Source organism: Cryptomeria japonica, chromosome 6 (assembly GCF_030272615.1).
Source record: "Cryptomeria japonica chromosome 6, Sugi_1.0, whole genome shotgun sequence".
Lineage (NCBI taxonomy): Eukaryota > Viridiplantae > Streptophyta > Pinopsida > Cupressales > Cupressaceae > Cryptomeria > Cryptomeria japonica.
Window position 1 is genome coordinate 8,961,888 of NC_081410.1, and position 72,089 is coordinate 9,033,976.

General features: G+C 35.7%; 1 protein-coding gene across 1 annotated transcript; it reads left to right on the forward strand.

Annotated features, from left to right (window-relative positions):
* The first annotated feature begins 9,222 nt into the window (after positions 1 to 9,222).
* On the forward strand, positions 9,223 to 38,260 carry LOC131856157 (uncharacterized). The gene is made up of 4 exons (XM_059207580.1): positions 9,223 to 10,079; positions 35,587 to 37,476; positions 37,600 to 37,659; positions 37,885 to 38,260. Exons 2-4 carry the CDS (start codon positions 35,656 to 35,658, stop codon positions 37,939 to 37,941), a joined length of 1,938 nt encoding a protein of 645 aa, XP_059063563.1. The 5' UTR covers positions 9,223 to 10,079; positions 35,587 to 35,655; the 3' UTR covers positions 37,942 to 38,260.
* Positions 38,261 to 72,089: the final 33,829 nt, after the last annotated feature.

Consider the following 72,089-nt stretch of genomic DNA (forward strand, 5'->3'; position numbering starts at 1 on the left):
TATCAAGGCACTTTGATGGGGCACATATATTTATGGCTCTTTAAGGAACCATCTCTTCTCCATTTGTGCATCCCAATTAGTGTATATCTTAGTCCTGCCTATTATTTTGTTTCCATTCATTACTTCTTCTATTGCAGTTTTGATCTTTTCCACCAGCATGCCCTGTGACAATGATGTCTCCTTGAAAATCCACCTATTCCTTTCTTTCCAGATATGCCATACTACTAAGGAAGGTCCAATTAACCATATATCAAACCATTTTGTTTTCTGATTGTTTGGCCATGCAAGAATGAAGTCAAAGAGTCTTTCATTTTTAACACTCACCCCATTAATACTTTCAAGGAGCCAGTTCCAACAATATTCTTCAACCGAACACCAAAAAAGTAGATGATTTGCTGATTCTTCCTCCGCACATCACATAACGCAGTGGTTAGGGCCTGAGATACCTATATTTTTGAGTCTATCCCCGGTTAGGATTCTATTATGTAGAGCGATCCACAGGAAAGCCCTGGCTCTTGGGAGCACTTTGTGGCTCCAACACAGTTTATGTGGCCAACTGTTGATGGATCCTCTTTGCCTCTGAACTTCATATCCAAGTTTGGTGATGTACCTTCCGGATTTTGCAGCACACCAAATTATGATATCTTCTTCCATAGACTCCGGTATTTCCCTATCTTTAATTGCTTTCCATAGCTATTCGCATAATGAAGGATTTCCACTGTCAATTTTTCTCCATTTCCTCAGGCCATTTTGATCAACTTGTCTTTCCATGTAATTGCACACATGCTTTCCTATATAATTTTCCACCATGTCCACCCATCCCTTGTCTTCAAATGAATCTACTAATGCAGGAAACTCATCCCAGGAGTCTCTCCAAAATAGAGCAGTGCAACCATTACCAATTTGCCATGAGATATGATCTGTGATAATATGTCTACAATCCCATAAGAAGCTCTAGGTTGCCGACAATCTCTCCAAGTTAGCCATTGTGAGGATTTTGTTAGTGTCGTCTGAATCAAGATACTTCTTTTGGAACAATCTGCACCACAATTTCTAAGGTTCCTTACACATTTTCCAAGCTAGCTTCACACCAAGAGCAGAATTTTGTACTTCATTTTTCTAAGACCTGCACCTCCATCTTCCTTAACAATACATAAAGTGTCCCAATTGATTAGTAGAATTTTCCTGTTGTCTTTGGCTCCATCCCACACAAATTTCTTTAATAGGTTGTTCAGACTTTTTCCAGCCGCAAATGACATTTTGAAACATGACATGCTATATATAGGTATTGCAGATAGAACTAACTTGATCATGGTAATTCTACCAACTTGAGTTAGCCATCTATTTTTCCAAATCTCAGATTCAGCTTGACAAGACTTGCTAACATATTCCCAAATTTGTGATTGCATGCACCCCTTGTTAATCCGCAACCCCGAGTACTTGATTGGAAGCTCCGTGATGCTTATGTCCAAGAGTTGTGCAATTTTGCCCTGTGTTTGTCTGTTGGTATTAAAGAAGAACAGCTGGGATTTCCCTTTGTTCATAACTTATCCCGAAGCCAAAGTATACTCATCTAAGGTGTTCCTAATGCCCGAAGCTTCCTGGATGGTAGCCTCACCGAATATGATAGTGTCATCGGCAAATTGGGAGTGTGTGATTGCCTCAAACTGATCATAGACTTTGATTCCTTTCAAATGCCTTCGTGATGCCTCATTTTAATTAATCTCCCCAACACTTCTTCCATTAGCACAAATAGTGAAGGAGACAACAGATCTCCTTGTCGTAGGCCATTCGTGGCTTCAAAGAAACCACTTAAACTTCCATTGATGAGTATTAAAAATTTAACAGTATTAATGCAGAATTTTATGCATTCAATCCATTTTTCTGGAAACCCAAATTTGACAAGGACTTGGCACAAGAAGCTACAAATTACTTTATCATAAGCTTCAGCAACATCAAGTTTAACAATCATACTTTTTAGTTTTCCTTTGTGTAGTGAATGAATGACTTCTGAAACCAATATGATGTTGTTCGCAATTTCCCTATCCAGAGTAAACCCATTCTGGTTTTCAAAGACTAGCTTAGGGAGAACTTTCTTCAATCTTTCAGTCATAGCCTTGGAGATTATCTTGTAGATAGTGTTGCACAGTGATATTGGCCTATAATCAAACATGGAGTCGCAATCCACTTTTTTGGGAATGAGGTAGATAATAGTGTGATTCATTTCCTTAACAAACTTGTGTTTTTTCTGAAATTCTTCCACCACAGCCCATATATCCTTTCCCATGAACTCCCATCCTTTTTGAAAGAGTTCTGCCATGCAGCCATCCAGTCTAGGTGCCTTGTGTGGGTAAAGTGCAAAGGTAGCCATTTTGATTTCCTCCAAAGAGCAAGGAGCCATGAGCATGTCGTTGTCAGAGCTGGATATCAAGGGGTCAATGACTTCTTCTATGATTGTTTGTGTGCCCATATTTCCTTCCTCAGAGCTGCCTAGAATATCTTCAAAGTATTCAAGAGCAATTCATTCCATGTCCATATCCAAGGTTTTTAATATCCCATTCTTATCCTTGATTGAGCAAATTCTATTGTTGATCCTTCTAGATTTTGACGAAGCATGGAAAATTTTTGTATTGAGATCCCCCTCAGAAATCTAGAGCTCCCTAGATTTGTCCTTCCAATAAAGTTCTTCCCTCTTTAGAATTTTCAAGTATTGCATTTTTAGGGCCTTTTCCATTTCATACTCCTTATTTGTCATGCCAAACTGCATTACCTTATTGCCAATTTCTTCCAATTTTTCCTCAATTCTACCTTTCTCAGCAAAGATGTTTTTGAATGTGTTCTTATTCCAGTCCTTTATCCGGCTTTTTAAGTATTACATTCTCTTGATAAATTTAAAACTAGGGGAGCCAGAGTATATGTTGCCTTCCAGCCACCAAATCTTTAGGTTGGGTTTCCTGTACATGTGTTTTTTCTTTAGTCCTCCATACTTGCTCTATTTTTTTCCTGGGGCGCTTAAAAGCCTTTCTTACAAACATTCTGCATTTGGCAATGTTGTGGAATTTGCTTCCGCACCGAGAACATACCTCAATTTCCTTCTCAATTTCAATATGCTGCTTCCAGTTCCCTACCAATATGCTTTGGAACTTAAAGTAATTCTTCTGATTTCGCATTTCTTATGCAATGGATAAAGACAAAGGTAGATGGTCCAATCCAACTTGAGGCACTATTTCAGTTTTTAAAGAGTAATCTGCATTAATCCACCACTCCCCTACCAAGAAATGATCCAGCCTTTCTAATAAATTTGCATAATTTAGTTTTCTGTTAGTCCAAGTGAATCTACCATTCTTTGGATAGATATCCACCAATTCGTAGTTTGCTATAAAATCCCGAAAATCTTCCATCACTTTGGTGGGATTCCGGAGGCCACCCATCTTCTCATCAATGTCTAAGATGGCATTGAATTTCCCAGTAGAAATGACCTTACCACCGTCCATTTGGCTTGTTTGATTATAAACCTCATTCCAGACTCTTAACTTTTCCTCCATTTTGCAGGGGCTGTAGATATTAAACAATGGATATGATATGTTGGACTGCTTGCAGGTAATAGTAGATGCCATCCAGTGATCACAGGAAGCAATGGGATGTACCTCCACTTTGGCAGCATTCCACATGATTCCCATGCCCCTAGCCAAACCCCTGGCATCCTAGAATATACCTTCCCACTTATAGCAATATTTGATGAATTCACACGCCTTATCCTTATTCAATTTAGTCTCCTGTAGTACATAAACGTCTGAGTCTAACTTGGCCATGGTTCTCTTGACCAGGCATTTTTTGTCAGGAGCCAAGAGGCCCCTAACATTCTATGAAGTCATCCTCATCTTACCCCAAGGGAGGCTTTGCCTCCCTTGTCTGGATTCAAGAATTTCATCATGTTAACAATGCCCTTTTCTTTTGCCCTCTACTCCCTAACTTTCAAGTATGATGTTCGCAGATTGGCTGATGTGTCTTGGGTCCACGATGTTCAAGTTATCATCATCACTTCCCTGCTCAACAGTGTCCAATTCTGATATCTGCAAATCTTCTTCCACCACGGGTTCATCAATTGGATACACCACTGCGTCACTATTCGGGATTTGTTTATCGTCCAATGAAGTATTTTTTTATGGGAGTATTCGAACAGGCATCCTACTTCTCCTTGCAATTACTGATTTTAGGGCCTTACAAAAGGAGGGTTTCCTGTACATGTGTTTTTTCTTTAGTCCTCCATACTTGCTCTATTTTTTTCTTGGGGCGCTTAAAAGCCTTTCTTACAAACATTCTGCATTGGCAGTGTTGTGGAATTTGCTTCCGCACTGAGAACATACCTCAATTTCCTTCTCAATTTCAAAATGTTGCTTCCAGTTCCCGTCCGCAGTGAGGAGCATAACTAAAGAAGGAATTGCTTTTATGGCTGCAATTTTGAGTCTGGCATATGTGTAAAGGTCTCCTTCCACTATTTCTTCATCAATTTCTAGTAGCGTGCCAAGGGATCTTCTGATCATTTCTAGGTAGGCCTCACTCCAATATTCAATTGGCAAGTTATATAAATGAATCCACATTGGTTTGTCATATGTCGCTATCGAAGTAGGGTCAAAATTTGGGGACCACGACTGAATGTACAGGGGATGGTCCTTTTGAAACCAATTTTGGAGTGTAATGATGTGGTCTCTGTCCTCTTCGCAGGGAAAAACCACCACAAAGAAACCCTTAGGAAGAAATTTAACCATTATGTGACTCCCCCAATCTTCCAATACCCATGCCTGAATTTCTTTTCTTGACAGTTTTGGCCCTAAAAATTTTACAATGATGCCATGTTGATCAAAAATCACCTTCTCATTCTCAATACATTCGGTTAGATCAATTTCTAAAACGCCATTTGCAGAGCCCATTCTTGCTTCCGTGCGACAATTCGTATCCCGATCGATGTTACCATCACTTTCCTCAGACCTGGTCTGTTTAATACCATAGTCATCCTAGTCGACCTCCAGGGTATGCCATTTGAGAGATTTTCTTGGGTTAACGACCTTCCCAACATTTCTCTGCTTGTCGCAGGTGTCCTCCTGTAAATCGTTCTGCTTGTCGTGGGCTTCCTCCTCCATTTTCAAAAAAAAACTATTCCTTTGTTTTTAATACAAAAAAATTTGAGGTAAATAATGGTTTGAACCAAGGATGTAAGCACTTTAGGCAAGAAGCCCCACTATTTCTCCAAGGTTCTCCCCTAGGTAAGGGTACTCCATTTTTAACACAGTAGAGACGAACCCGTGGGGGTTCGAACCTAGGTTGTAGGCCCTATAGGCAAGAAGCCCCACCATTTCACTAAAGGGTCATCCCCAAATTTTGAGGTAAATTATGGTTTGAACCAAGGATGTAAGCACTACAGGTAAGAAGCCCCACTATTTCTCCAAGGTTCTCCCCAAGGTAAGGGTACTCCATTTTTAACATGGTAGAGATGAACCCGTTGGGGTTTGAACCTAGGTTGTAGGCACTACATGCAAGAAGCCCCACCATTTCACCAAAGGGCCATCCCTGTAGATTTTAGTCTTTTAACTTATATTAAATTACAATTAAAGTGATTGTTGATATAAAAAGGAAATATAAAAAAGTTGCTTTTAAATCAAGACTTAAAAATATAATTTTTTAAATTAGAATTTTTTTAAAAATATTTTTTTCACTTAAAAAATAATTATAATAGGAAGTTGCATTTCAATTTAGATTTTAGTGTTTAACTTACTTTAAAATTATAATTAGTGATTGCTTATTTATTTTTAAATCAAAATTCTAACTATCATATTTTTAATTATTTAAAAATAGATAATATTATTTTATGAGTTCTTAAAATTAAAATTTATTTTAATTATATAATAATATTTACATTTTCAAAATATTGTAGTGATTTCTTTGTTTATTTATTATACTATTATTTACTCAAATACAACATAACTTAACCCAAAATGCAATTTAGTATACAAACCTATTAAATTTTAATTAGAAAATATTAAATAAGAAGCTCCCTTATCCTTCATTTTATGTATAGATTTTAGTTCTTAATTTATCATAATATTAAAATGGTTCAAATATTTTAAAATTAATAAAATAAAACTAAATGAACCTTAAACCAAATTATTGAGGCATTCTATTATAGTTATATTAAAATGAATATCAAACACTAATACTAAAACAAATTAAATGTCAACTATAAAACTAACTACTTTGTAAACCAAATTGAACCCTAACACTAAATCAAAACAAATTTTAAGTCTAACACTACATCCAAGTGAAAGCTAACTATAAACCAAAGTGAATCCAAATCATAAATTAAATCAAACTCTAACTCTAAAACTCAAACAAATATTAGAAACCTAACCTTAATTGTAAACAAAATTGCATCCTAACCCTAGAGGAAATTCAAACCCTAACTCAAAATAAAATTCAACCTAACCCTAATTGTAAACAAAATTGTACCCTAACCATTAGAATTAGAATATATAAAGAGTTACTCGTTCATGGGTTCCCTAGGGTTAATCCTTTAAATGTCCCTTTGGATGGGGAGAGGGTGAAATGGTTAAAACCAGAGAAGGGGTGGGTGAAAATAAATTTTGATGGGGCGTCAAAATGTAATCTTGGGATTTCAGGTGCGAGATGTGTGGCTTGTGATGATGAATGGAAGATCCTCTTTACAGGTGCAAGAAGGCTACTAGATGGCACTAATAATGAGGCGAAGGCTCAGGCAACATTACTAGTAGTTGAACTGGCAACAAATATGAAGGTGATGAAGGTACACTTGGAGGGTGACTCCCAAATTGTAGTCAAGGCCTTGATCAAAGGCAACACATCATGCTGGAAATTGAATAAATATGTACACAATATAAGTGAAAAATTGAAATCTCTCCAAAATAATTGCATCTCGCATGTGAAAAGAGAAGGAAATGTCATTGTGGATGGACTGTCAAATGATGTGTGTGAGCTCGCGCTAGGGGAAGTAAGGTGGCGTGATAGAAAAAAAGAAATAGTTAGATGGAGTTAAGACTACTTGCCAAGTTGGTATGTCAAAAAATTCAAATTCTATGTTAGACAATCGACTTTTCTCTATGAAATGTCGAGTTAATGAGCATTTATTGTGAAATGGTGGCAATGGTGGAGTGTTTTGCATTGAATACTTATTTTGAAATGCCCACACATTTAATGAGAAGAGTTGATAAGTTGGTGAAGCAAATTTTTTTGACAGATTACATCAGAATTCTCTGCAACTCTTCAGTGAGCACTGAAATGGAAGCCAATTTCACCCTGCAGTCTCCAAACTTATGCCAACTTTTTGAGGACCCGTCCCCCTAAAAAAACTTGAGAAGATGTTCCTGGAAAAAGATCCATTGTTTTTTAAGGCAATTCAACTAGTTTTGGACAAAGAGGTGGGGGTTATCGGCCACAGATGTAGATGCAGAGCAGATATTTACTTGCTTATCATGGTGTGGAGACTGGAGTTGGGATATACCTGTGAGGAGGTAAGAAAAGTGCTGAAGAAAATCATTCCAAAAGAGTACTTGTTAAATTTGGAGTCCCTACTAGAATGGGTTGTGCCAGGATGGGGTTCCAACCTTGCTAAAGGCATTCTCTGAGGAGAATGAGGAGCCGCAGGCAAGGCACTCATGAATTCAATTCCTTCGCTGCTGTGAGGAAGCCAGAATCTACTTTAAAGATGATGCAAAGCGAGGATGGGAAGGGCTGACAATTTTCATCCAAATTATGGACATTGAAGATGAAATTCGACAGGAGGGTGGGGAGAGAGTGGTGGAGGAGTTGAGATACTAGAGGCCGATTACACGAAAGTTATTAGCGGAATTGGCAAAATGGGAGGTAGTGGGTGGTGCGGCGGGTGGAAACGAGGGTGAGACAGAAAGACCGGTTGCATGAGGGTCAATGGTCGAGGATGCAGAAGGAAGAACTAGAGATTCACACACCTCGGTGGGAAGAAGAGGATCTCACTGAATCAGGGTACCTCTGGGCACATCTTTTTATTTATATGTTTTCTTTTCAGTTGATAAACTTAAAACTTTAATTTTTGTTAAGCGATAAACTTAACGGCCAATTTTTGGCAAGATATAATTTTGATTTTTGTTTCAGATGATGTGGGGGCAGGGTAGGGTCTGAGCAGTAAACATCTTGGAATACCATGGTATTAGACAATATGACTGGATGGTGGTTGGGGGTGGTTTGAGGGAGTGGTTTTTGTTTTTGGAAGTTTGATGCGTATGTACGTTTTAGTTTAAATAAATAAAATATAACTATTACCGATAAAAAAAAAAGAATAAATAAAGAGTTTAAATTAGAATTAGGGTTAGTGTTAAGGTTATGATAGATAAAACTACAGTTGTGGCCTCAATCATAACGTTATATCTTCAATCCTCTCACTAACTCCAACCCTCATTATTTTAAAGTCTTGCATGTGGTGGGTTAGGATTATAGTTTGAGTTAAATTAGAGTTAGGGTTTATGCTAGAGATAGGATTTAATTAGGGGTTTTGATTAAGGTTATGATTAGTGTTTAGTTAGTGTTAGGGTTCTAGGATAAATCTTGAGGTCAAGGTCAAGGTTGTAGTTGGGGTTGGGGTTTAATTAGGGTTAGGGTAATAGTTTATTAGGGCTAGGGTTAAGATTCTAGGAGAAAGCTTAGGGCTAGGGTTAAGATTCTAGGAGAAAGCTTAGGTCAGGGTCAAGTTTAGGCTCGGGGTTGATGTGATGGTTCATTTAGAGTTAAGGTTAAAGTTAGGGTTCAATTAGGGTTGTGGTTAGCAATACATTTTTTAAAATTGTTATAATCAATGCCTTACATTGTTAGGTTAGGGTTAGGGTTAATGCTAAAGTTATAAAATAAACTTTGGTATCAAGGCTACGATTAGCATTAAGGTTGCACTAGGGTGTCACATCCTTGTTAGCGACTCCTTGATGAACAGTGCAAGTGTGAAAAGTGATAAAATAAAAAATTGAAATGATGCGATGGTAGGAGGCACTTATTAGGCATGGGCACGATATGGTCTCAACTCATGGAGAGGAAAGGGAAGCATGGTGTGGACAGGGGCACCACAACTTTTGTCATCATTGCTAGTTTTTCGAGCAAGTTAGTGAGGGCTATCAGGGCATCATGTGCGTACCCTATTCTGAGGCTCCCATTTCACCACACCACTGGCAGGTAGGACGCTGATAAAAGGTTGTCGATCTCGGCTTTTACACCAGCCGATTGCATTTGCTTGAAAGTTTCTAAAGCATCCTTATCAAATCTACATCGTGTCATTGTATGAATGTCTTAAATCTGGAAATACCCTACTGCCTTCATTTGCCAAGCCGATTTCTCCGAATTTGCATATAACTCCCATGTCGTGGATGTGATTTGTCTCCTACACAAAAAGCATATGTTCATACCCTTTTCAAAAGTTCCCAATTTTACATAGGCGGGGAGGACACAGACAAAGGTTTTGGAGTCTGGTCTTACACAATTCGACTACTGCATTTGCTTGAAAGTTTCTAAAGCCTCATCAATAATTCTGTTTTACCACGTAGCCTGCAATCATTGTATTCTAGGAGATGACATCTCCATGAGGCGTTTTGTCAACTGTTCATGTGTTTTGTTAATGATTCTACGTTTTGGCGTACATTTCCAACTGCAGTATGTGATAAAAAAACTCCCTACCTTTATGCTTGATGGATGTCCATACCCTTTTGCAGGGCTCTCATGTCTGCACATGCGGAAGGATACCAGTTACAGGTTGTGGAGAATGTTGTTTGAAAGCCTCTTCAGCCAAGCCTTTTGGAATCTTGCAACGTTGCAAACTCTAAGACATGGCAATCTTTGAGGCAATATTATGAGATTGGAGGAGATTAATGTTTACGGTTTCAAAATGGAGACACAAGCAAGGAAAAGAGGCTAGACTCAAAGTGTTACAAGGCAAACTATAGGACCTCGGAGCATACGAAAGCTCTCTGTGGAAACTACAAATGGGTTCACAACAATTTGTATCATGATGACAGCAAGGCCCATGGGAATAGGTATGGTTTTATTTATTATTCCATTTAGGTTATTTACAAAATTATATTACAAACCCATTCTAGCATATTCAATCTTTTAAATAATGATAATAAACAAACAATGGCTAGTACAAAGATAATCCTATAGTTAGTACCGAGCATAATATACAATATTAGGAGCATTGACTAGATTGGTTGCAAAAATATTGTGAAGGTTACTTTGTTTAATGTTTGTATAACCACATTTTACTAAACTCATCGAAAATGCTAAATCTTGTACTTTAATGATTGTGGACACCACGGTAAAGTTTTAATATGATAGAATGGTTTATTAACCTCTAAAAGATAAGAACACAAATATAAGAATTATCATGTGAAGTAAAGGAAGTATACTATAACTAACTTGGATTTATTTTGTATTAACTATGCTATTATGTTTGAATTATGTGTAGAAATTTGATTTGGACAAATTGTGTTTATAAGTGCTCATTGTTGGTGGAGTGTTATTAAAGTTGAGTGACAATTCAGTACATAGTTAACTATAAGATGTTTGACAATTGTGACCATTGAATCTAAAGAAGTTTGGAGATCGAGATCCTACAAATGACAATTCTAAGACGTTGAACTAATTCATTATGTGTCATATATGTTCTTATCATTTTTCTTGCATGGCCATCATCCATTAAGACCACCTTTGGTTTCTCAAGGGTATTCATATGTTAGGGTTGGGAAACCTCAAGTTATATGTCTCTCACTCAAGTATGAAACAAAATTGTTGCCTAGCACTTATATAGATTATCTTAACTTAGGATTAGTGTTGAGTCTGTTGACTTTCCCTACGTATCATTAAACACTAATCATAGTTGAAAAATAGTAAATGAAATCCTAATAGGTAGTTGATAAGACAAATCTTTGGGAAATTCAAATTGGTTTATGAATAATTATGGGAGGACTTTAAGTCAAATCCTCAATAGCCTAATAGGAGAGTGTTATAGTAGGGGTTCATAAAATATGAACAAGTTGTGATTCCCCAACTATGGTTATGTGTTATTAATTAACAAGACCTATGCTTATGGGTACTTAACAATCTGTTCATTATTATAACTAAAACTATATTGTAGCCATATTAATGTTGCATGATGATGATGTCAGTAATTGCTTTTGCTAGTGGATAAATGCTTTGTATGGCTACGTGATAACTATAGACCTTCTATGTATAAGAATCCTAATATTCAAACTAACAAGAGACTGGGGGAAGAGAACTATAGTTATATTAAACTATGGAATGACTAAATGGAAGTAAACTAACATTTTCTTTAATGAGAATGAATTAAGAGGAAAAACATTGGTAATTTTGGTTATAGGACATTTTCAAATGCCTTATTGTTGGCAAATAATGTCACAATTAGTTGTACGACAAGTGTGAATATTATCATGTAAGAGAGAAAATAATAATATTAATGGTGGCATTGGTGTCAAGAAACCCTTACAAACATTTGATGGTCAAAAGTTAAGTCCAAGGAGTGCGAGGATGGTTAATATTGTTGTACAAGTTTATAACAAATAAACTATACTATTTAACTTGAGTTATGCCCACCAATTAATTAAGGACATTGGTTCTTATACATCAAGGTAATTCTTGTGTTGAATTATAGCTTCAATATCTATAATTGATAAGATGAACCATATGATGGTCAGGCTTATTAAGGGTAGTATTAATGGGTCAAGTTTCTTAGAAACTACAATATCCTTAAGGAAACAGTTATAACATTGGTTAATAAATTGTGAATTTAGTTATAGCTACCTAGCTAATGTTAAGTGTTGTTGATTGAGATGAAACATTAGCAGAATCTTGGTATGGGTACCGTATGTAAAGGTCCTTGAGAGACCTTAAGGAGAACTACCCGTGACTTTGACCCATTTGGAAGCGGGAATGTAGGTGGTCCTTGGGTGAAGGATGCTCTTGTGACCTCAAGTTTGTAGGGGTAGGGCCTAGCGGGGGAATAACTCCAAGTTCGGGGTTGTTCCTAACATGTCGACCTATCCTCTTTAGTAGGCTTCAAATGCGGTTGAATAGGCATTAGAGGATTATGAAGGAGTTAAGAAAGCCTTATAACTCATATTTAATATATATAGTGTTTTTCTAAATAATTAGCTGATAAAGTGTAAGGGTAGACCACCTTATGGTCTATTTGCTTATCTATTGAGTAGAGGCAATATTATGCTGGATCCAAGTGATCTTATGTAGTTTTATGATTTAATTATAGGACCTATAAGACTTGTGTATACTCTTAGATTAGTCAATTATATTTTATTTGTTCTGAATTAGGAACCTCTCTTCCAGCTATAGTGCTAAGCCATGTACAGGTGTTGACTTTTATGACTATGGATGGAGTAAGGGCCCTATGAGGGCATAGGTAGAGGTTGTATACCTCATTTCATAGGCTACTCTTCTCCATCTGAGGTGATCACCGATGGAAATCCTATGGCCTGTATAAGATAAGCTTATTTGCTCGAGATTGACAATAGTCAAGGAGCATACTATGTCGGTAGACTATCATTTGTACCCCCTAGTTAGGAGATGGTTATCGCTAGTTTCATGGAGGCAAGGGATACCCCCCTTAAATCTAGGGTTTTGGACATATTCCACCAGAAGCATGTGGGCCTTAGGACTAGCAACATGCCGACGATGGATGTCCTTATTGCTTAATCATCCAATGGACTGCAAGGAAGAGAATTTCTAATGAAGAATGGGTAGGTAATAATTGGCCAAACCTTGTATAATTTGGGCATATATTTATGTGGAAGTGGTATAATTGACTTGTTTTGATGAGGATAGACACCCAGTGTAGTATGGGATACATTGAACCTTGTTCTCACTTACTCGTTGGTGCAAAAGACTAGACAAAAGAATGTGACCCACAGTGTAATGTGTAGTACACCGACATTTCTTTTATCTGGGATGCATTATGGGAAAGCGGTAGCTAGTAGTTAAATATATGTCAGTTACTCATTGTGTAAATTATAGTCATTGTGTTTCTATGCGACTTAACTGCTTATAGCTATTGATCTGGCTTTTGGGTAGTAACGATGCACGATTGAAATCAGTTATGCGCACAAAGGTCAAAAAGTACACATTTCAAAGCGTCGCCTAATACCTAACTAAAGATATTCTAGTAACCGTCAACTAAAATCCGCTAGTAATTGTTGACAAATGTCCCAATAGTGGTTCACAAATGGACTAATTATGAACAAAAAATTACAAAAAGTGATCGTCTATTGATACAAAACAAATTTATTAATGGTGTTTTCACTATGACGGCTATTGGGAGTCAACATGACAATAAAATGATGGCTATTGGATCTATATTATCTATAAGTACTCTTATCCAATGAACTGCTACAAAAGACATCATTCACAAGAATTATCAACAGTTACTTTGTTCAATCACAATTGATTCTCAACTCGCTTGAGATATCCTGTCAAAATACAAGGTTTTATAATAAACGCACTGCAGATTCTTCTCCAACGGTACATAGTTGGCAGACTTTTTGGATTTTGAATGCAAATTTTTATCATAATTTCACCATACTCACCATATTACGCTGTTCGAGTTTTATGCAAAAGACTGCTTGCTTTTTATGTCGAAATTAAATATGGTTCTAATTTTTTTCAAACGGGCAAAATGCGCAGAGTTCCAACTAAAACATTTAAAATGCATTTATTTGAAGTTCATTATATTTGGTAACCACGATTGGCGCCATGGGAGATGCAAATTCGCCATAATTATATCAGAATATATATTTTAATAGACAACCGTACAACTTTGTTCGTTTGATTATTATTGAAGGAAGCAGACAACATAGAACTATTTTACTGTAAATTTGTGCAGCTGAGAAAATAATACAAGGTCATCCACTGTCTCATTGAATTGCACAGAGCTAGCACCATTCCATTTGTGGGGGAAAATAAAGAAATTTTGGGCTCTTAAGTCTTTGGAGAGTGGGGATTTCGGCTCTACGATGTCTTGCTGTAGATGTTCTAATGTAGTGGAACCAGTGAGGAAGCTCAAGCTGAAGAAAGATGGGTTTGTAAAAAGCAAAGGGAATGATGGAAAATATGATAACACAGTTAGGGCCAAAGGAACAGAGTCCCAATATCAAAGAAGAAAAACGTTAAAAGTTTTGGGAAGATAACTCGGTTTCCACTAGAGACACCAACTTGCAAGGTTTGCCAACTCTTACTAAACAGAAAAGGGCAGTAATGGCTGGAGAAGTCAATCCTGAAGCTTCTAAAGTTAGGCGCCCTTGTTCAACTAAGAATTCAAAATCCATTAAGGATAAGGCCTCTAAAAATCCATTTGTAAATTCTTCTCAGTTGAAAAGCAATGCTGCAGCAACAGTTTCTGCCAATATGAGGAAGAAGCCAATGAAGGTGATCAACAATAATTCTAATTCATCTGTTAGAGATGACAATAATCTTCTCAATTTTGAGATAAGTGACCAAGAAGTGTAGACTTCAATTTGCTGCCTGATGGACTTCTGCCGCACAAATTGACTATGACACCTGTTTCTACACCGAAGAAATCTGAAAGACCCATTTGTAGTTTTGATGGATCCAGGTTGAGTCCGATTGAAGAGGCTTCTCTAATCCTTAATACTCCTATTGCAGATTCATATTCTGGAAATTATTGTTCTTATCCGAGTGTACTGAGTGATTCAGCAAATGCAGATGACGAACATTTGGTAGATACACCAAAATTAGTTACTACTGGAGGAATCCTTAGCTTTGACGGGTCTAGATTTAGTCCCATCGAAGAGTCTTTCCTTATTCTTAATGACCCGATTGCAAATGAATGTTTTACCATTTTGTGAATGTTTATCCCAATGCCCAATGCTCCATTTTTTCTCCTTTCTCTAAAGAAATTGTTCTAATTATATCTTCTTTACTAATTAGTTGGGATGGCTATTGGAGGTGACCTTCCATACTAAGAAGGTGTTTAAAATCCACGGTTTATAAAACTTATCGGTATTCATCCAAATGTTAATTTTGAGTGGCGATCTAAAACATTTTTTTCTCCTTATTTCTTATAAGATTTGATATTATTTTTGTGTGATTTTTTATAAATAGTTACAAACAGTTCCTTGTATCATATGAAAATGTTAGAATGTAATCCCAACTACTGTAGAATTAAATGCTTCCGTATTCTCCTCTAGCTGTGATAAATTCCTTACATTTAATTTTAACCTCCACTCAGGACAGTTTTAAATATGTTTTGATTGCATATCTTTGAAAAATCCTTCTCTCTTGATGGCTGTTAAATCAGCATTTATTTATAACTAATGTTTTTTTTGGTTTTCCCAACTTTGGCCGGGCTCTTTCGTAGCTTATGCAAGAAGCTAAATGTATTGTTTTGTGTGGGTAAAAGAATAGAATGAGAAGCTGGGTCTGTGTTTTTATCTCTGATAAACATATTAAGAGCTCAAGCTCTGTTAAATCTGTATGTTTTTTGTGTGAATGAATGAACACCAACTCTGTTTATTTTGGGTGCTTTATTTCTGTATGAAATAGCAGATTACATTTGCTTTCCCCTATTTATCTCGACTCTGTTTTACTTTTATGTTCATCTCTGCCTCTAATCCAGCACGTGGTATCAGAGCCAAAGGTTGCTCAAAGAAAGTTTTAAGCAGAACTGAAGGTTATTAGTGCAAAGGGCTTCATTAACAAAGAGCTTCAACAAAGTTTGTTTTTTCGGAGTAAAGATATACACAGCCAACAATGGCAAGCGCAAGCACAAGCTTGACAAACCTACAGATTCCACAATTTAATGGCAAGAACTATGACACCTGGGCAATCACAATGAAGACATTGTTTTGTGCTCAAGATTTATTCGAGTTTGTTGAGAATGGCTACTCAGAACCAGTAGATGCAGCAGCATATAATGCATTGTCTCAAGCAGATAAAGAATTATTGAAGGAAAACAGAAAGAAGGATTCAAAAGCTCTCTTCTTCATCTTTCAAAGACTGCACGAGGGCATTTTTCCAAGGATTCAAGGTGCAACAAAATCAAAACAAGCATGGGATATTCTACAAACTGCCTACCAAGGAATGACAAAGGTGAAGACAGCTAAGCTCCAAATGTTGAGAAGGGATTTTGAAACAATATACATGATCCGTAGATTCAATCTTCACTCAAGTATTGGACTGGTAAATCAAATCAGATCACATGGTGAAACACTCGAAGATAGGAGAGTGGTTGAAAAGATCCAAAGGAGTTTGCCCACAAAATTTGAATCAATTGTTGTAAGCATAGAGGAGACAAAAGATCTCTCGCAGTTTTCAGTTGATGAGCTCCATGCATCTCTTATTTCACATGAACATAGGCTGAGCAGGTCAGCAAACACATCGTTGGAGCATGCATTCAAGTCACAAGTTACAATCAACCATGGTAGAGGCAGAGGTAGATCAAATTTCAGAGGTAGAGGAAGAAATTCTCATGGAGGTAGAAGATGCCGCCCATCAAGCTCAAGTGGAAGAGGTAGCAGCTAATATTCAAGTCAAAATCCATCTCAAAATCAGCCTCAAAGCCAAAGGTTTGACAAATCTCAAGTCCAATGTCACTATTGCAAAAAATATGGGCATTATTTGAATGGATGTAGAAAGAAACAATATGATTCTAGACAACAAAATGCCAATTTCACAAAAGAAAATCAAAACCAAAAACTAGAACAAAGCACTATGTTTCTGGCATGCAATGTTTTGCACAAGCAAATGAAAAACATGTATGGTTTTTAGACTCAGGTTGCAACAATCATATGACTGGGAATTTAGAAATGTTTTCTAGTTTGGATGAGAGTGTAAAATCTGATGTAGCATTGGGCAATGACAATAAAGTAGAAGTCAAAGGAAAAGGGAACATCAACATTCCAACTAAGAAGGGGGAGAAGAAACATATAACTGATTTTTATTTTGTTCTTGGTTTAAAGCATAATCTAATGAGTATTGGGCAGCTTGTCCAAAAGGGTTATAGAATATTTTTCAAAAACAAAGAGCGCACAATTTTAGAGCAATATCCAAGCAATTAGATTATAGCAAAAGTCCAAATAAGTAGCAATAGGATGTTTCCCTTAAGGATAAAACCAGATTTGAAAGTTGAATTTTCTCAAGGACCCCCCTCAACAAACTCACAAGAGGATGAAGAGAAAACTACATCATACACTGAAGTGATCTTTCAAGCAGAAATTAAAGATGAAAATTGTCTTTGGCATCTAAGATTTGGGCATTTAAATTTTGCAGCTCTAAATCTACTTCATAAGGAAAACATGGTCAAGGGATTGCCTCTAATAGAGAAACCATAAAGAGTATGTGAAAGATGCATCTTACGAAAGCAACATAGAGAATCATTTCCTGCAGGTATGTCAATGAGAGCTAAAGCACCTTTGGAGATCACCCATTCAGATTTGTGTGGGCCAATGCAAACACCTTCAATAGGTGGTAGATTCTATTTTTGACATTTATTGATGATTACTCAAGGAAAACATGGGTTTACATTCTAAAGCATAAGAGTGAGGTGTTTGAATATTTTTGTCAATTCAAAGCTCTTGTTGAAAAACAAAGTGGTCATTACATCAAAGCACTGAGAACGGACAGAGGTGGTGAATACATCTCAAATGACCTTATAAGATTTTGCAAGGAACATGGAATTAACAAGCAATTCACAACTAGATACACACCTCAACAAAATGGGGTAGTTGAAAGGAAAAATAGGACAATCATGGAAATGGCTAGAAGCATGTTGAAAACCAAACATTTTCCAAATGAATACTGGGCTGGAGCTATATCATATGCAACCTATATAATGAATAGATGTCCAACAAGAAGTGCCAAGAATGTGATTCTAGAAGAAGCTTGGAGTGGAAGAAAACACAGTGTTGCTCACATGAGAGTGTTTGGATGCGTTGCATACACACATGTACCATATGAATTGAGAATAAAATTAGACAGCAAAGGAGAAAAATGCACATTTGTGGGATATAGTGATGAATCTAAGGCATACAAGCTATACAATCCAATGAGTAAGAAGGTTATAATCAGTAGAGATGTTCAATTTGTAGAAGATGAAGCATGGGATGGAACTTTGAACAAAACAATCAATATAGTAGCCAATTTACTACAAGAAGAAAATGAAGATGTTATATCAGCAGGTACCCTTCCAAATGTGACTACTCCTACACCCATTCAAGTTCAACAAAGTAGTCAAGTGACACAATCATCAAGTGTAAGGGCAGCCTCACGTATACAAGCAAACACTCAAACAAGTCCCGACAATGAATACCATCTACAACAGGGATTTTTAGTGCAGGGCCAACAAGTCCACATTCCATGGGTTCTACATCAAGTGACTTGTCAAATCCTACATTGGCAACCTTAAGAAGACAAAAAATCAAAATTTTATGAGAGATTTATGAGCAAAATAAAGGTGGAAACAATGTAGGTCAAACTTCTCCTTTTGCTTTATATTCACTTGTAGATGATCCAATTCATTTTGAAGAAGCAATTAAAGAAGAAAAATGGGTGTATGCAATGGATGAAGAAATAGATGCTATTGAAAAGAATCAAACATGGGAGTTGGTGAATCTTCCACAAGGAAAAGAGGTGATTGGAGTGAAGTAGGTTTACAAAACCAAATTGAATGCAAATGGTGATGTGCAAAAGTATAAAGCAAGACTTGTAGCCAAAGGTTATTCACAACAACTCGGGATAGAATACAATGAGATATTTGCACCGGTTGCTCATTTAGACACTGTGAGAACAATATTGGCCATAGCAACTCAAAACAAGTGGGAAGTATATCGAATGGATGTGAAATCAGCTTTCTTAAATGGCATTTTAGAAGACGTCTATGTGGAGCAGCCACTTAGGTATGAGATTTTAGGCCATGAAAACAAGGTTTACAAGCTCAAAAAAGCACTCTATGGACTTAAACAAGCTCCAAGGGCATGGTATAGTAGAATTGATTCTTACCTTTTACAAAATGGCTTCAAGAGATGCAATAGTGAGCCTACATTGTATACCAAAATGAATGAGCAAGGTGAGATTATAATTGTTTGTTTATATGTTGATGACTTAGTATTCATGGGTGATCTATCAATTGACATGTTCAATTCAAATATGAAGAAAGAATTTGAGATTACTGATTTGGGTTTAATGAAGTACTTTCTTGGCATTGAGGTGAATCAAAATCAAAATGATATATTCATCTCTCAAAAAAATATGCAAATGATATTTTAAAAAAGTTTAATATAATGAATTACAAAACAACCCCAACACCTATTGTCATAGGTTTGAAATTGAGCAAAGATGACAAAGGAGTAGATGTAAATCCAACTTTGTACAAAACCTTGTTGGCAACCTTATGTACTTAATAGCCACAGGGCCAGACATAATGTTGGTGTAGTTTGATTTCAAGGTTCATGGAGTCTCCAAAAGACTCACATTGGAAAGATGGGAAAAGAATTTTAAGATATGTGAGTGGAATAAAGAATTATGGGATCCAATATTCAAGCTCAAATGAGTTCAAACTCATAGGGTACACAGATAGTGATTGTGTTGGAAGCATTGATGATAGAAAGAGCACTTCCGGTTATGTCTTTCACTTTGGAATAGGTGTAGTTTCATGGGCCTCAAAGAAACAACCAATTGTCACTCTTTCATCTGCTGAAGCAGAGTATGTAGCAGCCACAAGTGCATCATGTCAAGCAGTTTGGATGAGAAGAGTTTTGAAAGATCTCAAACAAGAACAAGAAGAGGCAACAAAGATATATTGTGACAACAACTCAGCTATAGCATTGTCAAAGAATCTAGTATTTCACAAGAGAAGCAAACATATTGACACAAGATATCATTTCATTAGATAACTAATCAACAATGGAGAAATCCTTTTGGAATTTTGTAGGTCTCAAGATCAATGTGCAGATATCTTCACCAAGACATTGGGGAAAGAAATTTTTGTCTATCAAAGAGATCGATTGGGCATCATAGATGGCAGCGGTTGTGATTAAGGGGGAGTGTTAGAATATAATCCCAACTACTGTTGAATTAAATGCTTTCGTATTCTCCTCCAACTATGATAAATTCCTTACATTTGCTCATGCGTGCCAACTTAGATTGATTTCATTTTAACCTCCACCCAAGATAGTTTTAAATATGTTTTGATTGCATATCTTTGAAAAATTTGTCTCTCTCGATGGCTGTTAAATCAACATTTATTTATAATTAATGTTTTTTTTTGGGTTTCCCACCTTTGTCTGGGCTCTTTCGTAGCTTATGCAAGAAGCTAAATGTATTGTCTTGTGTGGGCAAGAGAATAGAATGAGAAGCTGTATAGAATATAGAAGACTACGAATAGAAAACAGGGGTCTGTGTTTTTATTTCTGATAAACATATTAAAAGCTCAAGCTCTATTGTATTTTTTTTGTGTGAATGAATGAGCAGCAACTATGTTTAATTTGGGTTCTTTATCTCTATATGAAATAGCAGATTACGTTTGCTTTCCCCTATTTATCTCATCTTTGTTTTACTTTTATGTTCATCTTTGCCTCTAATCCAACAGAAAATGTTCGTAAGACCTGATATACCCTCATTTGATATAAGAGTTTATGAAAATTTGCTCATCAATAAGGAAGGAAAAGTTATGGATTTCTTTCAATTATCTTTCAAGTCGTTTAGTGTCTCACAAGAGCTAAATATTTAACAGCCCGAATTGCAAGAAAAAGTTAAAAGTTTAGATTGTGCACTCACGAGATGTGTATTAGCAGAGGGTCATGTCCATTATGTAACAGATGCATTGTTCAGGTTTTTATGATATATATACTAATTTTATCAAATGAAAAAAAATTCAAAAAACAAAATTTGAAGTTTTTGATTAAGGAAAAAACAAGTTTTACAAGGACCCGAAACCACAGAGTTTACAAGAAAGATGAAATATTCAAATAAAGATCACTAAGACAGGAAAGCTACAGAACAGACACAAAAGGACAGCAACAACAAGCCAAAAGTCAGCAAAAGTCCAACACCAAACAAATAAAACTAAGGACTTTAAGGTATTAGCAATCTCCACTTCAAGGTTGTTCATCTCCTGAGCCACCTTCTTCAACTCGTGGATCTCCTGAGGCACAGAATTTGCTTTTCTTTTCAAGTTGGCTTAATTCCTCTTCGAGGGGCCAGAATCCTCTTTCTAGTTTTTGTCTTTGTCAGCTTCCAAGTCCACAAACGGGGTCTCCTGCTAAGTATTTTCCAACTTATCCACCAAGGTATTCATTGTAGTAGCAGAATTCTTCACAATTATGTGGCTTTGCTTCATGATGGAATTCATTGTTACCCAGATTTTGCCAATTTCCTCTTTCAGATGTTTTATCTTTTTCTCGTTTTCCTTCTTCATCTTATCCATGAGCTCAACCGTTCTTTGAAGGCACTTGGCCATCAACATCTTTTCTTCTTCGGTCCATAAAACCCCAGTAGCCTTTTGAGGCACCCCATTAGCTTCCATTTCATCCATCCTACTAGCAACATCCTTGTTCTTTATGCTGAGGTCCTTAATTTCATGAAAAACCCACTTAATAATCTTGAAGTAGTTAACCACCTCGTTTCTTGCTATTGCCAGAATATCGTCAGGAAATTCCCTATCAGGCTTGAAGTAGCAGTCTTTAGGTCTGAGATCTCCATAGAATATGGGCCTATTTTCTCTTTCGGTGAGAGGGTAAGACGTATGGGAGCCATCAATGGAATTTGGGGCAGTGGAAGAATCCTCCCGGGAATCCTTAGAATAGGAAACCAACTTTTTCTTGGGGAAGGCTTTCTCCTTGTTTTTAGCTTTTTAAGAAGTGCCAATGAGGGTTTTCATAGAGGAGACTTTTTTATTTGAGGGCTTGCTCTGTAAGGTTTTCTTCGACCCAGTCTTAGGGGGGGGAGTCTCTTTCTCTTCCCAATCAATGTCCCATTCGCCCTCGTTCTTAGACATGTTAACATCAGTATTATAACCTTCCGAGGCCAAATGCAAAATGGGGTTAGATGGGGCCAGCATATTAACAAAATTCTCATGGATTAACTGAATAAGGCCAACATGTAGGATAGGATATTTCCTAGGGCTTGTTTGGCATTTCTTAATGCTATGTTTTAGAGACAAAAACATGCAGTAAGGAAATGAAATCCTTACCTTGTGTTGAAAAGTATTAAGGAGGGCAAAGTGGTAGCCGTAGACTCTGGTAAATCTGCCATCCACCATGATGTATTCCATGATAACTCTGAGCACCTCCCTCCAAAGCGTCTTAACCTTCCCAACATCAAAATAACTGTTAGAGATTTTGACCAGTACCTCCCTTTTCTCATCAGTTTTGGGAAATTTGATGACCGCTTCATCCGAGAACTTTCTGTCTCAAAAGAACTTCATCCACTCTGTGGAGAGCCTAGTAATTTCCCCAATGAGATTCTCATCAATCTTTACCTTCCTCCTAGAGAGAAAAATCCCATCATCCTTCCAGTTTATGGTGAAATACTATAATTTTAGGGTTAGCACCATGGAGCTTCTCGAAAAAAGGACTCAGCATCCCCCTCTTGATATGCCTCTAGACATTCGTATTTTTCTTGTGCTTCTCACAGTTGTTCGGATCAACCCTCTTCCTTCTTATCCTATTTTCTCACAGACAATTCTTTTGTTGATCACAGAGAAAATAACCTGAACAAAGGGCCAATAGGGAAACCAAAGATCCCACAAAATGTGCCAGCCCTCACCACTCGTAGAAATAATTAAGGCACTGCCATCATATCGAATGATAGCGAGAACTTTCCCATGAATGATATCATAATCAATTAAGGCTCTGACGTCAGCTCCCAAATCATTATAAGCCTGCTGCATCCGTCGACCCATATGCTTAACCCCTTCATTGGAGAAGTAGTCGACCACCTTATTAGATTCCCTAAAGGAATGGGAAATTCAGACCTTATCAAAGTTGGATAAGATAGATTTAGCTTCTTCTATCCAACATTTTAAAGTCCATTAAGGGGGGATTTTCCAAGAAGGCACTAAATAATGTTTTTTGAATCACCTTCAATCTAGATACTTTTGAAGTTCATTTTATTTGCAAGATCGATTGCCTGAAAAGTTCCTATGGCTTCGCCTATGTGATTGGATTGTGAGCCCAAGGAGAGTGCCATAGCCGAAACAAAATTGCCATTACGATCTCTTAAGTTGCAAGAACAATACCATGATGTTGATGATGAATATTATCTAAAATATTCAATCTAAATTTGTACATGATTATGTCTAAGACAATTTGATGTGCTCCTTTTTGTTAAATGTGAAACCCAATAGCCATGTTTTCCCTCCAATAAACTTTTGACTCTTCACATTCTGGATTATGTTATTATGATTATCTATAAAGAGCCTGCTATTGCCTTTCTTGTGAATGGTTGTAGCCTTTATGGTGAAATACGATAAATTCATGTGGTGTCTTTTTTTTGTTTATTTTTTGAATCTCTTTTTCTATTCTTTATTCTCGTTAATCAACTCTTGATTGTTTAACAATTGGTATTAGAATGTTAACTGTGTTTAGTAGAGAGATTTGAGTTTGAGTAGGAGAAATGCCAAATCAATAAGGAAAGGTCAAAAGGTTCAATGACCACAATTATCCATTGTCAAAAATGCAGATGGAGGATTATTTATTCCAAAAAGATTTGTGGCGACCATTACATGGTAAAGCAAAGAATCTAGCAACTATGTTGGATAAAGATTTGGATATTATGGACAGAAAAGTATTGGGAGTGACTTAGTTGTGGTTATCTCCATCTGTAGCACTTAACATATCTAAAGAAATGACAACCATTGATTTGATGAGTATTTTGGATAAGTTGTATGAGAAGCCATCAATGTCAAATAAGGTATTTCTGATAAAGCAGTTGTTTGACATGAAAATGATTGAAGGTAGTTGTGTAGTAGAACATTTAAATAATTTTTATATAGTTATCAATTAGTTAGCTTTTGTAAAAATAAGTTTTGATGAAGAAGTTCAGGCTCTATTAATTTTGTCTTATTTGCCAAAAAGATGGGAAAGCTTGGTTATGGTAGTTAGTAACTCTATTTTTGGTTCAACCACATTGAACTTTGATGATGTTGTTGGTGTAATTCTAAATGATGAAATACAAAGGGAGAGCTTGAGTGAGACTCTAACATTAGGTAACATTTGCTTTGATTATAGATAACAAAGGAAGATCAAAAGAAAGAGGGAAGAGTCTGAGAGATCATGAGAAATCATGAGGAAGGTCAAAATCCAAAGATAGAGATGGTGGTTGTTGGTATTGTGGCAAGCAAGGCCACATCAAAAGGAATTGTTGGTCTTATAATAAAATTATAAATCAACCAAAAGAAGAGGATGCCAATGTAACATACAAAGAACATGCAAGTGTTCTTATCTTAACTGAAGAAGAAAGTGCAACTTATGTTTGTGTACTTCATTTGGGAGCATTGTTTCATGTCACTCCATCCAAGGAATTTTTCTTAAATCTACAAAGTGGTAGCTTCAGTATAGTTTTTATTGGTAACAATAGATCTTGAGATATTGTCGGAAAAGGGGATATTCATTAAAATAAAAAAATTGGAAGTAGTTGGTGTTGCAGTATGTTAGATATGTTCCCCATCTGAAATAAAATTTAATTTGTGCTTGTCAATTGGGTTGTCAAGGATGTGAAATCATTTTTGAATGCAATAGGTGGAAAGTAATGAAAGGGGCCTTGGTAATTGCTCAGGGCTGCAAATTAGGAACCTTGTCTGTAGTAGAGGGTCATGTTGAAGTGAGAGTTGTCCATCTCATGTTGGTTCTTCCATTGCCTACACAATCTCAATTAATGTGTGAGATTTTGGCTACTCGAAAAAGGTTCTTATATCAATTAGATAATGTTATTGATTTAGTTATTGAGGAATTTATTAATGTTTTGGAATTTGAAGATGACATGGACCAGATGCCATAAATGAAAGGTGTTGTGCATGCCAAGATTGAAGGAGATGCGGATTGATCCTCAATATCTATTTTAGAAGATGAGGAAAGATTTGAAAGTGATCTAGAAAATGATTTGGAAGAGAATGTTGTTGTTGATGCCTTGAAAATGATAGATGGTTATTTGATTTTGAGTGATAAGTATGATGTAGAGAATAGGGCATATGTGTATGAGGTTGCCTCACCAAGTTCGGTCACTATTCAGCAAACTGGGAGTGTGAATGTGAATGTTGTGATATAGATGTGACTTATTTTAACATTGATGGATGCAATATATAAAAGTATGAGATCTGTGATGCAATAAAATTGCCCCTAATACACCATAATATTTACAAGAAAAGGTACCTTAGAGAGGGACCAAGGATGGTTCACAATGTCTTCCATCTAGCAAAATAAAACGCACTTGCTATAATTGATGAGGTAGATGTGATTGCAACAACAAGGTTTGATGCATAGACTGAGGCTTATAGGGAAGTACATATAATTTTGATGGAACTCTTAAGTTTAAAGAATGCTAGGTAGTTAGGTGAGTTGAAAGAGTGGTTGGAATGGGTACTTTATTATGCATTGTTGAGGATAGTAAAGAGTAATAAGCATGGATTAGATGAATTATAGCTTATTTATGAGAATCCTATTTTATTGAGCCTTATATGAAGCTCCCAAGAGGATGTTCAAGAAAGAGTTAACATATCACTTGCTATGTTTACAATAATGCAAGGTGGTGGGAAGCCTAAAGTCATAAAGGTCTTTTTAAGACAAACCCATAATGGAAGCAGTTGTTTAGCTTCTCCAAGGAGCTCATACAAAGCTCCTTTATGAATGCCACTATGAAAGACAAGGATATTGTGAAGGATAATTTTTCATGGCAAGTTGTCTTTATTTTGTTTGAAGTGCCCTCAAACAACCCTTGATGTCATACTAGCATAGGCTAGAAGACCAAAAAGGGGAGAAGTTCAAGGGCAAGTTAATGCTCACTGTTTGAATGGGAACTCAACTAGACAAGGAATTTTCAGAGGCCTGAGACTTAGACACTATAACAATCCATTTTGAGGGGGTGACAAGCATCTGATCCAATGTTTGTCAAGGATCTGGAATGAGGATATCAATAAAGCATCTTGGTCTTGTCATGATACAATAAATTCAACATGTATGCAGTGATTGCAGAGGATTAGATGAGACTCTCAATGATAAAGGAAAGTGTGGGCAATGTACAGAGAACAAATTTGTAAAGTTGTTTGACAGAATAGAGAGTCGAGGGGTTTGGTCTCATAGATGCATGATTGTTGAGGTTTCTAACATTTTCATAAGCTTATGTGTGTTATATCCCTCATTCTCATGAAAAAAATTATTTTGTTTTGTTGTATAATAATGATGTGGTGTTTATACTTGAAATTGTGTGAATGCATCAAACGGGTGAGTTACATTGAAAGAATGAATTTTGATTTGATTAGATATGTAAATTGATATTTTGATATGATTGAATACTAGATATTATCAAATTTATGGCTTACTACTTTTTTGTATCTAAATGGATGCAGGAAAACTCATACTCAAACTTATACTCAATATTATTATCTTTGAGTTGTCAAAACCTTGTGGTGACTAGTATGTCTTGTTAATGTTGTCACCATCTTGCCAATAACTTCTTACATAAATTTATGTTTCTAACATAAAACTATGACTTATCTTAAAACAAGATCTTGGTTCATTTTATTCTAAATCATGCTTATAATTATTTATTTATAATATGTATATACACATCTATATGTATGAATGATACATATGGTACATACATATATACATGTGTTTACATGATGATAATAAATAGATGAATATACATATTTACATGATAAAATTCATATATATATATATATATATATATATATATGTACATATAAGATTTTAATCAACAATTCATCCATAATAAATTAATAATAATATCTTTGTGAATTTAATATGACTAATATGATAAAACCAATATCGGTTCATTAGGAGTAAATACTTTTTTTTTTGCAAAGAGGTGAACCCCATATATTGATATTTAGAATAATAAAGTTTACAAATAGTTACATAGAGAACATAAGGTTAAGCCAAAAGAGAGCTCAAAACCAATGAAAGAGAAAAGAAACCACAACATAACAGCTACCAAATCCATAGCATATTGTTACTATAGATTACAATGAGATATTCGCATCCCTCGGTTAGGGGAAGAATACTAATCCGATCAAAAACAATATATGTGAATGTGAACCTACCAATTGAAACCTTCCATGGCAGTGACCTTTGCAGATCCATTCAAGTTCTTGGGTATGTTTAGCTCCAACAATGTAGGAACTATCGTCTTCAACACCTTGTTCACAACTGCCTCATTATGAATTGGAAGTATGAGAATCATATGCAATGGGGATTCTAATTATCAATCCATGGATATTTTCTTGAATTGAAATGAAATAAAATTCAAATTGTTACTGCTACATTTTTCTCAACCGTTTCTTGATCTCTTGAAATCAAATGAAATTTGGAGTCCAACCATATAAGGATGGAGCTTTCTCATTCTTGGGAAAAATAATAAATTGTTGAGAAAAGATAGAAGAAAACATTGGCACATAAATGGAATGCATAAGTTGTGAAAGAAAACTACCATGAGCTATGGAAAGGGGTCTTGATAGCTCTAAGTTGTAGTTTAAGCAACTCAATGACTCCAATCCTCACACTCAGTCATGTGAAGTCTTACTTATTTTTTAACTATTTGCGAGTTTCAATGAGTGTGAACTTGTATAGCTCTATAAATAGCATGGCTAATTCATATTTCCATGTTTCCTTAATAAGCATTTTCTCATGAGATAATGTGAGTCATTTTTTGTCAAAATTTGTAATAAATAGTAGAAGCTAGTAAATGCATGATACTTATTTCAATGTCATCTTTTTCTAATAATGAAAAGATATCAATAGTAGCAAGAATATCAAATCTATTTGTGTTACCCCTATATTTTTGCTCGTGCCTAAAGCATCATAATCAGCTAAAAACCAACTATTGCTAATGATTTAATGTTGAAAGTGTTGGTCACCTTTGTTCAAACTTTCAAGCACCCTCTTGGACATCCCCTACTTACTAGTCACAAAGAAGTCATTGTTTTTTAAATTCTGTGAAAGATGACATAAAATCCTTTTGTAGAGACAATTTTAACATCCTCTTCTCCAAAATGACCAGTTTTTATGGCCAAACTCCATATCGGCTGGGATATTTTAATTGTTTAATTTTTGGGTTACCCATATGCCCAAACAATTAAATCTCAATTTTTTATGTGTTATATGCAAAATTGTTTTTTGGGTTATTCTCTACTCATCTTATTTATTCTACACTTAAAATTTCATAAGAAACGAAGCTCCCAGTAAAAATTTATGCAGGTTTTTCTATGGTAGCCAAAAAGAACAATTGTCATTGAACTTGAACCTTGAACCTTTTTGAAGTTCAAAGTTTGAATTCAACTAGAGCGGGCTTTGTAATTTTTGTTCTTTGAACTTGAACTATTGAACCTTTTTGGTTCAAGCCTGTAGGTTCAAAAGGTTCAAGGTTCAAATTTCGGGCTGTGTAATTTTTAGTCATTGAACTTGAACTATTGAACCTCGCAGGTTCAAGGCTCAAGGTTCAAAGTTCGCAGGTTTAGAGTGTGGATATTTTTTAAGATGATCATCGAGCTGAGAGTAAAAGTGTTTGGATGATTTTTGAGATAGCCACACTAACACATACAGAGTCCAACCTTCATGTTACAAAGGAAGATTCGACTTTTTGAAAGATGGATTTAATTATTAATTCATATGTTGATAACAAAGGATAGCAGTTGATAATATTTTTAAAGAATTGTTTCAACAGCTCACGGTATTACAAAAAATCTAAAGAGTTACAATCCTCCTCTATTATAAAGAGAGCTTTGTCATAAAATAGAGCTCATTCCTTCAAATGGCAGCTCAAAGTCGTGATCCATGTGCAAGTTTTGACATGTATATTGTTTATAGTTTTTAATGCAATCTGTAACCACAGATTTTCTGAGACAGAAAAATCAGTCTCGGTGCGGGGGGCATAACTTTTAATTGCACCATTGGATCAGACTCAACTTTTGATACGTTTTAGAAATCCTAGTTTTCTAAATCCTCACTAGAGAGATTGGACAAATATTATTGCATTCAAAAGTTATTGATCTCTGAGTATGGGTCTATACAAATTTCTGAGAAAAATATTATTACGAGAAACTCATGTTTGAAATGGAGATATAAAATAAATGACCACCTGTCAACACATAATTAGACGTGTTTAAATTAAATTCTCTTCAAATATTTTTCAGAAAGGAATGGAGGATAAAATATTTGAAGAAAAATTAAAAAGAGTTGTCGGAAGAAGATAGAAGATAAAGGGAAAGATTAATTAATAATCTTTTCAAGAATCAGTTATTGATAACTGAAATTCTTAGCTATATATATGTAATGAAAGAAAGGAGAAAGGGGTTCTTATTTTATTTTCTTTCTCTTTCTGTTGTAAAAGAAGAAGGGGCAGCATTGTTTTCTGGACTGCACAGTTTTGTTTTTCATAAGTGTTGAGTCTGTGAGCTCAGATTTTTGGACATTGATAGAATGAAGAAGATTTTGTTGATCTGTGGATTTGTCAATATTTTCTTTTTATTACAATGAGCTTTGTCTCTCTTGTAATTTCCTTTCATTGCCTTTTCTGTTACATCAAACTATGTATATGTATTTGATTCTGAAACTTTGATTTCAGAAATAATTTGTATTTGGAAAGAAATTTGTTGTTAACTCTTTGTCTGGGTATTTTGATCCCCCTTGTCCTTTGAGGCATGAGAGAGACTCGATCAGAGTCCAGAGCATTTTTATTTATTGGAAAGGGTATTTTCCTGGGTGTGGATAATTAAATTGTGTTTTACTTATCTTCATTCACTTCATTATAAATCTGCTATTCGCATCTGTGTCATGGCTATGAGCAGATGTTAGTTGCCTTTATTGCTTTCCGGTTAAAAGAGTATTCAGAAAATATACATTTTTATCCAACGGAGGGAGTTGTACCTTCATATCAAAATTCAGAGAGCACTTGCACTCACCACTGCAAGTGACTCAACTATTGGTTCTAGTTTTTGTCTTTTAATTTGGGCATTCGGTAGTCATTTTTGAAAGGTATTTAAGAAGGACAAATCTATTTACCAACAATTTGCTATGGTCAAAATGCAAGTATGTGTAAGAAAAACTATTCTTTTTTCAATCTTTCTAAACCTTCAATGCAAAAACATAAATCAATCTAAGGAACCCTATAAATTATTCTCTAAGGAAAGACTTTGTGATTAGCTACTATATTCTTTAGAGGATGCAATTGGATATGTATGATACATCCTTATTTCAACAAAAAAAGGAGAAGTTAATTTAAATACATTCTTGGAAATCAATGTGATATGATGTACACCTATATCCAAATTATAATTTCTCTGACTTCAAAAATTAATTTTTAAAAAATAATATACAACAAAAAATAATGAAAGATTGCCTAGGTCAATCTAGGGGTCCAACCTTCTAATTGTGCTGAGGTGGCGGTTGTTTTTCATGGCATATCTTTGGCCAAGGAGAAGGGTTTTAACAATCTCAACATTGAAGACGATTCAAAGAATTTCATCATTAAGCTCTATGATGACACATCCCCTGGGTGGCCTTTCAAGGATACAATCATTGATTTTTGCCACATTCTCTTTACTCTAGGATAGATCACATTTTCCTACAGTCTTAGGGAAAGAAAAAAATCAGTTGGCAAGTTGGCTAACCTAGGTCCCTCCACCAACTATTTGGAAGCATGGACTTCTATGCATAAAATCATAGGGGATGCTTGTGTCGTGGTCCTGTATAATTTAAGATTTAATGTGGCTTAAAGATTTATGAGTTTCCATTATAATAATGGTCCTTTCTATCATCTCTTGTCATCATGTCTCTATGTGGGCATCCTCTTTTGTTTTTTGTCTTGAAATTTTCTAATTTGGTTGCTTTCAAGATTTTTGGTTCTACTGTGCGCTAGCCTACCAAATGAGGTGACTTAATTTAGGTGAAGCACAATAAATGCATGACAAACTTAGAAAGGATGAGGTTCTTTGGTTGATTTTTCAAAGGTGTAAATTTTCATCCTACATTAAGGCTATGACTAGTCATGACCCCTCCCTTTCTGATTAGTTCATGCACTCTTGGGTTGAGGTTAGGGCTAGTATTGGGGAATGGATTTCACTATATCGATGGAGCGCATTGTGGCTACCACTAGCCTCTTGGTTAAAGGGGCTATGTTTTGTAAGAAGCACGAATGAATCTATAAAGAGGATTTCAAGAAATTTTTGGTGAGAGATGATAAAATACCTCAGATCCAATTTGAATTTAATAGGGAAGACCTCTAGGGGGAGTGGAAGTATGTGGTTGTGACTCAAATGAAGTATGTGACACTTGACAACAAAGATATAAGGTTTCATTCTCAATTTTTTCCTATGCTCAACCATTTTACGCATAGAGTTAAGATGATTTTACCTTTCTAGATTTTTTATTTTCTTTCTTAGTCAATTGTGATGGCCCAATCCAAGAATGTGCTACCCCTTCATGGGTTGATCCTTAGATTGTATAAGTTTTAGTTGAGCCTTGCCCTTACTTGTAGTCTCCAATCTAGAACCCTTCTCTGATTGTGGAATTAACTAATTCTCCTAAGCCCAAATATCAGGGTTCCTCCAACCTGGCTTTGATCACTCCCGCTATAGGTCTACCCCTCCATGTCAATATTCAATGCACAACCAAAATGAAATATCTTGAAACCATTGCTCAGACATAGAAGGAGAAGGGAAATAATGTTATGATTACTATGGATCAGGAAGTCTTATCGAATGACTCTTCTTCCTCCCAATCTACTTACTTTGAATGGGCCCCTAAATATTCGCAACCTAATGTAATTGGGTATTCTCCTAATCCATCTTCATCTATTCAAGTCTGCCCTCCACATTCCCCTATTTTTTCTCATGGAGAGTTTGATTTGGAAGAAACTTCTGATAAATTAAATGAGTTGTGCATTGCCTACAATAAATAGAACAAAATTACTAGAAGGCATTTGGCTTAGCTTTACACTGCGAAAAGAAAAATTAATATGTTGGAGGCTCTAGCTAGGGTGGATGTGAGGGCTATGGATTGGTCCTCTAAATATAAAGATAAGAGGGTGTGGGAAGAGGTTAAAAAATTGCAGTGAGACTTAAAACAAATGGGATTGCCTAGAAGAGGAGGTGAATATGCAAAAAGTGAAGGTAGCCTGAGAGGAGGAAAGGATGAATATGGTAAGGTATATCTTTGCTATTTAGGCTAAGAATGATGCAATAAAGGAAAATTTGGAAAAATATTGTGGCCTTTAGAAAGGAGCTAGTGTGAAAAAGACAAAGGCCTTGATGCAAGTTATATAGTAGGAGCTTGATAGGAAACATGCTAAGAGGAAGAGATCAATTGAGATTGTTGTTGGTTCTTTGGAACTGTTTGGTAAAGGTAAATTATATAATGTTGTTTCCCTTGATGTTACTCTAGATAAGGAGTTTGCTAAATCTAAAAGACTCTCATTTCAAGAGCACTAAATGTACTCAGTTAGGAGTGGCGGGTTGTAAAAACCCCAAAGTAGTAAGACAATCTATTTTTGTCTCCTTGGGGCTGTGTTTTAGGTTGTCTCACAACTCATGAGACCCCTATTTTTCACCAGTGTGTTGCTATGTAGTCATTTGGGCCCTTTCCCAGTTTACTTAATTAGAACAAAGAATCATGAAAAATTATCCATGCACTATATATTGGTGTGACAAACCAATATTTTAAAAATTGGAATTTTATCCTTTATATAAAAAAAATTATGCATGATGACATAACGTCACTTTTAAAATGTTGATTACTATAAAAAATAAGTTATTAAAAGTTATGTAAAAAGATTCACAATTTATTTCTTTTAAGAAGTATATATTTAAAATATACACAAAAAATCCCACATTCTTAATGGTTTAGCTACTATAGGTGCCACAAAGGGAAAATTGAGCGAGAAATACTTATTTCACTATTATGATTTGGCCAAAAAGTGGGACTCGTTATTGTGGGTTGAACCAAATAAATTAGATTCTTGCTCTAACCCTATTGATGAATTATGTTTCATGTGAGAAGGAGTTATAAATTTGGGAGCTAATATCTTATGTACCTTCTCAAGAATGTCTTTATTCCTTTACAAGTGGTATCAAGATAAAGATTAATTAGAATTGGCAATTGATGATTCTTCTTGAAACTTCTACTCTATGAGTCGTGCTTGAGAAAGTTTATAAAACGAAGAAGGTAGAACGATTTTAGATTAGGTTCTAATATGTTTTCCTATGAGTTCAAGGTGGGAGAGGGACTTTAGATAGTATTTTACAAGTTGGGAGTTCAAGGCTAGAGTTTTGCATGTTTTGGGTTAAGGCCATGATAGTTGCAAGTCTAGGCTTCCAATTTTCTCATATAACTTATGCAGGGTTCCTATATCAATTTTGTATTTTTTTGGGTATGATTGTTCATTTGGAAATAGGGAATCTATTTGAATCATCCAAAACCTAGTAAGGGATTTCATATCTATATAAACTTAAGAACTAGAGGAACATGGAAGTTATAAGGCAAAATCAACACCAACAAAATATTTATTTTCCCACTTAATTACTAATTAGGAAGATTCTACTTGTTTGAACTCCTTCGTTTCCCTTCCCATCTTCTATGTGTGCATTTTTGTGTTATATATATCTATGTGCGTGTGACATAGATGTCATGTGTTTGCACATTAGACTTCTTTATTTTCCTAGCAAGAGCACGAAGCCCGAGAGCACACCAACCCAGTGAGGGCCTTCACCAAGTAGTTTTTGCCACCTAATATAGAGGCACAAGCCTATAGGCTGAAACCTCTTCGGCTAAAAGCCAAGGATCATGTCTTCATCCCTTATGATGCCGGAGTCTTGCATTCAACAAGAGTTGATCCTTGATGATCTCATTTAAAACCATTCAACTTCACTAGTAGACCAAAAGCCCATTGAATTAGACCTATTTGAAATTTTTTTTTTTTTTGTTGATAGCTAATATCTTTTTTTAATGCAAGGTAGGTACAGAAGGGAGAATAGTAAAAAATAGAAACAGCAAAATGCTAAAGCCGACGTTAAATAGCAGCCATGGCTCCGCTTCAGAATTCCCATAATTTTAAAATTGCTTCTAATTCCAGACCGCCCATGAACTATCTTTAGACTCCTCATATTTAGATTCTATATTATCGGGCAGTGGTAAATTTTAGAAACATTTCGATAATAGCTTTCGCCAACAGTTTTCACTGAGTATTTTCAGCAACAAAAGAATTTTCGGGCAACTCCTGCTTTTCTTTCAACGGTTGAGCATTTCCATTGGCAATTTTTTTGAATGAGTTTTTAATTTTTTTTATTTTTATTTTTTTGGCTTCGATGACCGTTGGCTCTTTATTACTCTGCTAGAGTTTTATTTAGATACCATTTGCTTTTTATGGCTAAATTAAAGATGTTTCTAATATTTTTCCAATGGAAAAAATCTGTAGACTTGCCAATCAAGACATTTAAAATGCATTTTTTAAGTTGGTGATATTTGGTAACAATGCTTGGCGCCGGGAAAGATTCAAATACGCTAAAATTACAACAAAAATTCAGAATTTTAAAAGGCGCGATAGTTGACGGAAGATATTTTTTAAAAGAAGTCTTTTTTTTTTTATTGTTATTGAAGGAAACAGACAACACAGAACTATTTTACTGCAAATCTCTTGAGTTTTGTGCAGGTGAGAGGATAATACCGTAAATTTGTTTTGACGGCAATTGAACGTTTATTTTCTATGCACTAAATTGCTGGGATTGACTATTTTTCTTTAGTTTTATTATAGAATGGCTGGGTTTATAACAAACAGAATTCTAATTTGACAGTAATTCAATATTTAGTTCTGTGTATTACATTGCTGGTGTTTACTATTTTCCTTAATACCTGCATTAGAATGGCTGGGCTGATAAGGAATAGTATTATGTTTTGGCGGCAATTGAATGTTTAATATGTTCTTTGAATTTGCCAGTGATTGCTGGTGTTCACTTTTTTTTATTTCTCAAAATCTGTTAAAAGGTTAAAATGTATTAATTACTTGTCCGTCGATTATAAACCTGTGTGATTTTGATACTGTAGAAATCATGCGATCTATGTTTTAAGACTGGTATATAGCAAACGCGCTTTTGAACTACAAATTTGCTTCACATTTAAATTGGGTGAAATAAAATTTTAGTTTGTTGCAGTATTGTTGGCCCATTTTCTACACTATATTGGTTTAACTATGTGAGTTGAAGATGTTGATGAAATGGTCATTTTAATTTGAACTCAATTTGATTTTAATAGATAGATACACTGTGTCGTTGAATTGCAGGGAGGTCGGACCATTGTGGGGGAAAATATATAAATTTTGGCTTCTTTCTAGAGTGGAGATTTCAGTTTTATGATGTCTACTTGTAAATATTCTAATGTAGTGGAACCGGTAAGGAAGCTAAAGAAGAAAGATGGGTTTATAAGAACCAAAGGAAATGATGGAAAATGTGCTTTGCCAGATAACAGTCCCCCTGTAACAGCTAGGGCCAAAGGAACAAAATCCCAATATCAAAGAAGAGAAATGTTGCAATCCTGTAAAGAAGGCTTGCCAAGTCTAAAAAAACAGAATAGGGCAATATTGGGTGGAGAAGTCAATTCTGAACCTTTTAAAGTTAGGCACCCTTATTCAACAAAGAATTCAAAATCCTTTAAGGATAAGGCCTCTAAATATCCATTTGTAAATTCTTCACAGTTGAAAATCAATGCTGCAGCAACAGTTTCTGCCAAGTTGATGAAGAAGCCAACCAAGGTAATCAACAGAGTAAACTATTATTCTAACCCACCTGTTATAGATGACAATATTGAGTATAGTCTTCTCACTTCTGAAATAAGTGACCAAGAGTTGCTAGATTTGAATTTGCTCCCTGACGGACTTCAGCAACACAAATTGACTGTGACACCTGTTTTTACACCAAAGAAATCTGAAAGACCTATTGTTGGAGGATTTTATAGTTTTGATGGATCCAGGTTCAGTCCAATGGAAGAGGCTTCTCTAATCCTTCATAGCCCTATTGCAGATGCATATTCCATAGGTTATTATTCTAATTCAAGTGTAGTGAGTGATTCAGCAAATACAGATGATGATTTTGATGGTAATTTTCACAGTTCTGGATCAAATGAACAAGACCTGTTAGATTTGAATTCACTAACGGATGGGTATGTCAATACTCCTCTTTCTACACCAGAGAAATCTGATAGAGGATTTGATAGCTTTGATGGCTCCAAGTTCAGTCCAATTGAAGAAGCTTTGCTTGTTCTTAATAGTCCAAATGAAGATATGTTTTTAACTCCTCTTTCTTCAAAAGAAACATCTAAGAGAGTTTCTGTTAGAGGATTGCATAGCTTCGATGGTTACAATTTCAGTCCAATTGAAGAGGCTTTGCCTATTCTTAATGGGCCAATCAAAGATCCATTTATTTCTTCTGTTTCTACTGGCGTGATATCAGAGAATACGCCCACATACATGCTTCCTATACCAGATTGCATTTGGAATGCAGACTCAACAGTATCATTGCAGTCAAGTCCCACACAATGTTTTGATCCATGGTCTGAGGAAACAAAGAGCACTTCAGAGAATGGGGCCTCATATGATAAATGCTCTTGGAAGGGTAGCGAGTCTACTGACTCATGTTTCTTTTACAGTTCTAAAGCAGATAGAATGAAGCCCTCGCGTTTAGCATCACAGTGGACAACAGATACTTCTGCATTAACAATTTCTAAGAAAAAGAAGCAGCGCATAAATGACATTGGTGAAGTAGAATGGTTTTCTAATCTAAGATTTCTGAGTGATTCAGCAGTTGTAGATGACGAAGCTGGGTGGGGTCTCCTCAGCTCTGGAACTAGTGAAGAAGAATTGTCATCTTTGAATGTTCTCCCTGTTGGACTCTTTCCAAAGAAAGAGATTATTACTTCTACTTCTACAACAGAGAAACCAAAAATAGTCATAGCTGGAGGAATTCATAGCTTTGATGGGTCTAGGTTTAGTCCGATCGAACAGTCTTTCCTTATTGTTAATGACCCGATTGTAAATGAATATGCTTGCAATACTGATAAAGGAGGAGAAACATCTCAAGTTGTTGAACTCAAAGGTAAACATGATTTTTGTTCTTTATTGGAGGCAGAACTACTGGATGAAAAGACCCAAAACAAAAAGCTGGATCGGATATTAAAGGTGAGCTTCCATCTCTAGAAATTGTTTGTTCTGTCGCTGAATTTTTTCTCTTCATCATCTTTTATCAAAGAAGTTGTTCTAATTGGATCTTCTTTACTAATTTGATTTTCTTTATAATCTTAGTTACAAACAGATCTACTGGAAGTAAAAGCACAAATTAAATATCTGGGATGGTTGTTGGAGGTGAGGATACTAGGAAGATATTTAAATTCTACTACTCTTAAAAGTTATCAGCATTGATCCAAACATATTTTTACCCTCTTCAATCCATATTTTCCTTAAGAGATTGTATCATACTTCTGATTTTATCATACTAATTTGATCTTCTTTATAAAATTAGTTAAAACATTTCTTTTTATCAAATGAAAATGTTATTAAGACCTGATATACTCTGCTTTGATATTTCAGAGTTCCCTAAGGAGGGCGGACATGTTGCTTGCTATCAAAGCTTGCAAGACAGGATGAGCTAGTTACATAGTGTGGCAGAGGGAGGCAAATTTTTTTGTATGCAGTCACCATTTTCCACCATTGGCGAGATGTTTATGATGTTTTCTCCAGCCCATGTTGGATATGATGTAATTATTTAATCCAGATGCCAAGAAGAAAAGCCATGCATTAATTTCAGCCATTCTAGCTAATACTGCAAAAGAAAAATCTGACTAGCAAATGGCCTTGCATTTTGCGTCGCAGCATTCTTGTGTTCATGTTCAGGTTTCCGTTTACTGGAGACGCATTGCATGTACCTACTGAGATCATTTGGGAATGAATGCCCTGAAGAGGGGAAAAAAAGAGCCGGTGGGACTTTTTTCATATTGTTCATATCGTCATTTCTGAAATAGTGTTATAAATATTTTAAAAAATCAGATAAAATGTGTCTTTGGAGTGGCCTCCGAGAAACTCCTAGGATACATAGTGTCACAATGAGGCATTGGATTAAATCCAACGACAATTAGAGAATATTTAGAGATTCCCCCTCCTAAGAATATCAGTAAACTAACATCATTACAAGGAAAGCTCCAATCAATTTGCAGATTCATAGCACAACTCGTAGATAAGTGTCATCCATTTCAACATTCGCTTCACAAGAATATCAAGTTTAAGTGGGATGGCCAATACCAACAAGCTTTTCAACAGCTTAAAGACTATCTCTTGAATACACCAGTGCTTATGCCACCAATTCAAGTAAAACCATTGTTACTCTACATATCAGCAACAACGAAAATACTAGGGGCACTCTTGGAACAACAAGACCATGAAGGAAAAAAATGAGCCATCGACTATATTAGCCGCACATTGGTAGGATATGAGCTTAATTACACTCCAATTGATAGTCATATTTTTATAATCTAGACACATAAAATCATAAAAAGATAAATGACAAGAACAATAAACATTTATTTTAATATACATTAAATTTTGAAGACATTTTATTGATGATAATTTTTTTTTTTAAAATACGTGGGAAAGGACTCCAACTCATTACAGATCTAACACCGATCATCAGAAACCAAAGTTGTAACAAAACCAGTCACAAGAGACAGTAAAACAGGGCAACATTCAAATAGTGGAGTTGGAGCCAAATAGGTTATCACTTACTTTGGAAGAAAGAGCTCCAAATAGGTTATCACTTACTTTGGAAGAAAGAGCTTTGAGTCTACTTATCAAGCATCCTAATCTATGAAGGCTTATTAGTGTGATGCTTCTTCTTACATTGGACAATTGTCTAGTAGATCTGTTATTACAATCAAAACAATGCTGACCCAAAGACAAAAGTGGGGCGTCAACATGATGAATAACAACAATAGTAGTAGTATTAAGATAACAACATTACCAGAAGCAACAACAATAGTAGTATTAAGGTAACAACATTTTCAGAAGCATTACGGGTAACAACATTACCAGAAGCTTCAACAAATGTTGAAGATAAATGTTATCTAAAGCATTCAATCTATAAATTTATTTTACATGTTTTTTGTGAAAGACAATTTGATATGCTACTTTTTAATTTTATTAGCATATATTTTTAAGTAGATATTATTATTTAGAATAATGATGTATTCATAATTCATAATGATTATAATTTTCATATCATTAAGACACGAAAATCAATTAGATGATTTGAATAGTCATTTGCATTAATCAAAGCATGATTAATTTGATTAATCTTGTTTATTTCCTTAACATGCACATGCATATCTTAAGATGTATATGTGTCAAAAGGAGCACCTTTTACATGCACATTTATCACATCCATCTCTTTTCTCCAAAATTATTTCATCAAAACCAATATATTCATTTTTCCAATAAGATCCCAACTCTTTATATTTCTAAAACATAAATAACATTTTGAACTTCCAAAAAGTAAACGTTTGGAACTTTTGATCCTCATTCTCTATCTCTTTTCAAGAAAATCTTGACCATTAAAACCCCTTTGAGCCTCACCCTCTTTAATTATATCAATCATAGGGTGCCACTTGAAGGCTCCTCCTCTCTCCAATCTTTTCAATCAACCCAAATCCTTGATAAATTAAAATCTAAACTTAGTCATTGATCATCCATCTCCAAAATCTATAGATAAACTTTGTCATGAGCTATCTTGAATGTAAATTTATGGTGCTTGAATGATCAACTAACACATTTATAATCATCCATCTAAATCAAGAGCATATTAACACCTTTGTTGTGCAATTAAAGGTATTGAAATGTCACTTGCAAGGTCTTTCAAACTCAAGTGCATATACCTCATTGATTTAAATAGAGATGCATTTGGGTGTATTGGTAAAAGCATTTGTCACTACAAAGTTCAAAGTGACTCACACAATAGGCAATGAAAAATGTCTCAACAATTGGACAGATTTCTACAAAATGTCAATATTCATCTATGTTTGTGAGGGGAGGTCCCTCATATGATGGGTTTCTTCTGCATTTTGAAATTTCTTTGGTTTTTGCATACTTTTAACTTCAAAGTACAAAAGGAGTAAACACAAGACTAAACGAAGATCTATGAATAATAGAAACCCCAATGGTAGACATGCCAAATACTAATTGAGATTTTGTAATTGATAAAAATCACAAGGGGGAGGTTTCATCACAAAATATATTTTAGATAAGAAACAATTATGAAAGAAGGATAACAAATCTTGACATGGGAAGGGGTTGGGTATAGTAGCACATCCAAATCAAGAAAGCAATCAATGCTTGTGTTTCAATACATCAATTGAATAGATTATTAATGGTTTTCATAGATACATAAAGGGATTGCCACTTTAACATATGAGAAATAAAAAATAATAACTTATAAATACATTTAGGACATACAAACAAAATGTATTATCTTTTATCTTTTCAAAATCATACAAATCCAAAAACCCATTCCATACAAAGTGTCAAACTAGAAGTCTTGATTAAGTCTCTCTAAAATATTCTCAAAAGCCCCCCTTCTAAAAATTCTCCCTGGCGATGCACAATAGTGTGAATTTATAGGCTTCCTCTTGACAACCGCTTAGTAACTACTTTCTAACCACCCTTTTGAAATATAATAATAAAATGTGATGGACCTTCTAGGATTATGTTTTACATAACTTTTATAGAAATAAGATCTATTACTAGCTTTGGTTTACATCAAGTGGCATAAGTCACTTTTACAAAAGATAACTAGAATCATGTAGCTTTTGAGCTATGGGTTTTGGTTGAGGTACTTGTCTATCTTCATTTTCTCCTTTTTCCCTTGTGATAATGTAGTCATGGGTTTCTTTTGCATTTTGGAGGTTTGATTTTAAAAAAAGTGCATATTGCAATAACACCAACAATAATGACAAAATCAAATTATACAATAGTGAAGAACATTTCATAAAATAATTTGAAGACATCTTCCTTTTATCCTCTCAAGATATTATTTGCAATCATTGTGTTTCATGATCAAGCTATGTTTCCTAGACTTTCCATCTGCATTCCTCTAAATATTTTCTATGTTTCATTCACCTCACATCTTGACTAATTATGAGGAACATTTTTTGTCTACCCTTTGATAACATTTATATTTCCTAGATGATATTTATATCATTAAATAGTGATTCAGGTCATCCTCCTTGACTCTTACCCTAGATAGCAATGAGAATTTATTATATTTTAGAACTATTATCATATGAGCCTTACGTGCACCTTATTTCATTTATCATCTCCGAAATTTTCACAGAAACATAAACCATCTTTGAAATATTGATATCAACTATCATCCCTATCAACAATCTCCCTTGCAATAATCTTGGAGATGGATTTTGATGATAGAGTGACAATCATCACAAACTATAAGGTTTTTGGTATCCTTGATAGTTGTAGCTAAGTATGTGTTGATTACAGTTGATAAAATTTTCTCATTATGTAAATAAATGATATGTTATTTTTCTCTCTTGACATCATTTAGCACAAATGTTGGGTTCGTTAAATATCTCATGCTCTTCATCTCTTGAAATAATCTATCTAATTCTCCACAGGTTATGTACCTTTGTGGGTATGACTTATATTCTTTGAAGAATGAATTGACCTATGTCTTATAGTGCACCTCCCCATAACATGTATCCAACAATCACTTCTTTACACTCTATATCTTGTAAATCCACCAAACATGTAGTATTACCATTGTCTTCTTTAGTAATATTAATATTCACACATGTTGAGCATATTTGATTTGAAAGTTTTGAAAAAGAGTTGCAATAAATTTATTTTATTACACATCGTGCAAGCATTGCATTCCATAAGATGCCATCTATTTAAGACAATATATTAAACAATTCATGAGCCTTTTTTATGATTCTATAATTTTGCATATGTCTTGTAAGGCACTTATAACTACTTCCAAGGTTAATGTTTAACAACCCAAATGTGATTTCTAACTTTTCATTATGATGTCAATAAATAATTTTTTTTCTTCTTCCATAACATTAAATAAATTTCTTGAATTTAAAAATACCCTACTGCCTTCATTTCCCAAGCTGATTTCTCCAAGTTTGCATAGATCTCTTGTGCCTATTAATACAATATATCTCCTACAAAAAGAATTCACCATTTTATGACCTTTGATGCATTTTGTGAAACCATTTACATTCCTTTTTTATGCACTAATGAAGGCCCATATGTTATTTCAAAGCTTCAACATTTGTACAAATAGAGAGGATCTAGGTGAAGGTTGTGGATTTATCTACCATTCTATTGGATAATAGTTATGAATAGTATTATTACTATGATGTAAGCATATAATCTTTTAATTATTTCATTTTGAATATAAAAAAGTTAATAGTGTAAACTTATTTTCATGTCACTATTTAATTGTCCTATCTTGATAATGACATTATTTTTTATTTAAAATTTTGTGGGTTAATAAATACAAATTTTAAACATATTTGACATAATTTTAATTTATTGAAAATATGAAATAGGAAAATATAAGATATTGTGATTAAAATAATTAGTAATAATATGAATAAAATTTACATCTATTAGTTTAGAATATTTTAAAAATTAAAAATTAATTTTTTAATTAAAGATAAAATGATATTTATATTTAAATCTATTTTATGTTATTTATTTTTATAGATTGCCCAAGAACAATTATATATGTAAATTCTAACATATTCGATCAATTTAATATTAAATGTATTGATATTCAAATATAATTATTAAATTACATCATATTTAGAGTTTTAGTTTTCATTTAGAATTGCTTCTCTTTGATTAACATTCTCAACAAAACTCTAGTTTTTGTTGAATCATGTTTTTTATTTTAAATTTTAAGCATCATTTAGAAGCAAAAAAATTGAAAGTAGTTCAATGAATCATCTCTAATATAATTTCATGTGATTTAATAAAATTTTATTATATTAGTAGTTTTACAAATTAATTATTCTAACAACAATATTCTAAATCAACTACCATATTATACATGTGAGTGGAAAGAACTATCTATGCAATGTGTCTCTTGTTTGATTAATTCTAGCCTTATTCCCCTAAATTCTTCAACTAAATCAATTAATTGATACATAGTTAAATGATCTAGATTAATGAATCCTTGATCATGTGTACATTTGATAAGGATATCCTTTTCAACAAATCTTAATTTTAGATTCTCATCAATTGTGAGCCCACCATTTCTCACACCAAGCTCCTACACCTCATGAGATACTTGCCTCATGACTACAACTGGAGTTTTTAGGTAATCACCTTAGTAATTAATTTAATCATTAATTACTTAGGTTCCCTATTACTTTATTACACTTAAGCTAAACTTAGGAGTTCTTTTCTATATTTAGATTGAGCTAATTATAGGTCATGTAGTCTCATAGAATAAGATGAGGACACTTGTCATGATCTAACTCAATTCTTCATGTAGGGTTTCGTCTAGGTTTATTCAATCAATCAATAAACATATCTATCATTCTTTTTTGGATCAATCTCTCTCTCAAGGTTGCATAACACAATCATTTGGATATTAAAATTCATTCTTATAATTTATGGGAATGGCTTTTCAAATCACTAGTAGATATATTTTTCGTAAGGGGAGAAATGTTATTTTCGAGCAACAGGTCATGTTCTATCTTTAGGAATTCATCATTGACATGTGAGCTACTTTTTTATTAGGGGATTCATATCCTCATTTTCTCTCTCTTATAAGGGGACATCTATTGTACTATTATGACAAAAGCAATGCGTTGAGGGTCACATTGATTCGTCCTTCTCTTGAAGGGTCGCGTTGATTCCTCTTTCTATCCTTCTTTTATCGATGCATTTATTTCCTTGTTTGATTCCTCTTTCTATCCTTCTTTTACTGATGCATTTATTTCCTTGTCTTTCTTTTGGAGAGCATTTTTTTCACATGTGGTTTTCTCCTTTTCTCTAGGCGTGAGAGATTTCATTTGTTTCATCAAGATTTGTATTCGAGACTCATCCATGCATTCTTCATTGGGTTTAAATTAGCTTCTCCCTAAGTTGATCTTAAGGGGGGGTATTGGAGTAATTAGGTAATCACCTTAGTAAATGATTTTAATCAGCCATTAATTTATTAGGTTCCCTATTATTTTATTACATTTAAGCTAAACATAGGAGCACTTTTGTATATTTAGATTGAGCTAATTATAGTTCATGTTTTCTAATAAAATAAGATGATGACTCTTGTCATGATCTAGCTTAATCCTTCATCTAGGTTTCATTTCAGGTTTTATCTTTATACTTTTATAAAAATTTATTGTAGTATCCATGTTTATTCAGTTAGTCAACATAGGCATATCAATCATGTTCTCTTGGTTCAATATCTCTTAAGTTTTTAGGGAATAATCAAATCTTTTTCTCTTCAGATGTGATGAGTGTTTTGATTGCAAGTGATGTTTTGGAGTTGTTGGTTTACTATCAACTCCAACAACTACAACTTCAATCTATGCATTCACACTCCTCGAATACTTACCATCTTGACCCTTGATTTCTCTCTTGAAAAGTCTATAAATAGGAGGCCTCCATCTCATTTGAGAATATACTTTCATGATACCCTTATGCTATCTATTTGAGAATCAATCTACCTTCACAATACCCTTATGTTGTCAAGTTGAGAACCAATCCACTTTTATCATATTGTTATGCTATCTCATTTTTTGTCAAATCCACTCTTATGTTAATGCCATGTTGTTAGTTTGATGAGAAACTAAATTCCATCTACCAAAACATCACAATGGTAATTTTGAGTTGCCTATATTTGGTTTGAATTGGTTTTGATTTGTTTCTATTTTTAGTTAGTTCATTTGTATTTAATTAAATATGATTTCTTTTTGAACAAAAGATAATGTGGGTGCTCTTAGAAACCACCAAATTGTACCATTAAATGAATAAATATAGTCAACACTTGCTCAAATGAGAACTCATTCCAATACAAGATCTTCAAAATACTTTAGTTCTTCATAGGCAAAACATATAAAAAGATCATTTTTACAATTTATAATAGAAAAGAGAAACACATAACTACACCTAACATATATAAATGAAAAAAAAAAGATAAATGACACATGCAACGAGGGTGACCTTATTCATTTCTTTATAAACATCAAGTACAAAATGTAATTAAAATTTATTATGTAATCAAATGGTGTCAATTTTTTACAACTTTGTTTCTCCATCAAAATTATCGCAATTATTGAAAACTATGAATATTATAGAATACTAAATCCTTAGGTTCATCTTTTCCTTTTCTTAGGACTTGTTACCTTTTGATTTAACTTGATCTACCATATGGCATTTTTGCGAGTCACTTAATTAAATTGTGTAAATTCTCTCATGAATTATCTATGACAATCCACCAATCCTGGTTACAAACCACATCTAATATTTAACATTGAAAAATTGTGACAAAAATATGAGTATGTTTAGAGAGGTCATCCACTTATCGTAATTTAGTATGTTTTCATTTTTTTAAAGGAGTGAAGTTGTCAATGGGCCCTTGGTTTGCTGGTGAAGTTGAATGCATCCAAATGAGCCCACCAAGGATCAAATATTGCTGAGTGAAAGGCTTTGACATCATAAGGGATGAGGTTGGGATTGTGGCTCGGGCAAATTTGATGAAATGCATACCCCTCAATCCTTGACTCTTAACTGAAGAGGTTTCATCCCATAGGTTCATACCCTCGTATTGGGTGGCAAAAACTACTTTGTGAAGGCTCTTGTTGATCGATGCACTTGCGAGCTTCATGCATTTGTTGGACTGTTGTGCTCACAAGTTTAAACCTTCAATAAATAAAGAGTGACAACTTAAATGTTTAGTATTCAATAATAATGGATTTTATAATATTTTCCAAATTTAAGGGAAAATTATAGTTTTTCACTTTTGGATTCAAAGGCCAAGTGTAACAAAGAAAAGTTCCTTAAGTTTAATATAGGCACATGAATAATTGACTATTTTTTTATATGTGTAGGTATGAGGTATATGAATATTAATTTCCAAACCAATAAAATGGGTTGTTAAATTTGAAAATATAATATTATAAGATATTTAAAAAGTATAAAAGAAATTCTAAACAAAGCAACTCATGACTCTAGGGCCCCTCGGCTAGGGGATAGAATTCTCTTCAATGCTCATGGAGAATTAATTAATTATTATCCCTTCTTGCTTGACCTGAAAGGGAAAGACCTGGATAGACACAGCGTTTTTGCAGGTGTTGGTCTTAGCTACCTCAAATGGTGATTTATGGGAGAGAACTCAAACGACTTGGGAAGGGAGGAGGACCTTATTCAGTTTGCTAAACTCAATGGTATTCTGCCTCTGAAACTAGAAGATGAAAACCCTCATTTGGAATAGGCTCGCAAGGGTCGTGCTTGCAGGGGTCGTCGCGGGTCTGGAAATGGCAGTGGTAGAGGTCGCCCACCAAGCAGAGGCCGTGGACGTGCGAGGAAGGAGCACCTGTCATCTGAAGCTCAAAAGGAAAATGCAAGCTAGGCCCCTCTATCTACCTTATGTTTTTTGCTAGGTCTCTCGAGCGGTTTTTTTTAATTACTTCATTATAATCTCTATTAATAAGGCAGTAAGCTTCTACCATTTAGACTTTAAATTCTTGTTTTAAAGTGTTTCCTCAGACTTTCATATGGAATGCTTGCTTATTCTCCTTCTTTTCTAATAGAAGGAATTTGGATGCATCATTTTGAACTCTGCTAAAGACTATGGCTCTGTAAATTCTATATATTTTTAATATAATCTGGCTCTGCCTTTACCGATCAAAAGAAAAAAGTATAAAAGAAAAAAAATATAATCATATGATTGACTATTAACTTCATTAGTGACAATGGTGTCTTCTTGAGAAAGTTTGTAATAAGGCTTCTTTTGTATGCAAATGACCTCATTTTGATTTCTAAATTGTCTCTTAATTTCCAAGAGTAGTTATGTACCCTTGATTATTTTTGCGAAATGGTTGAGATGTTGATTTTGTTAGGCCCAATATGGAAAGCTAATGTACTGAGAGGGGAGGGGTGAATCAGTACTTCAAAACTTTTCTTCAACAATAACTTTACTGTTATGCATAAACCGAATAGTGTAGTAACATAATATAAAGCTAAAACAAATAGATAACAATCATACATGATTCACTCCACAACACATATATTTTGGTTACGCAGAAACTCTTCATTAGAGAGAAAAACTGCAGTGGGGATGACACCCACAACTTCACTACTGCAATAATAAAGGTTGCTCGGTTAGACCTACATGTTTAGCTATTTCTGATAGCTTACCCTGTTAGGAGTATCAAGATTTGTTATATCTACCTTGCTAAAGGATTTTACAACACTTAAACTAAATGATGCACCTGGTTAGAGGCTTTACAATTTATAGACTTGATTAGAGTCTTTTACCCTGTTAAAGGTTTCTCTTACAACTTCACAATATTACAATAAAATCATTACAAATATCTGCAACTTTACATCTGGGATGTTATAGTAGATTCTATGTGCTTAGAATAGATTACCTTGCTTATAGCATACCTCGGTAACCCATATAGTAACTCAGTAAACCCTTATGTTTACTCTGGTCTTTGAGTGTTCTCTGAAATCCTTCTCGGTGACCTTTGTGTCTCTGTAACAGTCATAACACTTAGTGCTTTCACATGTCTTGCTTCATATATCTCTATATCTTCTTTTCTGTCATGCTACATGTATATTTCTGATCTTAATCCATGTTGTATAAATAGATCTCTTATGACAGTGATCCATTCATTGCTTCAATCTTACAAACATGCTTTATCGAATGAATAACCATGCAAAATATTTCATTGGTTAGATCACCTCAAAATCATACACAATCTTTAAGTGCAATTTCCAATGTGATAACGGTTAGGTGTGCCTTGATCTTGTAACACATTTTCATATGTATGTCTAGGTTCAATGAATCTAGTAACACGTTTCACTCGGTGTGTCATCTTTTCTGCTCGGTAGACATGGAATGATACTCAATAGACAGCTCGGTGCATACTGCGCTCTGAGACTACTTTCTTCAATAATTGACTAGACTATGCATATCGACTGAATATTTCAGTAGAGATAACCGACTAAAGTATATAGAATAACTTTGAACATAAAACTAATGACAACTTGATAAGTAGTAACAATCTCCCCTTTTGACATTAGTTGAGATGTTTGACAAAAACTACTTTCAAAGTTATAACTCAATAATCTATATACTTGCAAAATTTGATTACACTAACAGTATATTCAATAGTTAATAAAATAATATATCTAGATATACTCCCCTTATCAATATACTGTACAAAACTTTGATTTTGCATGTTGTTTTGTTCACTGCTTGGTTCACTGCTCTTGGATACACTGCTCACTCTGCTCGGTATACTTCCCCTGTATACTATACTATTGTTGTTTGATACTATACTTTGAATACTATATCATTCCGCTGATACTATATCATTCCTATAATAATCACTCCCCCTTTTTGACAAACGTCAAAACTTAGTTACCATTCGGTGGTGGCAACTGGTCAAAAATAGATTTATACTTTGTCTGTGCTTCGGTGAGAGCAACAGAGAGGGCATCCTTTACACTATCCATTAAAGAATTATGTGCTTGAATATCAACCAATATTAAGCCATCTAGAGTGCTTCCCTCTTGTGTAGTAGATAAGTATGTGGCTCGGTTGATCTGTTCTTGGATGGATGAAAGATGAGGAAGGAACAACTTCTGAAGTGTCATTATGTCCATCCTGATCTTGTGTTCTTCATTTCTAAGGTCCAATTGTTGAACCATGAGCTGTTGTAGCTTTGTATAGAAATTCTGAACTGAATTTGGCTCTGTGGTCAACTTATCTGAGAGATTGGTGATCTCTTTCTCAATTGCTTCTATTTTATTCTTGATGTCTTTAATGAATAAAGAAAATGTCTAGAGTTTTTGAAATAAATAATTAATGTGCTTGAGTTGAGGAGTCAACTCAGCAATAAATTTGACAAGTTTAACTTTGCCAATAGCAATAGCTTTCTGTACCTCTTCTATTATTTTTGCAGTGAGATCCTTGTCTTTTAGCTTGCTCAAATATTCCGATGCATCTACTCTAGATGTCTCTATCTTTGTTAGGAGTTCATCCAGTTGAATGTGGATGGCTGCATCTGTTGACACTGTAGCTTCAAGTAGCATATCTATTAAGAGTTCTTTCACCTTCTAAAGTACTTTATTTTTCTTTTGAATCGCCATTTGCTTCTCTTGTTCAACCTTTGCTTTGCATAGTTCACCGAAATCAATGAGTACTTGCCCCTTTAATTTTGATATATCTACATTGGGCAACACTATTGGTTTTGACAAATCAACTTTAAAACTATGCTTTTTCATCTTCTTTTCTTTACCTTTCACCGATGGAACTAACACAATGGCTTGTGAGGCTTGATGACCCTCGGTAGAGGAAACACTTTGGTTGGTTTCTTTAGCCTCTGTAGTGTCCTTTTGTGTCTCGGTACTCAATGTCTCATTTACAACATTTGCAGTGCTAGAAGGTGCTTGAGACGTCTGTTCTTAATTAATACCTTCTCCTACTGTAGACTTGTGACCTTCGGTGCCTTGATCCGTATCCTGAGGGGTTTCGGTTGAGACAAGTTGTTTGACTGGTGGATAAGGCTGAACTTGTTCCAAGACTGATTCACTAGATACAAGTTTTGCATATGCATTTCCTTCTATCATTTCCTATCTCGGTGCCTCTGTATCCATGATATCTTCATCTATTTGAATGGTGTCAGCAGGGTCTTGCTCGGTAACATCAGGATCTTGCTCGGTGACATCAACAATTTCAACTTCAGCTTGTTCACCGGCATCCTTGATTTTAAATATTTCCTGCCACTTTGCTTTTGTCTCATTTTCTACTTCAATATACAAACCATTCATCAGTTTTAAGGCTCTTTGTTTGACGAGAAATTTTGAGTTGTAGGTTGTCAAATTTTCTTTTATTTTAGCTACTGACATGTCAAGAAAGAGATGTACTAGACTTCTTTCTCTTATCTGTTTGTCTGAGTCCATTGCATAATTCCACCTATTATCAATATGCAAATAAAGTAGTGACTTAGATAGTTCCAATGGAGCCAACCGGAATTTTAGAAGTGTGCAGATGACAGCTTCTTCAATTTGTCTCTTTTCATCATTATTTCTGGTTTCATACTCAACATATCTAAATGATCCAAATCCACCATATTCTTTCATATTAGTACAGAAGTTTTCAATACTATGTACATTTACCTTCTTGCTCTTGACAATCTGAAATTTGCTTGCATCCTCAGATTCGGTGTCACTAGACTCTTTTGCCAAAATGAGTCTCCGAGTAGATTTCTTGTAGGTCTTTGTTACCTTGGGAGCAGTAACACTTTTTGTTTTCTTACTCGGTGAAGCTATAGATGCTCTAGTGTTAGGTCACTTTGTTGGAGGAGTCGGTGAGGCCTTTGATGTGTCCTGTTTCTTTTTTTTCAACACTTTTCCCTTAGGCAATTCAGTGCTCAGTGTTATAGCTACCTCTTAGGCTTCAGATTCCTCTTCGGTAATGGTTATAGTGCCTTTGATAGGTGTGGAGGAAGAATCTTCTCCAAATTTCTCCGATAATGCCTTTATCATCTTTGTTTCCTTTCTTGTAGCTTTGGGTACTACAATGCTCATTTTTACTTTTTCCTTCACCTCTTCATAGGTTCGATACCTTAGCTCGGTAGCATGCCTTGGTAATGTAAGAAATGCGTCAATTTATTTTTGTGTGATGTCAAGATCAATCTCATATCCCATAGGTGACAAAGATTGAGCTCTTGGTTCCACAGCACTCACATAACAGTAATCAGTGTCTACTTCAAAACATATGTCATTTTTGTATTTCTCCACTAACTGGGGTGGAATCCGGTACCTGTTATGCATTTTCTCTTGAAACTTGCTGAAGTAATCATCCATAATATCATTAAAATTATCACCTAACTTCTTAATGAAGTCATTGATCTGATGGGTGATTGGTCGGTGTAGTTCCCAAACAACTTTACCGACTAATGGAAAGAATTTTTTAAAATAGAAAAACATGCATACAAGTAATGATCCAAACTTTAGTGTATTAGCCGAGTTGTTCTTCTTCGGCTACCTGATGGTGTTCAGATTCTCAAACAGGTTCTTCAGCAACACCTCACATACATCAATTTTCATTCCCTTTTCACAATTTTGTATGCTAGGTCTACTGCTGCACAGGGTACACTGTTTTCCCTTGCCGATTAGAAGAAACAGTAACCTATTACTCTAATGGAAAATTTTAGTTCTTCATCAATGAAATTGTTCAATTTCAATCCTCTGCAATCTGATTCCACTCCAGTTAAACTGATCAATTCCTTCTCTGATATCATCTTTTGAGCTCGGGCATGATCATAAATAGGATAACCGGTAATCAGATGAATGATTTCCTTGGTAATCTTAAATGGTTGCTCTTCTAACCACATGAAATCATCATGAACTCTGCTCAGAACAAACTTGACCCACTGGGGTTTGAACACACAGGGATAGGTTAGGGCTTCAATTAATCCCTTGATCTTAATGTGTTCATACTTGCTATTCAATTTACCATCTGTGCACAATTCATCATAGGTGTCTTTGATTTCAACATGATCGAGTTCTTCAACACGACATTTGGTGAAGAATCTCACATCCTCGACTAACAACACTCTATCCGGGATGAGTGAAAATGCGGTTTTGTCATCTAGTTCAGATTCAACTTTGGGAGTCAAAGAGTATTTTAGTGAGGGATTTTCTACATTCTTAACGACGATGGGATCTTGGATCTTAGATGCCATTGTAGATTTCAGATAAAAGTTAACAAAGGATCCTTAGGGTTTCAGGATTTTCAAATGGCAGATGCTTTATACTTAGCAGATAATAGCAACTTGATAAGATCGGTAAACCAACTTAACAATGCTTTGAGATTGATGTAAATACCTTGAATTTTCTTTGTAGGAGGTTTGATCGCCTTAGATTTGCTTTTATCTGCTCTCTCCAAAACTTGGTAAGTAAAAATGACCACGAAAAATGCTTTAAGTACATAATATGCCTTATCGAGCTCCGTGTAGGTTAGGTAAAAAAACATTAAATGCACTCGGTTCCACTAAACTTTCTTTCCTTTTTCCGCTTTAACTGAGTAATCAAACTTCCTTCATTTACCGACTTGACAGGTTTCTTGTATTCACCGACTTGACAGGTTTCCTATAATGTGCTCCAAAAGACTTGATAGAATTTCAAACTTACTATTACATCTTAATTATGCAGATTTTGAATTAAGTACATAATAAAATAGGAACTGTTAAGATTTAACCTTGAGAGAATGCAGTCCCTTCATACCTTTACCGATTAATTTGGAATAGGTGCACCTAACTCGATAGGTAAGGTGCTTTCTTCATTTGACAAAATTTCCTTCCTTTTCCAAATCATCTGTAATTTTTCTTTTATTTCTTCAGTGTCTTTTCTAGGTTGATCTCTACAATCTCTAGCTAAGTGTCCAACTTTGTGACAATGAAAACATGCCATACCAGAATTTCTCCATGATCTTTGATTGTTCATCCCAAACCTTATAAAACAGTTGGCACTTATATGTCCATATCTTCCACAACATTCACAACATATCCCTGTATTGTAATCCCATGGTACAGCAGAATACTGTTGGTAAGGATTTGTGTGAGTTCGATAACCTCTAGCATTTGCTCGGTGTGCATACCACATATAGTTCTTTTGCTTAAGCCAACACTTCTCAGTACTATGTCTATATCTATTGCAGTTTTTACAAAACCCTTTGAATTTTGCCTTCTGATAATTGTTAACAGACTTTGTCCTACATTGATTAGATGTGTGACCATATTTATTTCAATTGTAACAATAACTATTGGACTTAGTGACATTCGGTTGCTTACCTTTTCTGATTTGGCACATGTTGGCAGTGTGACCTTGTTTTCCACAGTAGTTGCAAATAGGCTTCTTTCTTTTGATGTTATTCTTGTTTCCAGCTTGCTTTGATGATTCTCCTCTCTCGGTAGTATGAATTCCCTTCTCGATAGAGTCTTTTCCTTTGTAACCGAGTCTTGCATCTTTATTGGATCATCTTGTATTCAGTTGCTCATCCAACATCTTTGATGCTTCATAACTCTTCTTCAGTGTTTCTTTAGATTTCTTCTCTATTTCAAGTTCATCGGTCAACCTTGATACTTCAAGTTTCAATGCTTGATTCTCACCATCTTTCATTTTTGCTTCATGATGTGCATAACCTAGTTGATCTGACAGGTTTTGTTGAATTCCAGTCATCCTTATGATTTCTGTAAGGAAGTTAAATAATGGAAACAACTTCCTACACTAACCTTGAGAGGAGGATAATGCAAAACTTTTTCAGATTGTTATAACAATTACAGAAAATAGAAATAGACATAATAACATTCATATCACAACACAGTGATTTATGTGGGGAAAACCCTTTTGGGAGAAAAACCCCACACTCCAAAAGCAGCTCAATATTTTATTCAGCAATCAAAACATATTACAATATACTTGCAGAGCAAGCTCTTCGCAGGAGTACCACTAATCAGAGATTCAGAGGCAACTCAATAGCCATAAGACTCTTACATACAACCTCTATCTCATGCACCTCATATATAGGAGATACAATACAAGAAACTGTCAAACGGTATTACAAAACCATGGGCTAAAACCACCCAATGAGGTGTAGCCAACCTTATCTCCCTTCTAGATGCCCTATGACACGTGCTCCTCCCTTTTACAGCTCATTTATGTGTCCGATTCAAAATTATTTTTCCTATTTCGGGAGTTCAAACTTCCAGAGGCCATAACTTGAGAACCGGGTGTCTGATTGACGAACCGTTTAATGCGTCGGAAAGCTCACAAAGTGCTCTATCACCTCATCACTTGCTATGCTGGTTACACCCACTTTTTAGGACATTTTAGAGCCTCTAAAGCCCTCAAAATTAAGTTTAAACACTTTATCGCACCCCTCCAAAATGGAAATTTTAATATCTTCAAAATCGGCTATGATCTTGCGACGAAACTTTACCGGAATGCTTATCTAACCAACCAAAAGCTTCAGGGAGAATTTCGCACCATTTCATGCTCAAATAAAAACTTACTATAAATAGTAACCTCACATAAATGCAAGGTTGAGACACCATTTTTCCCAACAAATCTCCCACTTGTCGAACACCTTGCAAGAGCAAAGGGAGTATCAACAAAATAAATCAATTCCTAGGGGCCATGAGGCCCATAGACTCTGAACACCATCTAAACTTCTCTGTGCTCACAGCCTTAGTTAAAGCATCTGCAACATTCATCAATATTTCTACCTTAACCAGCTTCACCCTGCCATCTTTGACCATATCTCTGACAAAATGATATTGAACATTAATATGTTTGGTCCGGGCATGAAATGTCGGGTTCTTAGCTAGGCAAATTGCACTCTGACTATCACAGTAAACTATCACTGTACCTTGTTTTATTCCAATATTTGAACACAGTCTCTTAAGCCAAATGGCTTCTTTACAAGCATGAGTAGCTGCCATATACTCTGCTTCAGCAGTGGATAAAGCAACCATAGCCTATCGCTTACTCATCCAACTAATTGCACCACCAAACAAAGTAAACACATAAGCACTAGTGGATATTCTGCTATCAATATCACCTGCCCAATCTGAATCCACATAACCATGGATATCAAGAGAAGTCATGTCTCCAACTGAATTACCATGATAACACAAAGAATACTCTGAAATACCCTTCAAATATATGAAGACTCTTTAACTACATCTCAATGAACTCTACCAGGATTAGACATATATCTAGAAAGTACTCCCACTGCTTGGGCAATGTCTGGTCTAGTACAGACCATAGCATACATCAAGCTTCCAACTGCACTCTGGTAAGGCACTCTGCTCATGTCTTCCATCTCCAATGGGCATGTAGGACAATCTAAAACAGATAGTTTCGTTTCAACTATAAAAGGAACACTCAATGGTCTACAATCCTGCATGTTGAACCTCTGTAACACTGAATTCACATACTTGCTCTGGCCTAGCCATAGTTTTCTGTTCACTCTATCTCTTCTAATTTCCATCCCAAGAATGTGTTTTGCTGCACCAAGATCTTTCATTTCAAATTTAGCAGCAAGCTGAGACTTCAATTCTAAAATCATACCTTTCCCTTTACCAATGAATAACATATCATCAACATACAATGCAATGAATAGGAAATTATCACCATCAGATTTATAATAAACACAATGATCTGATTTAGAATGCTCAAATCTCAAACTCAACACATATGTATCAAATTTTTGGTACCACATCCTAGGACTCTGTTTGAGGCCATACAAATATTTCTTCAATTTACAGACCAAATTACTTTTTCCTTTCACCACATAGTGCTCTAGCTGTGTCATATAAATATCCTCCTCCAAATCACCATAAAGGAAAGCAGTTTTCACATCCATTTGCTCAACCTCTAAATCATAAGCAGTAGCAATAGAAAGCAAAAATTTAATGGACGTCATTTTTGCAACAGGAGAAAATATCTCATTGTAATCAACACCCTCAACCTGAGAGTAGCCTTTTGCAACCAACCTTTCTTTATACTTCTCAATGCTTCCATCTGAACCAATCTTTTTCTTGAACACCCATTTACAACCAACAGGTTTTCGTCCTTTAGGAAATGGTACAAGATCCCATGTATCATTCTTTTTCAAAGCTGCCATTTCTTCTTCCATAGCAATCTTCTAGGATTCTGCATCATTCATACCTAATGCCTCTTCTACAGATTTTGGTTCATCCACATTAATATTCAAAGCAAAAATACATCTCCAATCATCAGGTGAATACCTTTCAGGTGGTTCTCTATGTCTTGTAGACCTTCGAACAAGCTGAGTTGGAGGTTCTTCCTCCTCTTCTGAAGATTCAAAGTTAGACGAGCTCTCCTCAACTTCTTGCCTATATAGGGGTCTCGATTCAACTCTTTCAGGTGTAGAAGGAAGTTGAATCACATCTTCTTTTTTAGATTGTTCTGGCTGTAATGTAACAGAAGGAGACTTAATTTCTCTGAAAATATCATTTCTACTATAAATTACCTTTTGTGCAACAGGGTCCCAAAGCTTGTATCCTTTCACACCATAGCTGTACCCGATGAAGATACATTTCACAGCCTTGTTCTCCAACTTTGTCCACTTCTCCTTTGGCACATGTGCATATGCCTCGCAACCAAAAACTCAAAGATGTCTCAATAAAGGCTTGTGACCTGACCATGCTTCCATAGGTGTTTTATCAACAAGAGCTAATGTAGGAGACCTGTTAATCAGGTAGCAAGTAGTGGCAACAGCTATAGCCCAAAACTTTTGTTCGAGACAAGCACCACTCAACATACTCCTAGCCTTCTCCATTAGTGTCCTGTTCATTCTTTCTGCAGCTCCATTCTGCTGTGCAGAATATGGAGTTGTCTTCTGCATGTTAATTCCACATTCTTTACAGAATCTATCAAAATCATTAGAGAAAAATTCACCGCCATTATCAGTTCTCAAACATTTTATTTTCTTTCCAGTCTGCAACTCAACCATTGCTTTAAATTCTTTAAAATGACTAAAAACTTCAGATTTACTCTTTAGAAAATATACCCATGTCTTTCTACTAAAATCATCAATAAATGAAACATAATATGTGGATTTTCCAATCAAAGGGACATCTACTAGACCAAACACATCAGAATGAATAAGATCCAAAACACCACAAGTTTTATGAAAACTCGAGTAAAAATGAACGCGGTTTTGTTTTTCATAAATACAATGCTCACAGAAATCAAAGTCAAGATTACAATCATTCAAACCTTCAACAAGGTTTTTATTTTTCAAGGTCCTTAGACCCTTTTCTTCAAAGTGGCCAAGCCTCTGGTGCCATAACATAGTTGATGGTCGCGCCCACAAAAGGATATGAAGATCACAGTAAAAACCTTTCTTGAGAATTGGGCATTCCAACAGGTGACCATTATCTCTTTCTGTAGAAGTTCATTTACTTGTCAAACCAGGGGACGTATACTTTAAATGGCACAGCAAAATATATGCACTAGGAACTTATTTTGGTCAACTCTTAGCGGAAATACATACTGAAAAGAAATCCTACCTACGCTATTTGAAGGAAATGCAAAGATTTTTAACTCAACTATAATTTGATTACGATAGAAACCATAATAAATACAACTGAAACACAAACTAGAACTGGCCTTATGCTGCAGGAACAGACACAGTGATGGATTCCTTGTGCTGCAGGAGCAATGTAAAGCTGAGTTTGTATAAAAACTTTAAAGATGAAAGCAAACTGAAGCTTAACGAAAAAGAACAACTAACTAACTAGCTACAGATACCTACTAAATGGGCCCCCTTAGCAAGCATCTCCTGATTACGCAGATATGAAACTCAGAACTTCATTGAACTTTATTCATAAAAACAGAATGATATACATTGTTTTGTTGATATGGAAACTAACAACAAACTCTGCTTCTGGTTAAACAGATTCTATATTTTATTATCATCTTGATTCTTACATGACATCTACTACTCTTATTCTATCCTTCTCTTGCCTCTCTCTCGCGCAGGAGGAGAAGCTTTATTTAAAAACAGGGGAGCAACTAACTAACTAACTCCATTAAAGAAAGACGTGGAAGTAAAACATATCCTCGAATCAAGGAACAAACTTCATAAGTGAGTTTATGCGTTCAACCCGATCCAGAGAGAATCTAGCACTCCACTCTTTGTCATTAAAATTCTTTCCCATGATTTCAGTCAAAGAGTCTTTGCCGGAGCTTCCTCGAAGTCGTGCAGGAAATGGACTTTACTGCAAGGCCGAGATTGGCTGCGCTTGACTCGATTATTCTTCAACAACCTGCGAAACAAAAGGTAACAGGCAACAGAAAAGGTGTATGGCACATACACGATATCCATTCATTAATCACACATTTTAAATTTACTTCATCATTCAAAAACTGTATATGATATACCAGTCATTTTAGGGAGTCAACGGAGCAATAAATGCAATCAAGTCAATCACAAAGAGCTGCAGGAATATAAAAGTCTCTTGCTACAGGATATCCCAAAAAGGTTTCACAAAGTCTGAACATCCATGAAATAACAAAAGTAAAGGCATTTAAAAGTTTTATCAAAACATCCAAATTATGAGCATATTTTAAGCTCATCACTGCCCCCTACTTAGCCCAATGCTGGTCCTCCAGCATTAACTTTCCTGGTTGTTTCTCTGAAGTCGGTGGCTGCTACATGACTCTGAAACAGATTTTTAAACTTGTAATAAAATCCTCTGAAATCCCGACATTTTTCATACCTTTGGTCTTCTAATTCATTGTTGAGTTTTGTAGTCTGGTGAGGATAAAGTGGCCACATTAGCACAGGGGGTCTGAATGTCAGCGGTAACTACAGTTCAAATCTTGTTTGAAGTCCCAATTGAATATATCTGCTGGTTCGTTTGAGAGCTGCTGTAAAATTTAAGGGACTATGCGGTTCTGACTTTCTTAACCCAATAGTTAACCTTTCCCATCTCTTCTCACTTCTGGAGAATGCCAATTTCCAAATTGAATATGTTGTGCCTGGAATTCATCATATACCTGTTTTCTGATATCAAATATTTTCCCTCTTGCTAAAACATTATTAACACCATATGTCAGAGCAAACCAATCTTTCAACATTGCATAAGGATTTGAACTGTGAGATCGTAATGGAACAGGCTCTGTTTTCTCAACTTCCTCATATGTTTCCCATTGCCTGCCATAATTTGCCTCATTTGCTGCCCATGACATAAATGCTCTTAAATGAATATCACCAATATATAGAAGAGGATTCCATTCTGTTTCAAATGGTATTAAAAAACCATGCAAATAGAATTCACAGAGAGAATTCCTTAACCAGTTAGGGGCTGCCTGGTATGCTTCATAGAAGTCTTTGGCGTTATGAATTATAGGATCTTAGTTTTTGGAAATTCTCATTAATTGGAACCATAAAAACTATTCTTTAAGGCACAGAGCATAAACTCTGGGTGGGGGTCTACATTCCATAATCTGGCCAGTTACTTTCAACATTTCGTCTGTTTTTGCTTTCAACTCAGCAATTTCTTCCTTCTGACTTTCAATTTTCTTATTTAATTTCTTCTTTTCTATTTCCCATAGACTTTGCTGCATGACAGTCTGGGCTATGTATCGGAAAGCCAGGGTTTGCAATATAACTGTTTCCCAATTAGCTTTAACATATTCTTAGATTGTTTCCTTGCGGACACCCTTCTTGACACTGATGCGGCAGTAGGAGGAGTTCCAGCAGTTTTCCTCTTCTTTGTTTGCTTAGAGGGCTTTGCCTTACCAAAGGATGACGGCGAACTAGAAATAGCAACAGGCGTTGCTGTAGGAGAAACAGCTGTAGGGGAAGGTGCTGCAAGAGAAGGGCATTGCCTTTTTCGAGAATGAGGGTCAGATTTTGGGGACCCTTCTACCTTTGCTTTTCCCTTCTCACTCCTAGTGGCATACCTAGTTTGAATCCTAGCAGAGGATTCGGGTACGAAAGCTGCAGGACCAGGTGCTACAGGAGTAGATGACCCTTGCCCTGTTTTACTAATAGATGGACTTTCTTTCTTCTTTTTCTGAGGCCATGGGGTAAGAACCCTAGGAGGTTGTGGAATTTGCAAATTCTTTTGGGCAACAAATTATTGCCAGGAGAGAGATGAGACATCCCTTAAAAAGCGCTCAATCAGTAATTTAATGAGGCCATGATGAGTGACAGAATTATCTTTTCCTTGTTGAGTTCCGTGGGCATTGTGTTCTAAAAATTTTAACAAGAAATTCGGAACATTTATAACTAACCCATGTCTCATATGGCTCAATAATTTGAAATGATGAGAATGCAGATAGGAAAAACGGCCTTCACAGGTCAAAAACCTGATTATGTAAATAGCATACTCTGAATAAGGAGGAGGCAATGATACGCGCTTGCATCCCTGCTTGGAGACTTCCAGAGGTCCATCAGTAGGCATTGAAAACTCAGCCCTTGCTGCTGCTGCGTCTGAAGAAAAGTTTTCTCCAACGGCTGGAAGCCCAGTTACTTCTGCAATTCTATTTTCCGTTGCAACAACCGTTAGATCCCATATCGTGGCTTCCCCTTCAGAAAGGGTCCTCAGAAATTCTGCAGCAGCCTCCTCACTGAAATCATTTAAGCTCAAAAAATAATTTAACCATCCACAAAGGCTGAATGCATGGACTGTTTGCGGATTTTACAATAATGTTTCATGAGCTGTAGGCTCATGTCGCACCAACTGACCACCCATGTTTTCAGTTTTCCTTCAGCTGAACTCAATTCCTTGGTGAAGATTCAAATTCACTGCTTCCCTTCTGTTCTGGTTTTTTTCTTTTTTCGTGCCGTCACATTACTTTCTTTCTTTTCCAAAAATGAACTTTTTTGAACAAGTAGTCTTAATCATGATTATGCAATAAAGAAAGACATGCGATCATAGTTGGAAAGTACCAGAAAAGTATTAAAGAAGATTATTTTGCAGTTATGGCAGCGGCGAAAAGACAGGTTTTAAAAGATAGATTACCCCGCCCCCTACTTAAAATATGACATGTGTCCCCACATGTCGCAAAGAACAGGCAGAAGTTCAGGCAATAATGACCAGTACATGCATATCAGAAAATGAATAGAATGAAATAAATCAAATATGTGATAAGAAAAGATATGGCGTACCTTTGATAATTGCATGTACGTGTGAAGAAATATGACGGCAACTGCATAGATTGACAAGTGGAAAAGATATTTTAATTAAGCTTGATGCGGATGGATGACGTGGATGGGTGTAATGGGTGGATGAAATGAATAAATAAAATGAATGGATGGAAGTGAAAGAAGTGAAATGGGGGCGATAAATGAGAATGGAGAAAAGGGGTTTCCTTTTGCAAAAAAAGAAAACCTTTATTATGGGCATGCTTTTTAAAAATTACGGTGACGCTGCAGGAGAAAGGCAAAAGCCTTCGGCTGTAGGAAGAGTAGTGGGAGGAACTTGAATGAACTGCTGCATGAATTCTTCCTTGGAGACTGGTTTGTGGTATAACCGGAGTCGGTGGCCATTCACCAGCAATTTGAAGCGGACTGGGTCTATTGTTACCAGCTGTACAGCTCCATTGTCGAACACACTTTCAACTTCATAGGGGCCTAGCCAATATGTTATGAGCTTACCTTGGTTTTCTTGATATCTGGAATCATATAACAGAGCCCAATCTCCAGTAGAAAATTTTCTGGTTTTGATGTGTTGATCATGCCATTTTTTCCTTTGCTATTGGATTGCTTCTGTATGCTGCAGGGCGGCTTTTCTCATTTCGTCCAAAGCATTTAGCTGCAGGAGACGGTCCTTCTGTGCTTCAGATATGTCTATATTGAGTTCAAGAGCTGTCCTCAAAGTTTTGTGTTCAAATTCTATGGGTAACATGGTTGTTTTCCCATAAAGCAGCTCAAAAGGTGTAAACCCAGTTGTTGTTTTCCATGTAGTTCTGTAAGCCCAAACTGCTTCAGGAAGTCTATTGCTCCAATCTTTTCTATGTATCTGTACTGTCTTTGTGAGGATCACCTCAATTTTTCTGTTTGTTACTTCTGCCTGACCATTGGCTTGAGGGTGATAAGGGCTGGACTTCCTATGTTTGATTTTATATTCATTCATTAGTGTTGTGATGAGATTAGATGTAAACTGAGCTCCTTGATCGGTTATAAGCTCTCTGGGAACCCCAAACCTTGTGAAAATTTGTTCATACAGAAACTCAGCAACTTTGTTATCTCGAGCATGAGCCATAGCTGTTACCTCAACCCATTTTGTTACATAGTCCATGCAAACTAGAATGTATGACTTTCCATTTGATGGTAGATCAATTGGTCCTACAAAATCCAGCCCCCATTTATCAAAAGGGGTGACTATTCTCTGTGGATGTAGTGGCATTTCATCAGACTTAGTTGGTCTTCCCATACGCTGGCATTTGTCACATTTTCTTGTATATGCCACAGCATCCTTATGTAATGTTGGCCAGTAGTACCCTATTGTAAGAACTTTCATTGATGTTCTTTTTGCTGCAAAATGTCCTCCACATGGTTCATCATGGCAAGCATGCAATATGTCATAAGTTTCATCTTCTCTTACACATCTTCGCATTACCTGATCAGCTCCAGTATAAAACAAACTATTTGCAATCGAGGAAAAGTTAAAACTTTTCTCTATTAACAACTTCTTTTCTTTTGGACAAAAGTAGTCTGGTATTCTGTTTGCTGCTAGATAATTGGCAATGTCTGCATACCAGGGTATATGTGCAGTGATGGAAAACAAGTGTTCATCTGGGAACTTATCATCAATGATCTCATGTTCAACAGATGTAGCTAATTGGAGTCTTGATAAAAAGTCAGCTACAACATTAGCTCTCCCTGGTTTGTCAATTATGGAAATATCAAATTCTTGTAACAACAGGAGCCAACGTGCCAACCTATCAGAAATGGCAGGTTTGTTCATCAGATATTTGATTGCTGCATGGTCAGTATGGATGAATATCTGATAACCTGTGACATAATGTCTAAATTTATTCAAAGCATATACTACTGCAAGCAACTCCTTTTCTGTGACAGTATAGTTGAGCTCAGGACCTTGAAGGTTCTTGCTGATAAAGTAAATAGCATATTCAATTGAATTTTCTTTCTGATTCAGAACTGCTCCTATGCCAAAGTCAGAAGCATCATCATGTATGTGAAAAGGCAAATTCCATTTTGGACCTTGAAGAACAGGGGCTTTAGTAAGCAAGTCCTTTAATTGCAGGAAGGATTTTTCACAGGCCTCTGTCCACTGAAATTGGGAATCCTTTATTAACAGAGCATAAAGTGGACTGGCAATTTTACTGAAGTCTTTTATAAACCTTCTATAATACCCTGCATGACCAAGAAAACTTCTGACATCTTTCTGTTTTGCAAGAGTTTGTAAATTCTGAATTACTTCAATTTTAGCAGGGTCAACCTGAATTCCATTTTTTTGAAACATGATGACCTAGAACAATACCTTCTTCCATCATTAGAAAACACTTCTCACTGTTTAGAGACAAATTTTTCTCTCTACATCTTTTCAATACTTTTTCTAAATTAGCAGTGCTTCTTCAAATGTGACTCCATAGGCAGTGAAATCATCCATGTAAATCTCCATACATTCATGAGATATATCAGCAAAGATACTAATTACTGCTCTTTGAAATGTTGTTGGCGCATTGCATAAGCCAAAAGGCAAGACCGAATAAGCAAATGTTCCCCATGGACAGGTAAAAGTGGTCTTATCTTGATCTTCAGGGGCTATTTTTATCTGATTGTATCCATTGTAACCATCCAAAAAGGAAAAATATCTTTTGCCAGATAGTGAGTCTAATACTTGATCTACAAAAGGTAGTGGAAAGTGATCTTTTTTAGTAGCATTGTTCAATTCTCTGTAATCGACACATACTCTCCATTTTTCACCTTTCTTGGGAACAATAACTAAGGGAGAAACCCATTGACTGTCAGAGATTGGATAAATAAAGCCAGCATCAAGCAATTTTTGAAATTCACTTTTAACTATTTCCCTAAGTGCTGGATTTACTCTTCTTTCAAGTTGTCTAATTGGTGAACAATCTTCTTTGATATATATCCTATGAGTACAAACTCAAGGATCTATGTCTTGCATGTCCCCATATTCCCATGCAAAAGCTTTATGTTGTTCTTGTAGCATCTTTAATAGGTCAGCCTGTTGAGACTGTGACAGCTTATTATTGATATTCAAACAATGACCTTGAGACAATTCTATCTGTTCCGTGAGATCACTCATAGAGTCTACAAGTAATGTTTGTATCTCTTGTGGAAGAAAATTATGAAAAATCGCTGGAAGTTTAGGCAGTGAATTTTCAGAATCTGATTGCTGCAGGAAATATTGTAAATGAGTATCATTTGGTTCAGATGAACCACCTTTATCAAAGTTGTTTTGTAGAATTTGAAATAATAAGGCATCTTCACTCTGAAGTTGTGAGAATGGGTCATTTTGAATCATCATTAATTGAGCCAAGGAATTGGTTTCTTCAATTTCCTCCCTCACATCTGGCCAAACAGGTTGGGACAAATCTGGCTGAGGTCTAGCAGGAGGATACAAAGCCAATTTCTTTGTGGACTGCCCATCAGAAATGGTCATATCTCCAGAACGGCATCCTATAAAAACATCGACAATTGCTAACCATGGTCTACCAAGAATAACTGGATACCCTCCTAAAGTTGCCTTAACTGATAATATTGTGAAATCAGCAGGGTACTCCCAAGATTCAAGAATGACAATTACATCTTCTACAATCCCATCAGGCTTAACTATGGAACTGTCTGCAAGCTGCAGGACTGTGGGTGTAGACCTAATGTTTGAAATGTTTAGGGAGTCCATAGTATGCTTTGTCATGACATTAATGGCAGCACCTAAATCAATTAAAACATTTTTTACAACTTGGCCATTTACATTTATCTGTACTACAAGACTTCCAAGGTCAATATATTTTGGAATAACTATATTTCCCAACATTATATCAGCCAATTTTCCTAAGACATGAATCATTTGAGGGTCCTTTTGCTTTCGTCCAGGCTTCTTTAAACAGGCTTCTTTAATAGCTTTTCCAAAAATAGGAATATCTTTAATAGTCTGAAATAAAGGAATTTGAATCTGCATATTTTTGAGCTGATCCATAATGTCAAAAGTGGGTTGTTCCATGGGTTTATATGCAGTACTTTGCAACCTCTGAGGAAAAGGTGGGTTATCCTGATTTTGCAGAATAGGCTCCTTAGGAACGGTATCTGTTATTGGCATGTGCTCAGTAGGAACAACAGGTGTAGTAGGTTCTTCATGGGGAGGATTTGATATTTCAATAATCCGAAGCGGTTTTGGAGCAGGTAAAGTAGTTCCAGACCTCAAATGGATGTCATTAATGTTTAAGGCATAAGCTTGATATTGGTTGGCTTCGGCAAGATACGCAGGCTGTTGAGGTTTATTATTGGGATTGGGCATTGGCTGGGCAGGCATAGGCATTTGTTTCAGAGGTCCAGGGTTTGTGGCAGTTACTGTAGGAGGCGGCATAAGGGCTTGTGGTTGCGGTTGTGGAAGCTGCAGGAATCCAGAGGATTGGTTTTGCCATTGTTGAGGGCCTCGCCATTGAGAATTTTGCTGCCAATTTCCTGAAGGTGGGGTCCATTGCCCCTGTGGTTGCTACCATCCTCCTTGAGGGGGTTGCCATTGCTGGTTCTGATAATTAGGCCAATTTGGTTGAGGTGGGTTCCAGGATGGTGGTGGTCCATATGCATGTTGCCATTGATTATTATATCCAGAATAAGAATTACCAAAAGTTAAAGAGTCTTGAGGAATACCTTGTCTCTGGGCCCATGGTCTCCTTTGTGCAACAAAGAACATGTGATCATCATCTCCTTCTACTAGCTTAAAGTCAGTAAGTAGTTATTTAGCTTCCAAATTAGCCACCATCTTGCATCTGCAATCACGCTTCTTTTGTCTGCAGTATGGACAAAACTCGGCCAAAACTGCGTCAGCCTCCTCATGTTTCTTTCGAGCTTACATAGTGTCCAGTTGCGTAGCCATATTATTAATGATGTCCTGCTTGAAGTCAGATAGCAAATTTGTTATCTCTATTCGGGAAACTCCACTAGAAGAAGACTTCCCTATTGTAGCATGATGACCTCTACCTTTCTTAACTATTGCTCGAGAGTAGTTAAGACATATTTTCTTTATATCATCCCAAGGCATCGGGGTTATATCACCTCCTCCTATCAGGTCCAGGGCATCTATACAAGCATCACTGATTCCCTTTGGAAACAGCAGTTTCTGAGAGTCCTCATTGAGAGTATGGTTTGAGTTCCTCTGTAGTGCAAACAAGAATCTAGAAATGTAATCTTCCAGACTTTCATCCTCCTTCTGCTAAATTCAGAATATATCATCACCCTTGCTGGCGCTCTTACAATATTCCTTATACTTTTCAAGGAATTTTGTCTGCATGACCTCCCAACTATCAACTACACCTCTTCCCAGACTCATGAACCATCCGAGAGCTCTTTCCTTCAAGGTGGAAGGGAATAACTTCAATTTATGAGCGTCTGTGTTGTAGTCATAACTGCGACAAAGGACATCAAATTCAAACAGAAAGGTTTCTGGGTCCTCTGTGACCAGGCCATAAAACTTTGGAAGCAAAGAAGAGGGAATGTTTTTAAAATTGTCAGTATCTCCCTGGGGAACAATAGGAAACTCAAATGTAGGAGGCGGATTATTGGGTTGATTATTTGCCATGTTTGGTTGCTGGAATAACAAAGCGAATGGATTTTCCTCAGGTTCGTTGTCAGCTGGATCAAATGGTAGTTCAATAAACAGATTTTCAGGGATGAACCTTCCCAGTGCGTCTCTTCTTCTTCTATGCATGCAATATAATGAATGGTGGCTTGAAAAATCTAGAAAATTTTACTAATAAGCTAAACTAATGCCAAAAATGACTTCTGATAAACTCCTAGCTAGACGCCATCCCCGGCAGCAGCGCCAAAAATGATGGTCGCGCCCACAAAAGGATATGAAGATCACAGTAAAAACCTTTCCTGGGAATTGGGCATTCCAACAGGTGACCATTATCTCTTTCTGTAGACGTTCATTTACTTGTCAAATAAGGGGACGTATACTTTAAATGGCGCAGCAAAATATATGCACTAGGAACTTATTTTGGTCAACTCTTAGCGGAAATACATACTGAAAAGAAATCCTACCTACGCTACAGGAAGGAAATGCAAAGCTTTTTAACTCAACTATGATTTGATTACGACAGAAACCATAATAAATACAACTGAAACACAAACTATGAACTGGCCTTATGCTGCAGGAACAGACACAGTGATGGATTCCTTGTGCTGCAGGAGCAATGTAAAGCTGAGTTTGTATAAAAACTTTAAAGATGAAAGCAAACTGAAGCTTAACGAGAAAGAACAACCAACTGACTAGCTACAGATACCTACTAAGTGGGCCCCCTTAGCAAGCATCTCCTAATTACGCAGATATGAAACTCAGAACTTCATTGAACTTTATTCATAAAAACAGAATGATATACATTGTTTTGTTGATATGGAAACTAACAACAAACTCTGCTTCTGGTTAAACAGATTCTATATTTCATTATCATCTTGATTCTTACATGACATCTACTCTTATTCTATCCTTCTCTTGCCTCTCTCTCATGCAGGAGGAAAAGCTTTATTTAAAAATAGGGGAGCAACTAACTAACTAACTCCATTAAAGAAAGACGTGGAAGTAAAACATATCCTCGAATCAAGGAACAAACTTCATAAGTGAGTTTATGCATTCAACCCGATCCAAAGAGAATCTAGCACTCCACTCTTTGTCATTAAAATTCTTTCCCATGATTTCAGTCAAAGAGTCTTTGCCGGAGCTTCTTCGAAGTCGTGCAGGAAATGGACTTTACTGCAAGGCCGAGATTGGCTGCGCTTGACTCGATTATTCTTCAACAACCTGCGAAACAAAAGGTAACAGGCAACAGAAAAGGCGTATGGCACATACACGATATCCATTCACTAATCACACATTTTAAATTTGCTTCATCATTCAAAAACTGTATACGATATACCAGTCATTTTAGGGAGTCAATGGAGCAATAAATGCAATCAAGTCAATCACAAAGAGCTGTAGGAATATAAAAGTCTCTTGCTACAGGATATCCCAAAAAAGTTTCACAAAGTCTAAACATCCATGAAATAACAAAAGTAAAGGCATTTAAAAGTTTTATCAGAACATCCAAATTATGAGCATATTTTAAGCTCATCAATAGTCTTCTCTGCAAGTAACTTTGCTTCAGAAGAAATAGCACTCTTAGGTACCCAAAAACTATTTCCATCTGTTGATGGTGAAACCTTCAAATCTTCCAGTGAAGTATCCGTAGATTTACTTTTTACAGAAGTGCTATTACACTCAACAGTGTATGCTTCAAGCTTATACAAAGTGCCAAACCTGACACCTCTAGCAATTACCATAGCACCCTTAATCATCTTACATCCTGCTTCAAAAAAGACTACCTGCACACCCACATCTATCAGTTTGCTCACAGATAACAAATTTCGTTTTAATCTAGGGATATGCAACACACCATTAATCCTTTTTATTCTACCATCAGAAAACTTGATTCTAACTTTACCTCGACCAACAATGTCTAAAGGTGAATCATCACCCAAGTACACCTTACCTCCATTAAATTCTTCATATTCAAAAAACCAATCTCTATTGGAATTCATATGAAAAGATGCACATGAGTCAATTAGCCAGGCATCATTACCTGCATGAGTTGCTAAAGCTGCAATGAATACATCACCATCTTCCTTCTCGGACTCAGAATTAGAATCGAACTTTTTCTTTTTCTTCTTCTTCTTTTCTTCTTTGCAGTCCTTATGGATGTGACCCGGTTTACCGCAATTCCAACAAATGACTTTGGACTTTCCAGGAGATTTCAATCTCCCTTTGGATTTGGACTTGTCGTGCTTCTCATTCTTCTTGCCTTTCTCCTTAGGTCTTCCACGAATAGTTAGGGCTTCCTTTGAACTAATGGATACCTTCCTCCGCATCTCTTCACCAAGTAGGGCACCCACCACATCTTCAGATTTCAAAACAATATAAGTACTACCGATAGCCATAACAAGAGAATGCTACGAATCAGGCAAAGAACAAAGCAAGATCTGACATTTTTCCTCCTCCTCCATCTTAACACCGACAGATACCAATTGAGCCACCAGCATATTGAATGCTTCCAGGTGATCTACAATTCGTCCGCCTTCTTCCATCTTCAAGGAATACAACTTCTTCTTTAAGAAAATTTAGTTTAATAAAGATTTCGCTTGATACATTTCACCAAGCTTAGTCCATAGCTTCTTTGCAAAGTTTTCTTCATGGACGTTGATCAGAACAGAGTCTACCAGGCACAATCTGATTAGACCCTTGGCTTTTCGGTCCATAACATCATACTGAGCTGCCTTTGGACCTTCGCATCAATAGCATCTCATAGATCTCGATCTATTAGCAGATCTTCCATCTTCAGCTTCCACATCTCAAAATTACTTCAATTAAATTTCTCCACCTCTATTCTCCCTGACGAACTCGCCATCTAAAAATTCCTACAACAAGATCAAAAGTTATCTTCTGCACAAGCTCCCACTTAAATCTAGATTAGTTTAAAAAACCCAACAACCCACAACTGAAACCAAAGATGATCAGGCTCTGATACCACTTGTAAGGAAGTTAAGTAATGGAAACAACTTCCTCCACTAACCTTGAGGGAGGATAATGCAAAAAAATTTCAGATTGTTATAACAGTTACAGAAAATAGAAATAGACATAATAACATTCATACCACAGCACAGTGATTTACGTGGGGAAAACCCTTTCGGGAGAAAAACCCCACACTCCAAAAGCAGCTCAATATTTTATTCAGCAATCAAAACATATTACAATATACTTGCAGAGCAAGCTCTTCGCAGGAGTACCACTAATTAGAGATTCAGAGGCAACTCAATAGCCATAAGACTCTTACATACAACCTCTATCTCACGCACCTTATATATAGGAGATACAATACAAGAAACCGTCAAATGGTATTACAAAACCATGGTCTAAAACCACCCAATGAGGTATAGCCGACCTTATCTCCCTTCTAGACACCCTATGACATATGCTCCTCCCTTTTACAGCTCATTTATGTGTCTGATACAAAATTATTTTTTCTATTTCAGGAGTTCAAACTTCCGGAGGCCATAACTTAAGAACCGGGTGTCCGATTGACGAACCGTTTGAAGCGTCAGAAAGCTTGCGAAGTTCTCTATCACCTCGTAACCTGATAAACTAGTTATGCCCACTTTTTAGGATGTTTTAGAGCCTCTAAAGCCCTCAAAATTAAGTTTAAACACTTTATCGCACCCCTCCAAAATGGAAATTTTAATATCTTCAAAACCGGCTGTGATCTTGAAATGAAACTTTACCGAAATGCTTATCTAACCAACTAGAAGCTTCAAGGAGAATTTTGCACCATTTCGTGCTTAAATGAAAACTTACTATAAATAGTAACCTCACATAAATACAAGGTTGAGACACCATTTTTCCCCACAATTTCATCATTCTTATCAGATATTAAGACTTCAAGATGTTGTTTCTCTCTTTCCAGATCTCTTACTTTATCCTCGACTGTCCTCAATGCATCAAGATTTTCAATCATCTGTGTGCTGAAATGTTCATGTTCTCTTTTCATTGCTTTTAGTTGATCAACCAGTGTTTTGTTCTTTTCTTTTAACACTCCAATGATTTTTTCAGTCTCCTCAAATATACTGTTCTCAGATGATGTCTCAATTTGTTCCACTAACTCTTGAGAGTCCTGCAAATCATCAGATAATCTTCTTCTCACTTTCAGAGATTTTTGCATTTTCCTTTGCATGTCTGCAATCACTTGATTAGCATGATCCATCTCTTCTTGCAGATACACAATCCTCTAAGATTGTTTATAGCCTTCCATTGATAAGATCTTTCTCTTTAGGCAATTAAACCTTTTTCCAAGATTGAAGCTCTAATACCAATTGTTAGACCCAATATGGACAGTTAATGTACTAAGAGGGGAGGGGTGAATCAATACTTCAAAACTTTTCTTCAACAATAACTTTACTGTTATGCATAAACCAAATAGTACAGTAGCATAATATAAAGCTAAAACAAATAGATAACAATCGTACAAGATTCACTCCATAACACATATATTTTGGTTACGCAAAAACTCTTCGTTAGAGAGAAAAACTGCGGTGGGGATGGCACCCACAACTTCACTACTGCAATAATAAAGGTTGCTCGGTTAGAGCTACATTTTTAGCTATTTCTGATAGCTTACCCTGTTAGGAGTATCAAGATCTATTAGATCTACCTTGCTAAAGGATTTTACAACACTTAAACTAAATGTTGCATCTGGTTAGAGGCTATACAATTTATAGACTTGATTAAAGTCTTTTACCCTGTTAAAGGTTTCTCTTACAACTTCACAATATTACAATAAAATCATTACAAATATCTGCAACTTTACATCTGGAATTGTAGCGTCCTGAAATTGCGACACTTGCAATTTTGACTGCATTTGGGTCTTCATGATGGCGATGCAACACGGAACCTGAATGGAGACCCCGAAACTTGTTCATGACATCAGAAACTGCATTTTTCAGCACCCTGCTGTCCCTGGAGGTGGGACCATGGCGCCCAGTGCCCTGGTCCCTGGCCCCATTTTGGGCCTGGTCTCTTATGGGGCTTCGAGTCTTTAAGTTTGCAAATTGGAAAATAATGTTTCCTGGTCGGCCTAAGGTCGGGAAAATCAGTCTATCAGCCCTAATTGACAAGTATATAAACTACATTTCCTCTCCCATTTGAGGAGGTCAAAAATAAGGACATATGTGTACAAGGCGCGGAAGCGACATTCAA

Excerpts from the sequence above, each read along its gene's own strand:
- LOC131856157 (XM_059207580.1), top strand. The coding sequence starts at position 35,656 with ATGATGTCTACTTGTAAATATTCTAATGTAGTGGAACCGGTAAGGAAG. Across the intron at positions 37,477-37,599 it reads AGCTGGATCGGATATTAAAG|TTACAAACAGATCTACTGGA; the intron begins GTGAGCTTCCAT and ends TTATAATCTTAG. Across the intron at positions 37,660-37,884 it reads ATCTGGGATGGTTGTTGGAG|AGTTCCCTAAGGAGGGCGGA; the intron begins GTGAGGATACTA and ends TTGATATTTCAG.